The sequence below is a fragment of the Rousettus aegyptiacus genome, unplaced genomic scaffold, assembly GCF_014176215.1.
Source record: "Rousettus aegyptiacus isolate mRouAeg1 unplaced genomic scaffold, mRouAeg1.p scaffold_m13_p_6, whole genome shotgun sequence".
Classification (NCBI taxonomy): domain Eukaryota; kingdom Metazoa; phylum Chordata; class Mammalia; order Chiroptera; family Pteropodidae; genus Rousettus; species Rousettus aegyptiacus.
In genome coordinates, this window is record NW_023416309.1 from 67,102,642 (window position 1) to 67,174,730 (window position 72,089).

A 72,089-nucleotide genomic window follows, 5' to 3' on the forward strand; every position below is an offset into this window, starting at 1 on the left:
CTACTTCAAGAAGCAGTGACTTTTGCATACTGACTCAGATAGTGAGAGTGAACACTTGGGACTGAGAGGGAAGGAAGTGCTCCCAGAGGCTATGGAACTCCAGGAGGGGTGGAGACCTGCTAGCACCCAGAACACCCCTCCTCATTGCCACCAAGGGCAAGGTACAGTGAAAATAAACCACATTCGCAGATAGACAAAGAAGGAATTTCCAATACAAAAGGAAGTACAAGGACTACTGAATTTCCAGAAAAGCAAACATCATGAAAGGGAATCACCAACCTTAATAAGGGGGAAAATCATCCTCCAAGGAAATAGTGAAACGAAAAAAAGTACTTTAAAATGTAGATAATCAATGTCTTATGATGGGTTAATTGGGGATTTTTCCTGTTCAAAATAAGAATAGCTGATATTAAAAAAGAACCAAGAAATTTGATAAATTTAAAATAATTTGAAAAACTTCAATGTATTTGGAATAAATAAAAACTCAATGTGAAAAAAATTAAAAATTTAAAAATTTTTTAATTGTGGTAAAATAAATATAACATAAAGTTTATCATCTTAATCATGTTTAATTGTACAATTCAGTGGCATCAAATACATTCACATTGTTGTGCAGTCATTACCATCATCCATCTCTAGAACTTTTTCTATGTTGTAAAACTGAACTTTGTACCCATTAAACACTAATGTCTCATTCACTCTTCCTCCAGCCCCTGGAAACCACCATTCTATTTTCTGTTTTTATGGATTTGACTCCTCTAGATATCTCATATAAATGGAATCATATAGTATATGTCCTTTTGTGGCTGGCTTATTTCATTTAGATAATGTCTACAAGGGTCATATTGCAACATGTGTAAGAATTTTCTTCTTATCTAAGGATGAATAATTTCCACATACCCACACACACATCACAACTTGCTTACCCATTTATCCACTGATGGATACTTGAGTTAAATCCACCTTTTGGCTATTGTGAATAATGCTGCTACGTTCTGGATTTTTATACTATAAAACAAACAGATGAAATAATGAGACAAAAGGTAAGAGATCTGGAGATCCAAACTCCAAACACAAAATTTTGAGAGGTTTGAGAAAAGTTAGAAAACCTAAGTAAACCAATAACCATAAAAAAATTAAAAAGGCATGCAAAAATCTGACCCTTAAAAAAATACAAGGCCCAGATCCTTTTTTTGGACAAATTCTACTAAGGAATATTTATTTTTAACTCTCCTAGAACATAGAAAAAGATGTAAACCATCCAAATTCATCCTCTGACCCTAACTTTAAAACTGGACAAAAATAGAATTAAAAATAAAGACCTGGTAAAAGATGGCAGATTAAATATATGTGTGTATCTTTTCTCTCTTCTTATCTCCCCACTCAAGACTACTCTAACATAACATTATAGGAGGACAAAGGTAGACGTTCATAGGAATTAAGAAGGCAAGACTGGAGCCATCAGTGCACAAGAGATTTAAACAAATTTCTGGGAGAAGGAAAACAGATGGGAGAGAACAACTGACTTAGTAAAGAGAGAGAAACCTAAATAACATTTGCATGTTATTTAAGCAAGGAATACTGAAGAAAGAAAGCAAATTAATTCCATAAAACCTCTTGAGGACTCTTGAGAGCATCAGGAACCACAGAAAGCTGCACGTGTATGTTCTAGACATATTAAATTGCAGAAGCTCTGGCCTTGGACATTTGAGGAACAATGCAGGTGAGAAGGTGTGATACAGAGATAAAAATGGGTATGAAATTAAAGTCTGCATTGTGCCTCCCTTCCCTTGCTCTGCTCACAGAGTGCCAGCAGCTATGCACCAGGGGGAAGATTTAGAGATTCTTCCCCTGGAGAAAATAGCTCCACACACTGAAATCTGGAGGTCCCTGAATGTGGAGGCCACTGGCTGATAAGCCTTGTTCAGGTCCTTAGAACTTTCAGCTATCTTCTTAATGCCTCTCTCTGAAACATAAACGGGCAGTCAAGGATCACCAGACATTTGAGGCAAGCGTCCAAAACAAACAAACAAACAAACAAACAAACAAACAAACAAACAAGTGAAAAACCACAAGAAGAAATAAATTATGCAGGACAGACAAAAAACTTAAAATACTGTATAACTAAAGTTCCTAAAAAGGTATGAGATGACATTGTATCTACACAAGAACATTGTCTTCAGGGAAAAAAAAAAGTCATATAATGATAAAAGACTCTTGGAAATTAAAAATATCATTGAAATAAATGTAACGGAAAGGTTGAAAAATGCAATTAAGGAAATCTACCACAATGTAAAAATTAAATGACAAAGTGATGGAAAATAGGAGAGAAATGATAAGAACATTAGAAGACTGATTCAGGAAAAACAGTTTCAGAGGAAACAGAGGAAAGGATATTATCAAAGAAATAGTGCAAGAAGATTTTCTAGAACTAAAGAACATAATATTTTACATAGCAGAGACTCACTAAGTGTCCAGCACCATGACAAATAAAACAAACAAACAATAACAATCACATAACAGTATTTTTATGACATTTCAGAACAATAGGGATTAAGAAATGACCTTGAAAGTTAAAAGAGGGAAACCAGGTCTCACTGGATTAGGAATCAAAGTGGTATCACACAACCCTGGAATGCAGATGACAAAATTCTTAGGGAAAATTATTTTCAAATTAGAATTTAATACTGAGACAAACTGTTAATCAGGTGTGAGGGAAGAATAATGACAGTTTAAATATATAGAAAATCACAGATTTAATTGTCCATGGAAGCTATAAGGATTTATCCCACTGAAGAGCAAGAGAAAACCAGAAATAAAAAAGGCAAAGGAGCCAGAAACAGAATATTTAATAGAGGGGAAAAAAAGGTAAGCAGAAGAATCAGGAAGCCAGCTGTGTCCAGTGATGCTCACATGTACTCTGTGAAAGCCACATTGAATTGAGTTGCGAAATGTTCCACCTTGGGGTTGGAATATCCAAGTTCTGGTCTGGATTCTTCCCATGGTATGACTTTGGACAACTCATTGAACCTCCTTGGTTTTCTTGTTTGTAAAGAAATGAGACTGAGCTGGATACTTTTTGAGTTCTCTTAGATTTCTTATATTCTTTGCTTTGCAGAACAAGAGGAAGAGGACAGTGAATAATTTTCTTCAGAAAAAAAAAGTGCAAGCATATGTACTTTTCACTTCCTGTGGAACAAAACATTGATACTAGAATGAGACGGAAATAGAAATAAAGCCACTAGATATTCTTTCTAGTTCTAAAAGTCTACTATTCATTTCTTTTTGAGTAACCACTGGAGTTAAATTTGGGGTGGTCTATATATATGTGGCTGCTGTGAAACAAAACTAAGTCAAGTACAAATGCACTTATTGTCATCTTTTTTGAGGTCTTGAAATGGTTATCTTGTACTGACTTGAGTCCCTTTTGGTAGACTTAGTAGAGATTGAAGTATCTCTACTAAACATGTCATCTAATTAGCTAATATTTAAAATCAAAACCATACTTCTTAAGTCTTATTATTATTTTTAGTCAAACAAAGATCTGAGTGGGAAAATAGGTAAAGTCCCCTTTGACCCAATATACTGAAGCTCTGTGCCTGTGACATTTTATAATATATGTTAGTCCTATTGCTTGATGTTGCCACTTGGGGCCCCAATAAGAGAGAGTCTCAAAATTATTCAATGCTATTTACTCTGAATTCTAGATAAGGGATGATGGCATGCACTTTCTTCTAATGCCTAATAGCAAGACTGATGGATTGTACCAAGGCTCAAAAGCCAAGTAACCCCAGGTAGTTTAAGTAAAAATCAAGTTTCTTATTAGAAAACAGTGTAAGAGTCAGAGAGATGTGGATTCAAGTTCCAGCACCATCACATAGCACTGTTTAACTCTAGGCAAACTAATTTAGCTCTCTAAATCTCAGTTCTCTCATCTATAAAATGGGGTTAATAATATGATCTCTTTGTACATGGTTGTTGAGTTTCAATGACATAATGCATATGAGTCACAGTGTCCTAACTGGGACATAATAAGCACTCAAACTACACTTTCTATTATACAGTACTTGTCTTAAGCCTTAAGCCAATTCAAGTTCCTTAAGGTATTCAGGAATTTAAGATATAGAAAATTTTACAATGTGTATGCAAACAAAGTAATTTGATCATGAATAAAAACAATCAGCAAAGAAATGAGACTGAGCTGGATACTTTTTGAGTTCTCTTAGAAATTGCTTTCTGGCTTACAGTATTTGTGAGACTGTATGGATGTTTGAATATACTTTAATGTTATTTCAGAGTACTGTATAAAATTATATAATCACATAGATATTTTATAATATTTCTCTTGTTCTCTCTCTATACACACACATTTAAAATTTTATTATGATAGAATTCACATAATATAAAATTAACCCTTTTAAAGTGAACCAATCAGTGACATTTAGTACATTTGAAATGTTGTACAACCACCACCTTTATTTAGTTCCAGTTATTTTCATTGCCCAGAAGGAAAGCCTAAATTAAGCAGTTTTTCACCATTCTCCTCTACTCTCAGCCACTGACAACCATCAGTCTTCTTTCTGTCTCTGTGGATTTGCCTATTCTGAATATTTCATATAAATGACATCATATAATATGTGATCTTTTGTGTCTGGCTTCTTTTACTTAGCATAATATTTTCAAGGTACATGCACATTGTAGCATGTATCATACTTTATTCCTTTCAATGGTTGAGTAATTTTCCATTGTTTGTATATACTATAATCTGTTTATTTAGTAATCCTTTCACAGACATATGGGCTGTTTCTACCTTTTGGTTATTGAATAGTGAATAGTGCTCCTAAGAACATGCCTGTGTATACATTTAAGTATCTGTTTTCAATTCTTTTGGGTATATACCTGAGAGTGGAATACCTGGATCATATGGCAATTAACAAAGGAAACATCACACTGTTTTCCACATTTACATTCCTGCCAGCAATGCACCATTTCTTCATATCTTCACTAACACTTATTATTATTTTTAAATTATAGATGTGCTAGGAGGTGTGAACTGGTACCTCACTGCAGTTTTGATTTTCATTTCCCTGAAGGTTAATAATATTGAGCATCTTCTCATGTGCTTGTTGGCAATTTGTATGTCTTCTTTGGAGAACTGTCTATTCAAATTCTTTGCCCATTTTCAAATTGGATTGTCTTTTTATTCTTGAGTTATCAGAGTTCTTTATATTATCTGGACAGTTGGCTCTTATCAGATATATAATTTGCAAATGTTTTCTCAAATTCTTTAAGTTGTCTTTTTACTTTCTTGATACTGTTCTTGATACACAAATGTTTTCAATTTTTATAAAGCCCATTTTTTTTTTTATTTTGTTGCTTATGCTTTTGGCATTATATCTAACAATCCATTGTCATATCGAAGGTCATGGAGATTTATCACTAAAATGAAACTAGCTTTGTGAAAATAGCTCTTATATTTAGGTCATTAGAACATTTAAATCAATTTTTGCATATAGTATGAGGTAGGGATACAACTTCATTCTTTTGCATGTGGATACCGAGCTGTCCCAGGACAATTTGTCGAAGGGACTATTCTTTTCTCGTTGAATGGTCTTGGCACCCTTGTTGAAAATCAAAATCAAACCCATGAATTACTTTCCATTTATTTATGTCATATTTCATTTCTTTCAGCAATGTTTTATAGTTTTCAGTGTATAAGTTTTTCATTTCCCTGGTTAAATTTGTTTCTAGGTATTTTATTTTTTTGGATGCTCTTGTAAATGAAAATTTTTTCTTAATTTTCTTTTCAAATTGTTCATTGCTGGTGTATAAAAACATAACTGATTCTTGTGTATTGATTTTGTATCCTGCAACTTGTTGAACTGTTCATTTGCTCTAATAGGCCTTTTTTTGGGTTAATGGGCGTTTTCTATATATAGGAAGGATCATGTCATCTGTGAATAGAGATAGTTTTACTTCTTCCTTTTGTAATTTTTATTTGCATGACTTTTAGCTTTTTTTTATTGCATAATTTCTCTGGTTAAAACTTCCAGTACAATGTTGAGTAGCAGTGGTGAAAACAAGTATTCTTGTCTTGTTCCTGATACTAGGAAGGGAACTTGCAGTCTTGTACCATTGAGTATGATGTTAGTTACAGGTTTTTTACAAATGCCCTTTATCCTATTGAGGACATTATCTTCTATTCCTAGTTTTCTAAGTTCTTTTATCAATGGTGTTTAAACAGTGGTTTACTCTGTCACATGCTTTTATGCATTAAATCGAGATGATAATATGTTTTTTTCTTCTGTTAGATTAATGTGATGATTACATTGATTACTTTTTTTGATGTTCAACCTCCTTTGAATTCCTGGGATGAATCCCTCTTGTTCATGGTGTTTAATCCTTTTACTATCTGTTTTATTTTGTTTGCTAGTGTTTCGTTGAGATTTTTGCATCTATATTCATAAGGGTTATTGGTCTGTAGTCTTTCCTTGGTATGCACACATGCTTTATGCCATGTGTGTCTGTGCACATGTAAACTTACATACATTTTTGATTTGCCAAAATCCAAGCTGGTCCAGACACTTGAACTAGATTCTTTGTCCAAATAAGTACTCTATTATAAGACACCTTAGGAATGATGGCAACCAAGAATGTGACCTAGCTTCCCTTGTCATTGTTGTTTTTCTGTTAAGATTCTTAAGAAAGATTCTGGCCAGTGCAATTTGCGGTAAGTACCCCTCCTCATCTAATGCCCTATATCCAGAGTGCTAGCACCAAGTTGTCAAGTAGGTGGGCCATTCTCACTTTGATTGCTGAATTACCTGTGAACAAAGCTCTCTAATTATGAAGGCAACCATGTTAAAACAAAGAAAATTTTAGAAGTTGTGTAAGAAATGTGAATGTGTCTGTGTCAGAAAAGCAAAGATTCTGTAATGTGGTGTACTTGTGACACTGCACATGATCTAAGTCATCAGTCTGCACTATTCCATTTACTTCTATCAAGTTGAAAGCAAACGGGGTCAGGCCTTGGCAACACTGTGCAGCTGATGAAGTTTTCCTCCAGCATGTTCAGCTTCTGCTTTTGGTGGCCTATTTTGGAAATTGAAGGCTCCCTGACCTCATGGGACTCAGTGCCTCCTGCCTGCTACTTCCTGCTCCCTTCTCAACATCGGGATAGACCTGCTATCTGTCATTTGCTTCAACTCCAAAGTTCACTTTTTGACAGGGTTGTACAACTTTGTGGCACACCCCTGCCAGATTTCAGGTACAAAGATTCATTCTTCTGTCTCCTTATCAGGTCAGAGAAAGATATCACAGCAATAGCCATTTATCTGTCCTTATCAGTAAGGAGAGTTGTTTCATGATGACACGAGGTAAAGGGCCAGTTCATCTGCAGGTGCTTGGAGCATGGGCTAAGGAGGAACACATTGGCCTTCGGATTAGGATCTGTCCTGGCATGTCCCTTCCATATCCTTTCTCAGCTCCCTCCCCTTTAGTTCTTACTCAAGCATAAGTGGGGGTCACTCTGCCTTCCTCTGCTTCCAGAGTAATCTTTTCTTTCATCCCCAATGTAGTTCATGTTCCCCATGCTCTTATTTTATCTAGCATTGGGTAACATTTTTGTCACTTCTCTTATCTCAAGATTATGTCCTGAAAAGCATCCCACAAACTTTTGCATTATTTGTACCCTTTGTGGAAAGACATTGACTAAAAAGTATAATACTAGAATGTGTCTTCTTCATGAACAAAACATTCTAGGCTATCCTTGTGTGAAAGGACCATGATTATCAGCCTTAAGGTGGAAAGCAAAAAAGCAGGCAGAAGTTCCTTGGGAGTCAGGCACAGGAGTTGCCAAATCACCACCATCTGGGCACACCAGAGACATAGTTTTCAAAATTTGAGGCTCATGTAAATTAATAGGAATTTTGAAAATAGTATAGTCTCTTGCATTTTTAAAAACTGCAAAATATTTAAAAAAATATTATGCTTAAGTAGCTGCAAAGGAATAACATTCCATGTAGTACACATATTGATATTCAAAAGTAACTCTGTTACAGCATTCTTTTTGATGATTCAGTTAAATATATAACGTGTAATACCCACCAGCATCCATTTAAAACTAAATGAACATGCTTTTTTTTATTGTCTGAAATTTTACATCATTCTTTGAACTCATTTTCCCATTTCACTTCCCCACAGAGTCTTATTTTAATGTAATATACGTCTAGGCTTGAAAATTTCACTTTGATCACTCAATCATATTTCTCTTCTCCAAAAATCTGTGTATATGTGAAATAGTTAAGATTTTAAATTCTTTATAACCTATTAAAAAGGCTACAAGTGTAAAAATTTTTAAATGTTTAATAATCAGTATCTAAATAACATAAATTAATTTTATTATTAAACTCCCAAAACAAAATTTTATTGGAAATGCACCTCTCCATGAGATAGATGGAACATTATGTACTTAGTTTACTATTAACACACATATCACTGTTAAACTGAGCTGGTTTTCAGAAACAGTTCTATGCCAATATCTCATTTTTATAGATGTTGGTGTTGAGAAACCTTGTTCATACAGATTAGACAGGACTGCAAATCCTTATATCAGTGTTACTCAATTTAAAATATAACTCCTTCTGAGTTACATGACATGAATAACAAGATTATTTATCATTGAAAATTATTTGATGAATGGACAACTGTTTAGGTCTCCCTTTATTTTTGTAGAAAACATACTGGAAAACACTTGATTGGCAAAATAACTTATTGACCAATTATTAGTGTGATATACTTTCCGATCTCATTACCAGGTCTTTGAATTGTCCCTTTGTTTGGCACCTCAGGATGTTTTATACTTGAGGGCAATCTACTACTGAAAATAAGAAGAATCTTCATTAAAGGGACAGGGAACCAGGAGGATGCCTTGACCTTGCTTCCTCTTCAGGCAGGTCAGTTGTAGAAATGAATATGTAATTGACAATTGGAAGTTAATGCATTAAATCACTGAGTGCTCACATGCCTCTTGCAAAGTGTTCCAGTACCTATACTAGGCTAGTTCAATAGTCCTGTAGTCTCTACTGGGCTGGAGAAAGGAGCTGTGTTGCATCTTGGTTGATGCCCCAAACCCAGGTAAGACTTTCCTGTTTTTCTCACTGCACTGTTTCCTAAGGACAACTCACAACCGCATGAGGCTCATAGTGCCTCAATCCTTTGCAGCCTCCCCCTGACTCTCTTGGATACTCCAAAGAAAGAGTGCAGCACTAGATAAATTATTTAAATGTCCTCGGTGTGTGTTGGATAATATGTATTAAGTACTAAATGTAAGTATAAATATAAATCAAGCAAATGTTACCATTATTATTTGTAAGCTGTGTGCTTGGACATACACATGAACTCTAAGAATAGAAAGAGGAGAAGAAAACTAGCAGGACTCACAATAAATCCAGATCTAAATTAGGCCTTGGGCCAATCTGCCTTATGCTGAAAAGAGAGAGAAGAAAACTTTTTTTTTTTTTTTAAAAAGTCTAGTCATTTAAAAATAGTTGTCACCTTTCAAGAAGCCCTTGGTTACTTTCTGTAAGAACTGATGAGGTCATCCAGTGTTGTGGCTAGCTTGCAGCCACATATAATTAAGTTCTGTCTTACCGTGGTTCTGCTGCAAGATAATGCAATGCTTCCCTTCCCATGAAGCTGCTGTGGGAGGAGGAGGCCAGGAGAAAATAGCTGCCCTGTGTGGCTGAGATGGTTCAAAAACCTTCTCTCTTGTTCTATAGGAAAAACAATGTGCTTTACAGTGTAGAAGGGAGCTATTATTTCACCTGTGTTGTTATTTCATAACAACTTGTTAAGTTGGTGTGTATTATCCCAACACTGCAAATAAGGAAACTGAGTCTCAGAGAGGCAAATGACTTGTTCATTCCTTCGGACCAGTAGGGGGCAATACCGAGACCACAAGTCCAGGCGGGCCTCATTAGAAGGAGCTCATGTTCTTCCCAACATGTTATAGGAGCCACCTTAGGTAGAAAAATGTCTCCCATTGCTCTTCTCATGGCCAGAACACACAGCTCCCTACCTATGGCTGGTAGCCCAGGCCCAATCTCAACCTGGCCACTATAGGCAGAACACTTGTAATTCATTCAAAACGTGGGTGATGGGTGCTTTGGCATACAGAGCACAGGTGCGAATCAAACATAGTCTTAAAGAAACAGCCACTGTTGCACCTCTGCAGAACTGCTTCCCTTCATGGGATAAACAATAGAAGATCCCTTTTCGAACTCACAGTGATGACACACTTAGTGTCCTGGAAGCACTGGTGACTTTGAATGGTGGGGTGGAAGAAAGTAAAAGGACACTGTGTTTGTGGGCAGCTATGAGTAATACTTCTTGTCCCAGGGAGTGGAGAGATGGCACGATATTGCCAACAGATTATAACATTACTCACTGTAGTTTTTCCTTCTCTTGATTGGATGATAATCCAAAGGTTGTGCTGAATGAGTTAAGAAGAAATAATATAGTGTGGAGTTGATGACTCTCACTTTGGACTCAAATACTTTTCAGGAAAGTAGAGAATAGGCAGATGATATATACATAAATATGTATATATATATACACATATATACACATATATGTATATAAATATGTATTTGTGTATACATATATGTATATATGTATATAGAGAACGAATATAGCTATATATTCGCAGCAGATTATGCAAGCAGCAAGCAGGCTCTAGGAATTTAGATAAATAAGAAGGTGTTAGACTATCTTGAGATATAATAAAATTTGCTTTTTTAATTAAATATTTTTAAATCTTGAAGGCTCTTTCTTAGGGAAGCCTTAAGACTGTAATGGATGGATCCTGTGTAGCTAGGGTCTGATCAAGAAGAGGGGAAATGGGACTCCCTAGGGGTGGTGAGTTTAGACATAGTATGCCCATTCTCAGTGTGGCCAGAAGTCCTGTTTGCAACATAAGACTAGAAATTAAGCTCCAAGGAGAATACTCACATCAGGCTTCCCAGATATAGGGGAGACATCAAAAGATACTGGTGACAGGTCTCCCAAGCCACTTAGGTGACATTGAGCAAGTTAATAAACCTTGTTGGCTTCAGTTTTCTCATCTTGTAAATAGGGCTGAAAAGAGAGCTATTAAACCTTCTGGATTTCACTTTCTGAGATTTAACTAACTTTAATACAGTTACCTTAAACTTCTTTCCAAAAATGTGTACTTCATTGGATAGCTGAGGAAGAAACAGGAGAAATTTATAGATTTCTCCTGGATACTACAAAAAATTAAGCTTAATTTAAATTAGAATTATAAGTAACTATGTTAAAAACCTCACAAGCAAAAATTTGGCAACTTGTTTACAATGTAGGTTATGTAAGTTTAGAAATATTTTTCTCAAACAAAATAAATCAGAATAAAAGTGACTTCTTTGCCTTTAAAAATTCCCAAGATTAAAGTATGGGGCATCTAAACAAAATGTAAGATCTGGTATTATTGTTCAAATCCAAGTGAATTCTTTCTCGGTATGGATTCGCAGGCCCCAGCCAAGATTTACTAAATAAATAAAATCTCCTTGGGATAAGAACCTTAAATTTGCATTTTAAAAGCTCTGCGTGATTCTGATGTGTCATGCTCTGCACTTGGGAATGTTCCAGCAGAGCAAAGATGTCTATGTATTGTGACTCTGATGAGCTAATTATTGGCCTAAGAGGAGCACTTAGTATTTTTATGAGCATCCCAGAGAAGTGTAGGGTGAAGGTAGGGAAGATGATGTTGATTCCAGGCAAATCTGAATTCTGTTTGCATTTGCTGTGTCTGTAAAATTCTGGCTTTCCATTTTCAATATAGAGTGTCGTAGTGTTGATACCTCTTGCCTCCACAGCCTATCTGGTCCAAAACCACAGAGATTGTTCAACCCTCATTTCTGAGCAAAGACGTTTGCCCTGAGCTCCTGTCTCTTTTGGAGCCCTGCTAAGCTGGGCGAGGTCAGAAAGCTCATTTTTAATTTAGTTATAGAGCAAGCCTGGTGCAAGCCCCGGACAACATGCCTCAGTTTCCATGCTAGTCTGGTCCTTTAATCACTAGACCTAAAGTGTAAAAGGAATCTAAAGACTCAAAAGGCACCTCTAAGCCAAGGGGCTCAACATTCACAGTGTATACATTTCTGGTTTACAGCCTTTCACTCTTCCTTTCTACTATCAATCTACTCCCAGTTTGAAAGTCTCATCTTGGCCTGCTGCAAGTGGGAAAAAGGATATGAAAGACAGAAGGGGATTTTGCTTCTACTCAAATCATTATAGCTTCCTTGATAATTTTCAGGAAACTTTCCTTGAAGCATTTGGCAATGAGTGGCCAGAAAATAGGGTACACTAATAAGGTGATTCCCAGCTTGTGTTTCAGGCTCTTTGAGAACCAGATAGCCAACTACCTTGAGTAATGAAGATTAAAAGAAGAAGACATGGACGTAGAAAAATGTTTGAAAATTGGAAAGTCATTGAGATTGCAACAGGGCTTGTGTTGCCCCCGGCAGTCCAAGTCTATGAATCTCAACTAGAGTATTGCAACATCAAATATGATGACTCAACTACTCTTTGTATGACTCAGGATCAAACTTCTCCAGAGAAGGTCTGCCTAGGTTGGCTTTTGAGCCAGGCCACCTCAACCTGCTGGCCAGCCTACAGATGTGCTGGCTTTGAGCTTGATGCCTACCTGTGGTCCGGTCAGCAGTGGCCAGAGGTTACTGAATGGAGATGAAGAGCACATCAGGTGAGAAATGGCCACCATCTTAGGCTGGGTTCCCTAGAAGCAAACTCTGAGGATTAATTAATGTCAAAATGATCAATCAGAGAAAGTTCCCTGAAAATATTAGTGGAAAAATGAAGAAGCGAGAGCTAAAAGGGAAGTCAAGAGAAGCAGGAGTGAGGTTTCAAGCAAACTCCCCAGAAAGGTAACCGGTTCAGTGCCATAGGGGGCACTCTGGAAGATCAGGTATGTCACAACTCAGAGTTGTCCCAAGAGGGCCAAGGAACTGGGACATACACACTTCTGAACCCATTGGTATTTGGTTAAGTGTTGGCCTGAGGCACAAATTCCCAGACATTTCCAGCTTTTCTTGTGCAGGCAAAGTAGATTATGGCAGACTGAAGGCAACACTTTAAGGAAATCTACTATTGAGAGTGAAAGCACACTAGGAACCTGTGCTCAAAAAATGGTCAAAGGATCTGAGGGAATGTGGACTGGAGCACTAACCACCTACTATAGCCATCTAAAAAATTAGCTAGAAAGGCTTCCTTCACCAGGGCACTGTAATCATGGCCAACACCACAAGCTGAAGAGAGTCTTTCCTGCATTGCCTGATGGTGACAACAATGAATTGAGTTGGATACTTAAGCTCAGGTTGTAAATAGTGCAGTTATCTAGCACCTTTGTCTATGGTGTAGCGTTTTTGGAATGGCCAGCATAAATCAAAGGCCACACAGAGCAGACTAAAGTTAATACTAGCCAAACTCTAGATAGTTCCAGGTTATAAAGAAGAGAAAAACTATTTCCTACCAGGTCAACAAAAATAAATGAAGTTTTTATTGAATGAGAAATGTCATTTAAAATATATTATGCAAATATAACACGTCTATCTATATCCAACTCCATTTTTACTTCCACAAACTCTCATCGATTTAAAGAGCTACATGACTTGCCATGTAACCTATAAACTAACCTTTCAGGAGTCCCTGGCTGATAGCGCTTTTTTCCCCTTTGGAACCCCTGGGAGACCAGGTTCCATTCTGATGGTTCTCACCACACTGCAACCAGCATCATAGGGGTTTTGCTCCTGTCCCACCAAGGGTAATTGCTGTAAAGATAAAAACAGGGGCCCACTTGTAAAGATGTAAGCATTTAACAGCTGGCTTTGGGGAAAAAAAACGCATATATACATACATAAATTTATTATAGATTTTAATGATATAAAGAATGTATAGCACACAATTTATAAGTAATAAGAAAATATACACTACTCTGTATAGCAAATTACATAAAGTCAATTGATTTTTACGAAATGCTTTTACTGATTTTGGTTAAACTCATATATATGGCCAACCTATAGCTGCAACTGATGAACAAGAGGAGTTCCAACCTGAATGTTTTGGTTGATATTTTTCATTTATATTAACAAGTAAGACAAAAATGAAGATGTATGTTGAAACTTCACTCAAGGACATGAGTGACTTCTTGTTGGGCCAGATAATTGTTTCCAAAAACTGGAAGAATATACCTTCGATTTTTTTTGTGTGTGTGCTTGTCACAATTTGATGACTATAGACATGAGACATTTCTAAGTTTAATCTGAATTGTTGCATTTTTTTTCTCATCACTTTCTTGAGTCTAGACAATCAACAAAACAATAAATCAAGCCTTGATTTGTAACTTTTGATAATTTCCGTGGTGCAAATACTACCATCACGATCAATTCCATTTTACCAATATAATGTTGCTGAATTTAAAATAAGGGATGACTTCATTATCTAGTACTTCTACCAAAAAGATGCCACAGATGAAAATAAACTTAAGAGGATAAAAAACTGTAAAATGTAAAAAAATTAGAAAGTGATGAGTTTTGAGTATTTATTGCCATCATTTTAATATAATTTATGTAATTATAAATTTATGTGATTTAGCTTTTAATAATGACTTTGTTTAAGAACTGGTTTGCAAATTTAACAATGGACTCTTGTAAACCAGTGTGAAGCAGTTTGAACACACCAATGTCAGTCACCTGTCTTAATTCATTGACTTGAATGCCGAAGGCTAAAAAAGTTCAGTGATTGTACAAATGATCTGAGTCTAGAAAATTAGAGATGTTGATTCCCTGACTCTGTCTGACATGTTCTATCTCACTAGCAAAATTCTAACAATCTCCCAGTGGTAGCTAAGCTCAGAAGCTAATTTTTCTTAACTAATAAAGGTCCCATTGGCTTATCTGGATGAAATATAGCGTATCTCTGATAAAACCCAGCCTACTCAAACCTGTTAGTCTTTCTATGTTTGTATCATTCACATTTTCTTAATAGTACATAGTCTCTGTAGAATCTTAGTGAGAATATTACAAAGTGGCCCCAGATCCTAAAATGTTGTATCTTTTAAATAGCCTTGGTCTATTCCTCCCCTTTTTTATACACAGTATGAAATATAATCCATTGCCTAATACTATCCATAACCCAATTATTAGCATTTTATGACTCTTACCAACACTAAATCAAAAATTTTCCCCATCCCATAAGTACGCTCTTTGTGACTTTGTCTCCTTTTTTAGAGTGTCAGGATCTCCCTATAGCACTTAATATTGAGTCATTTTTGTTGTCAATGATGATTAATCGATGACATTGGACTGTCAATAAATACCAGGAACTTCTAAATGGAACCTTGAGATTAAATTCCAGAGGAGCCTCAGATCATATAAGGAAAGCTTTTAGGTCATACTGACCAATTATCGTCTAGTCATCAGCTGCTGGGATAGTTGCTGATTAATTACTGCATAATGCACTTCACCTGATAAATCCAATCTGAATTTATTTTCCCTTGAGTTTTATTTCTTTTAGGGTGAAAGAGAAGCAGTCCCACTGCCAACTCTTGTAGAAGTAGGGGCCATTCTACTTAGATGGGCCAGGTTTTTCCAGAACCGCTCACAAATGAGCATCCAAATTTTAATCCATTTTCTAGGAAGGACTTCATCATTAGATCATCTGATTAATTCTCTCTCTTGCAGTCCAGTGAAGCATCATTATCTCTATTTTATGGAGAGACCCAACTGACCTGGGGTAATTTTGGGATTTACCCAATATCACATCACCAGTAAGTACCAGAGAGAGAGAAGTTGGTTCCTATTTCTCCACGTGCTCACTCATTCATTCATTCATTCATCAAATACGTACTAGGAGTATACCATAGACCAAGCTTGATGGTAACTTGTAAAGATAAAAAGGAGAATGTATAAGAAGGGTATACAGCTGTCTGATGGAGGGAAAAGACCATGGGCTTTAGGGTCAGACAGATTTAGGTTGGACTCTAGCTCTCTAAACCCTTGGCTAAATGTAAACTTGGTCGAGTTACTCAACCTGTACATTCCTATGAAAGGGAATCATATTATCAAACTTCTGGGGTTATTGTGAGGGTCATAGATGATGTATATGAAGCTGGCACAGAGCAAGTACTTCAAAAATGATTCCTGTTGCCAAGGCTAAAAAAAACATTTTCCCTGCTATCCAGGGGCTTATAGTCTAATGGAGGAGACAATATGTAAAAACCTGTGACAATCAGATAATGGCTCTGGTGGAAACAAACAAACAAACAAAAAAAGAGCTTTGTGGGAGCCCGTCCTTTTCTACTTGAGTAGGAGGCCACAAGCAAAAATGCCTTCGGCATGTCTTTTATCCTTTAGAATCACAGCTCCTCACCTACTACACAAGGGAGTTAGAAGATGATTGCTAAGCTTGAGTGAGACTGTGTACTTTGACTCTTTGGAGGTACTCCTAACAAGGTGTGCCCTGCAATTTCAGGCTGTAAAAAGTCTATTCAATTAAAAATACTGATGATGATATACACCCAATAAGTAGCTTAGTAACATAATCAAAGCATGGCAGTGACAGCTGATATCACCCTGCTATTATTGTAAATAATAAAATTTTCAGTGACTGCATCATGTACTCAAATTTCTTAATCAGTTCTCCATGAAGCATTTTTCTGTAAATATTAGTGTTATATTCTGTACAGTAAATCTATTTTATTTGGATCCCATACCCAGTTATAGATTGACATTGCTGTTTCCAAAAGTACTGGTTCCTACCACAGATCTCAAGGAAAATAATACCATTGATGTAAATTGTGAAAATTGGACTAAAATGCCTTAAATCTGTTTCTAAGTAATTTCTAAGGAAAATGATAATACATTTCAAGAACTTACATTATTCCAAAATTTATACTTCAAACATTGCTATTACCTCTCTCATTTTGACAGTGCAAATATTTCCAATTTTTCTTTATAAGTAGTCATAAAAATGGACTTATGGAATTAAAAGAATTTAGAAGGGACAAGCAGACTAGAGACAATCGGCTATAAATATTTTTTATTTTTTTTCCTAAACATTCTTACACTCCCATATACCTCTTTCATCTCTTTTTCTCTCTCCTTTTCTCCTTATTCCTTTAGTTTTCCATGAGCCACCCTTTAACATGCCACCCTTCCCTACCCCTTACACTCCGAGACAGGATACTTAGAAGGGGAACCATCATCAAATTACGACTGAGTTAGAAACTTTTATTGAATATACAAATAAATCATTTATTTCTATATGGCATTGGAAAATGTCTATAATCAACTATACATAGATACAAATTATTCTTTTTCTCACTGACACATATTTTTGGAAACATTTTATTCTAAACCAAGGTTTCCTCTATTCCATGGAACATCAGTTAATGTTCTTGAAGATGCTAACAAGTGTTCTGAGTTTTAAAACTGAGGTTGAATCCTGTGAAAAAATACAAACTGGCACATTAATGACTGAGAATTTTGGTTAAAAAAATTATTTAACTCTATTTATGTCAGAAGTTTACAAATTTACTTGCTTATAGAACTATTACTGACTGACTGATTTAATTGATTGATAGCCTCTTTAATAGTCCAGGGAACACACTTTGAGAAACACCCACCTAATGCAGTAAGAATTTTTTTCCTGTGCTGAAGGGCCAAACTCTCTGACTCCATCTCAGCCTCCAAGGGTTGCCCCTCTTCTGATGGAAGTAGGGTGAAGCTGGGCTATCTGCTTCCTTTCTCACTCACATTCATGTTTGACAAACTTCCCACTCATTGTTTCCTGCTCTGCCATTTACCCTATTATAATCTTGCAGACCTTTAAAGAATTTCACAAAGTAGGTGTGAGCTACCATCAGCCACCTAAACCCATGCTATTGTGGTTTGATTGGACTTTGTGATGAAAACAAATGTCTTCTTCAAGCACGCCGATTTTAGAATTTTGAGGAGGTTGTGTTTAAATTCTCTGGGACAAGCCATTGTACCCAGCTGTACAGGCCACTCACCTTCCCTTTTAGAGGGTGTCTAAATGATTTAGGCTTCCTTACCAAAGGTGTTATCCCTACAAAAGTTGACTGTAAAACCTTCCAACAAGATAGCTCTGTCCCAGTGCCAGCTTAACGTGCTGTCATCAGGCTTAAACAAGATAACTCAACAGGCTGTCGGCAATGTGCTGATGTATAATGGGGCAGTAGTACTTTTTTCACAGGAGTGTTGATGAGTTGACGGAGTTCACAGATGTAACGGTAGTGCTTGGCATAGTGTAATCACTCTAAGCTACTTCTTCATGGTTGGTACTGTGTTTCTGATTTATGATTTATTTCACATTTATTTGTTTATAGTTTATAGTTTATAGGTGAAAAGCATGGATATTAAAACCAGACGAACCTGGCTTCAAAACATGGCTCTTCCTCTTGCTGTCTGTATGGCCTTGGGCAAGCTACCTAACTGCTCCAAACATATTTTCCTTATCTAGAAATAATAATAATCTATCCCATTCTGCTATTAGGAGCAAAAAGTGAGATGATGTATGTAAAGCCCTAGCATAATATGTGGTATATTACACAGAGTCATTAAATATTAATTACGACTTGCATTATTGCAGTGCAACAGTGGTGTGTGTGTGTGTGTGTGTGTGTGTGTGTGTGTGTGCGTGCACACACACATATGAGCAGATACAAGTTTACAGTAATACTGAAAGGTTAGTAAATAAGTATAGCATCAAATGGATTATACTAACGAACAGAAGGAAAGATAAATTCATTTTGATAAGTAAAATTAATAATGTATTGGAGGCAATATTTGAACTTGACATGAAGGAATGAATAACATTTACACAGGCAAAGATGGGAGAAAGAGAACTCCAAGTTGAGGGAGAGTCTGAGCAAATCATGGATGCAGAAAAATTACAGGTCGTTATTGGGACCAACTCAGAGGCTGGGAGGCTAGAACAGAGGTTGTGTATTTTCCTATGTTTGGGATTATGGAATGAGCAGGAAGGTTGGAAAGCCAGACTGGGACCAGATCATGCAGGGACTTGGATACCAATATGAGGAGTTTAGACTTTGTTTATAAGCTCTGAGGAACCAGCAGATTCCCTGTTTCTTCAGCAGCAATCTGGTGAATTTTCTTGTTCTGCCACCGGAGCTGTGACTCCCAATTTGTTTCTGCTACAGTACATGGCAGAGGACCACACACATAACAAATACATCAGATAAACATATATGGAGCTACTGTCAGAAACTTTGGGCTTATGAACATTTGAGCAGCCATACAAATGCCAGGGATTTTTTCCCTCATCATTTACATCACAGTTTGGAACCAGAAATAGTCTGACTTTCAGTACTTCAGCAAAACCATGAGCTGAATTGTGGGGGAATTTTTTGTCCCTCAGAACTTGTTAGAGGCATGGATATGTCCTTTTTAGTGCCAGGTGCCAAGCTAACTCCTCAGTAGTCAATGGTGAGCAGAAGAGGCCTGGTTCCTACCCTCCTGACAACTATATTCTGGAAGGGAACTCAGATATTAATTAAATAATATACAAATAAATAACTTGAAACTGTGATAAATGACATGAAGGAAAGGAGCTGGAGGAGTATAGCATGGTGACCTAACTGAGTATGGGTGACTGCTCTCGAGGGCAATGACATTTGAGCGGGGGCGGGGGGAGGGAGGGTGGGATATGGTTCAAGCAGAGGGAAAAACATATAAAAAGTCCTTGAGGGAGAAAAAAGCATGGAGCATTGAAAAATCTTAACAAAGGCCAGTATGGCTAGAATATAGCGAGTGAAGAAGAGATAGGCATGGTGTGAGGTCAGGGGAAATCGCCCAGGATACTGAAGTATGAATTTTATTTTAAATACAGTGAGAAGCTGTGACATTATCTGATTTACATTTTTAAAAGATCACTTAGGCTACTGTAGTAGCAATATTAGAAACTAGAACCTCAATTAGAGAGTTATTCTCATAATCTAGGTAAGAGACGTGGTGACTTTGACTAGGAAAATGATATTGGAGACTGAGAGAAATGGGCATATTTTTGGAGACAGAGTTGGTAAGAGTTGGTGATGGATTGGAAGTATAAATGAAGGAGAGAGGGGCACTAATTAGGACTCCAAAGTTCTTGTTTGAGCTGCTGGTAGTTCTATTTATGGAGAAGGGAGACCTTGATGGAACAGCAGGCTCAACATTGTGGTATTTGCAGTAGAACATTTATAAGAAGTTTGGGACATGCTCCTTACTATCAGAAAATGTACCATGGAACTGGAGAGCCGAGAACGCACCTAAGAAACCTAAAGCCAAACCTGGGGTATTCAATATAACTGATGGTCAGATGAAAGGAAGACAGGTGAAAATTGGAGTAGTCAGAAAGCTTCTGGAAAGAGGAGGAAAGCCAGCTATTGAGAAGGTCGTAAGGAGGGTAAAGAGCATGAGAGTGTGAAGAATGACATAGACCACATCACAGAGAGAGGCACAAATGGGTGTGGCCAGGCCAGCGAGCAGCAAAGGGGACAGTTTGCCTGCCCAGCCACCTGTGTCTCTGGCTTTTGCCTCCTGGAATGCCCACTCCCATCGATTTCCAATTTCCCTGTAGCAAATAAGATTTGGTTCCATGGTACACTCACTATGCCATGAATGATGTCCACCATGCACGTAGAACAGTTGGCATCACTCAAAGACACACTCATTTTTCTACCTTTCCTAGATTGCTAGCTCCTTTAGGGCACAGACCATGTGTTATTTGTTCTCTTCTCCCCAGTGCCTGACACATGGCAGCAGGCACTTAATAAGCAATGGTTGAATGTAGGAACAAGATATTTCTAGCCTGTGATCTTATCTCACCTCCTGGAAGGAGGATAAAAAAGTTTCTATGTTTTGCTTTGAGCATTGGGGTCCCTGCTGCACATGAGGAGATTGTGCTAAACATTATGGGACATAATTTGAATGGATTAGATGTTCCTCCAGTCCAAGAAGCTTACAATCCAGGAAATTCATAGTAGAGGATGGTGGCAACAGGCTGTCCTGCAGAGTGTGTCAAATCAGGCTGGGACACTAGGTCAGAGATATCGACAGGGGAGCTAACAACTTAAGACACAGAAATTGACCCTTTGGGCACAAGTATAGTCATAAGATTAGGCCGGAAACCATGCAGAGGCCATGGACATAAGTCATTTATTTAGGAATTTGACAGAAAAAGAAAGGGAGGTATAGGCCAATTACTTGAAGAAGCAGGGAAACCTAGTGGCTTAATTTAGTAACAGCGATGGCTGAGGTATGTTGGAAGGTGGAAGAGGAGGTCCCTAGGGAGGAAGAGAAGTAGATGAGGCTGGAGAGTAAAGGACATATTTTTATATCTGGACGGTGGGATGCATTGTAATGAGTGAACATTAATGAGAAAATTTCCTTTTTCTGAGGTTGAGGGCATGAGTAAGAGTCGAGATATGGGGTAGTAAGGTATGTAGGGGAAGACACAGGCATGGGTGATGATTTGGTCTCCATATAGTTTGGAAGCTAAGTTTTCCATTTACCACTAGTCTTCAGCATCTAAGGGTGAAATGAGAGTTTTAAGAGAGAAGATTCTTTGTGAATTAGGGAGATATATAGAGCTGGGTAAACAGATTTCTGAAGAATAGCATCAAACCTTATATCAAATGTGAATAAGCAGCATAGGCTAAGTCGGAAGCACAGTTTATAGTTTGTGAAGAGGAATGGATGAAGCAGTCTGTGGGGATGAGGCAGCCTTGAGGATGGAAGCAGGGGGTGGGAGTTAAGGGGAGAAAACAGAGAAGGGCCTGGCCACACTAGATTTCTGAGGAGGAAGTGTAGAGCAGCAGTCCCCAAACTTTTTGCCACCAGGGACTGGTATTCCTATGAGAATCTAATGCCTGATGATCTAAGGTGGAGCTGAGGTGGTGATGCTAGTGCTGGGGAACAGCTGCAAACACAGATGAAGCTTCGCTCTTTTGCCTGCACTCACCTCCTGCTGTGCAGCCCAGTTCCTAACATGCTACCTACCAGTACTGGTCAGTGGCCCAGAGGCTGGAGACCCCTAGCAGAGGGAAGAGACTAATAGTATCCCGATGAAGAGTGATGGATTGAGTGATCAGAAGTCTCAAAGAGACAGGAGAGGAGGTTTGGTATGGGGATGAAAATTTAGCAGATAAGGAAGTTAGAAAGTAAACTATGGCCTCAGTGTGCTCCTTAGGCAACATTATAAAACAGGTAAAATCTGCATTATTGCTTCTTCACTTCCATTCCTTAGAAGATCACTATCATTCCTTAACAAATGTTGATTGAGCACCTTTTTTTTTTGTGGTGGGTACTAAGCCACATGCTCCACATACTGGGATGAACAGACACATCCCAGAACTAATGGAGCTGCTGCGAAAATTGTGAGATTGAATAGACAAATGTAAGGGTATTTGCTTTATTCTCCTTATGAATAAGAGACAAATAAGCACTGTAAAAAGTCTTATAGCAGGAAGCTAAAGGTTAAGACTACTTCTTAATTCTGACAAAGATTTGATAATCACAGAACAGTGTTTTGAAGAAGATACTTAAATTATTTTTAAAAATCATTCAATTCTTTTTGTGGAAACCAGAGTTGACCAATTTAACCTGAAATTTTAATTAGGATGTTTTAAAATTTCACCGATTCAGTGTATCATTGAAAAGACCAAATTCTGCTATAATTTCACCTGTTTATTTTAAAATCAGACATTAAACGAATTTGATATTCATTAAACAATGATATTGGGCGTTTTGATGAGTGCAAAAGCACCAAGATTGTGCATCAGCTTCAAGGAGTTTGCAGGTAATTAAATCTATTTTTAGGGCTAATCTATTGTAGACCGTTTGGCTTGTGGCTTTACTGTTTCTACAGCCTATAGACATCACCAATGCCCATTCAGAATTCTGAAAATTAATATAAAGGCAACACACTATGCATGAGAAAAAGTTAAAAAAATGAAAAACAGCTCAGAGAAAAATGTTTCTTTGGCCAGAAATAGAAAGAATTGCTGGTAAGGAACATAGGAAAACATAAGGACAAGGTTGGTAATGTCCTGGTGCAGGATCTGGGAAGGGAGACTTGGCTTGTCCAGTGCTGTGACCAGGCTACTGAGTAGCTTCTGATCATCGGATTTTGTCTGTAGACTTCCTACTTGGGGAAAATTTTCTAGATCTGTCTCCATTATCAGAAGTGTCATGTTGTTTAACGTAAACCTTTTACAGTGGCATTCCAGCTTCTTTATTTCAAGTTCCTATCAGCCCAGTTAGCCTCAAATAAACTGGAAAAATGGACAGAACTGAGTTTCTGAATCGGCAAAGCTGAGGCCCCAAACTTGTAGCCACTTCCCTAAGGTCTGTTTGGGGCTGGCCAGACTGCTTCATTCTGGCAGCAAGTCCCCAGCATCACCATTCTGTGGAGTCACACAGGAGTTTCCAGACACACCAAAAATGATTAACTGAGGGTTTTATTTTCTTTAGCATTAATAGTAACTCTGGGAGTTCTCCAGCTGTTCACACTTTTAGACTGCTGTCTGGAGGAAAGAATGTCTTAAAGTTTGACAGATCTGAGTTTTAATATTAGCTCTGCCACTTGTTGCTTAGGTGACCTTGCCTAAGTCAGTGAACTTCTTTCTCCAAGCTTGAGTTTCCTTATGTGAAATATAAACTCCTATTACACAGTTGTAAGGAGGCTGCATGGATGAACAGCAAAGTATATTTACAGAAATATTTGCTAGAGAGAGGAAGGTCCAAATCTTTTCCTTAGAAGGAGGAGGAAAGGGGAAGATCTTTGGCTAATTCCATCATGGGAAATCTCTGTGACAGAAGACAGGTGTAACTGTGGGGGCTTTGTCCGCATCCTGCGCCATAGAATGGGCCACCAAGTTTTGCGTAGCTGGAAGATCTCCGAATCGGGTGTCAGGGGAGAGGCGGGGGGGGGGGGTGGGTCACTGCGGCATCTTGCTTGGGTTACCCTTCACCCCTTTCACCTTCCAGATCAAGCCGGTCTGCCTGAAAGCTGTGGTTACTAAGCGCTAGAGCGTCCATGGCAACCCGTTTCTCCAGCTCCTTCGGTCCGGCTCTCCTCCCACTGTCCAATAAGCTCCCGGCCAGCCTACAGGAGCGGTGGTTGACTGGTCCTTGCGCGCTGACGTCACAGGCAAGGTGGGGCCAGGGCCCGACTTCTTGGGTCCGAGTCCCGGCGGGCGGTAGGTGGTGGGTCTGCGACCCTTCCAGCTCACCGCCCCTTTCCTACCCCTCGCCCGGCACTCGCTGACAGGTGAGTGGTCTCGCTGGTCCCCTTCCCCAAACAGGGCCATAATGTCTGACCTTAGAATTCAAGATGAGGTCGTGGAAACTCTGGAATTCCTACCCCCATTTTCACTTCTTTATTCCCACACCCCAAAATAAAAACCACACAAACCCACAGACAACCCTGCACAGTCCCCCATTCCATGTCTTCGTAATTTAGGCCTGTTAGCAGTTCTGTGCTTTTCCACTTCGACGTTTGTGTCTCCAAACACTGTACCTTGTTCTTCTTGCTTCGTTAGCCCAGTCTTTCAAGTGCAGCGGGTCAACGCAGGTGTTAGCTCACCATCCTAGCGACTTCTGTTGAGCTCTGGCTGTGACGCTCTCACTTGTCCTTTGACATTTTAGATAAAGCTCCTTTATGTTTACTCTCCAGATGCTTATGGTGTTCTAGATAAATAAATATTTTCGAAATGGATAAAATTAATCTTTGGTCATTGTGAAAAAAGCAAGCACATAGTTTTAATAATAGGCAAAGTATTTTGAGGTATCTGATAAAATATTCTACTTTCTCTGATTTAAAATGAAGTATTTCGTACAATAGAACGTTCAAGCATCCATTAACCCACGCCTCATTACAACAACAACAACAACAACAAAAACTTAGGAGTAGGAATGAGGCCACCTGTATCCTTGGGAATCTTGTTCCCCTCTCTCCTTCTCCACCCATACCACCTATCAAAATTTAGCGTTTACTTATACTCTGCATATTTTTATACTTTTGCTACTTGCGGATTTATTCAAAATCCAATATATAGTGTTATTTTTAAAGTTCACATAATGATATGCTATACATGATCTAGGTCATTCATTTTCATTGTTGCGTGAAAATTCTTGTATGCATTTATAACAAATTATGCCTGTGTACTTCTGTTGATGGGCTTTTAGGGCTCTCCCCTTTTAAAACTTATTAGAAACATATTCTCGTACATTCTAATTGTATACATACTTACATTTCTCTAGGTAGATATTAAAAAGTTGAATTGATGAATCATAGGGAATATACTTTTTCAACTTTACTGGATACTGTCACATAGCTCTCTAATGTGTAGTAATTTATACTTTCCACTGTCAAAGAAAAGAGTTTCTTATTACACTTTCCTTTTTTTTTTTTTTAGAAGAGATAATCCAACTATTCTTGCCTAAATTTGCTAATAAAATATGTTTATCCCACTTGAGGCTACCTTTTGGATTATGAATAGAGTTTTCTAACACTTAAAATCTCTGTGTGATTGATTATACTTTTATCATGTCAATATTTGTAGGAGACTATTATAGCATTTTTCCAGTATGTAAACAACTACTAACCCTACATTAAATGAACATAGTCAAACACTATATTTGACTTTGTAGTACATGTCTTATTTCTTAAAATGCTTTTTGGTTATGACTAAAAGAATAGTAAAAAAACAATCACATGATTTAGGGGATGGATTTTTCCATAGCTGTTTCAGTCATTTCCTCAAAGAATTTGTTCAGTTTACTTGAAGTATGAGATATTTGTAGAAACAGTTAATGATTTTTGTATGTGTCACAAATAGCCTCTTAGGACATGACTGAGTTAGAATTTAGAGAATGAATAGTATAAAAAGTGAAACACCAAAATACTCTATAGGTTTTTAAAAACTGAGGTATTATTTCTTCCTGAAAAGTTTAGTAGAATTCATTAGTGAACCCATCTGGGCTTGAAGTTTTCTTTGAAGAAATATTTTAAACTATAAATTCAATTTTAGCTTCTTCTTATTTCCTAATATAAGTGTTTAAAGCTATAAACTTACCTCTAACCACTATTTTAGCTGCATTTCACAATTTTGATATGCTGTTTTCATTCTCATTCAGTTCAAAATATCTTTCAGTTTCCCATGTGATTTCTTTAATGACACATAAGATATTCGGAAGTGTGTTGTTTAATTTTCTACTATTAGAGGATTTTCCAAATACCTTTCCATATTGATTTCTACTTCTGATATGGTCAGAGAACATAAACTGCATAATTTCAACATTTTAAGTTTATTTAGAGTTGTTTTATGATTCAGAATATAGTCTATCATGATGGATGTTCTCTGCGCAGTTGAAAATAGTGTGAAATCTGATGTCTTGGGTGGAGTGTTCTATAGATGTAAATTAGATCCAGTTAGTTGTAGTGTTCAGTTATCCTATCTATTAATCAATCACTTTTCTATTCGTTCTATCAATTACTGACAAATGAGTATTGAAATATCCACCTAAAACTCTGGATTTGTCTATTTTTCATTTTAGTTCTGCCAGTTTTGCTTCATGAGTTTAAAATTCTGTTAATGGTTACACGGACATTTAAGATCATTTTGTTGTATCTCCTTTATCCCATTTACCTCTTTATCTTTGATAATATTTCTTGTTTTAAAATCTACTTGGTTTGAAATTAATATAGCCACTTTAGTATTCTTTTGATTAGTGTTTACATGACATATCTTCTTCCATACTTTTATTTTTTAACTTATGTGTTTTGTATTTAAAATCAAATTTTTTTTTAGACAGCATATAGTTCAATATTGCTTTTTTAAAAATCAGTCTAAGAACCTGTGCCTTTTAATTGGATTGTTAAACCATTTATTGTGGATGTCATCATCAATATGATTGGGTTTGTGTTTATCACCTCGCTCTTTGTTTTTTCCTTGTTTTATTTTTGTCTCTTTTCTCTTGGATTATTTATCTGTCTTTTGTAAGTCTTCAAATTTTTTTCCTCTACTCTTGTCTTATTAGCTTTAACTCTGTTTTATTTTTTTCTTTGAGATCGCTCCAGGTCAGCAGTCAAAAAATTTTTGGTCTTAGGACCCCTTAATATTCAAATGACCTCATGCTGAGGACCTTTAGTTTATAGGGCTTACAACTGTTAATATTTATTATATTAGAAATTTAAAAAATAAAAATATTAGCTCTTTAAAAATAACCATAGCGACCAATTATATAGTAATATAAATAACATTTTCATCAAGAAAGCTATGTTTTTGAAATAAATATTTAGTGAGAAGAATGACATTGTTTTACATTTTTGGCAAAGTTTTTAAATTTCTATCTTAGTAGGTGGATTCTCATATGTACTTTTGTACTCAGTTTGTTGTGATTTTGTGTATCACGTCACCTCTGGGAAACTACATTGTGAATTTGTGAGAGAATGAGAGTGAAAAAGGCAAATGGCATCTAAGTATTTACTATGAAAATAATTTTGACCTTGTCACCCTAGAGAAGGTTTTAGTCAAGCCTTTAAATTTCTGTATCACATTTTAAAAAATGCTGCTTTAAAGTTTATAATATGCATTTCTAACTTACCACAGTATACTTTTAAATTACATTAATCCATTTTAGTTATAACATAAGATCTTTACAATAATACATTCCACTTTAGCCCTTCCATAATTTGTGCTGTTTTTACCATATAAATTTACTTCTATTTTTTCAAATAAACTCTCTGAGGATTCTTTTTAAGATTTGCTAGAGTTAGTTTTCAATACCTTCATTCTAGAGATAGTTCAGCCTCATCTCTAATGTGTGACCTCTCTGGGGTCTCCATGGAATGCTTCAGGTGGTTACTAATAACTCTCCACTCTGATGCAAATGCAAAATGTCTCTTCATCCTTTGTGAGCTCTAGAAATTGTTCAGCTAACAATCCTGCCCTCATTCTTTGCCAAGGTCTGTGAAATGTCTCTTGATGTATGTGAAGCTTATTACTAAGCAAAGACTCAAAGAGACCTGTTCATAGATTTATGGAGCTTTTTTCTCCTGCATAGTTTACTTCAGAAGCCTGTTTCAGAACTTCCAGCTGTTTCAGCACCTCCAAATTCTGAACTTCCCCTCAACTTACCAATGCTCTGTTCAGTTTTCATGTGTTTTTCCCATAGTCTAAAAATTGCCTCCAGGCAGAATGCCAGGATGATCAGAGGGCTCACCTTATTTGTTTCTCTTCTCACAGGGATCAGAATTCTGTGCTGCTTTTTCCCCCTAATATCTGACAGTTTTATATATTTCATCCATGTTATTTATATATATATAACTACGTTCAACCAGGTTGAAGGCAGAGTCTATTTTGAGTTTTTGAATATTTCTTAGGCCATGACACTCAATTTTTTAACTAGTAATGATCAAAAACACAAGATATTGCCATTCTGTTGTTTTTTATTCAGTATTCCTGAATGACTTATAAGAAGGCTGACTAGAACATTAGTTGTGTCTGTGGAATAATGTCTCTCATGTGAAACTTACTGTCGCACATGAGGAAGTCTACATCTGTGAACTTTAAACAACTGGGCTTTATGCTTCAGATTCCAGGTTCTAAATAATATCCCATTCCTAATTAAAAGAAATATTACTGGATGCTTTTGTAAACTATATTGATTATCTCAATTCATATGTCTCCTCTGGCTTATGAACCTCTGCATCTTCACACATCACTCCAGGGAGCAGATGACTCATGGTTCAATACCTGACAAACATAGGTTAGATCCTTCAAAATTTCAGCATAATAGATATTGGGTCAGCATATATGGTAATTCTACTCTTGAAATTCCTTGGTTGAAGGATCAAGTGAGACATTACCTTTTAGATTCTTTATTGTCAAAAGAAAAGCCAAGTAAGAATGGTCCATTCCAACATGAAGCTTCTTGCTGAAAGAAAACTGACTGGATTATTTCTAGATTTGACTTGGGGAAGGGATTGGAACTAAAAGCAGCCATGAGGACCCTCAGGTCTCAACTTGCTTTGAATTTACTTTTTCAAAAAGCAGTGTTTAGGTTTCAAACTGAAATGAGGAACTTTTTTTTATCATTGTACTCTAAGCATGGCCAGTGTAGATGCTTGGGGCCTACGGGAAAGAAGAATTGAGGAAAAAGTCAGGGAGCTAAGGTCAGATGGCACACTCCGCTGGCAGTGACAGCTATTTCATCATATGTGGTCCTAGTGGATTTTTTTTTTTTTTTTTTTAACCACAGCTCTACAAATAGATTATTTTGTGGTTTGGGCACCAAAGCCTTCAAGACATAGCTACTTAAATAATCATCAAATGATTTTGTTTTTTCTGAGCAGATTATAGAATTGGATCTGATTTTATTTTCCCTTTTTCAGTCAGTGAGTTCCTTAGACATTAACCCTGAAACAGAATGATATTTAGATGCTGAAAAGTATGTCATAGTTTATCATAACCTTGGCTTTCTGGACTAATAATGACCAAAACATTCCAGAGAGTAGAATGCTTTCAACTGGTAAAAAAAAAAGATGAAATAGACCTATATGTCTTAACAGGGGGAGAATGTCAAAGTATATATTTTTAAAAATGTATGTTTTAGAATGATAAGTATAATGAGTCAGATAATTTATTTATTTTTGTATTGAAAATATCTGTGCATATGTATAAATGGTATATAGGTAAATGTGTGTAAATTTTAAAATAATACATATGTTGGTATATGAATAGGAAAAATCTAGAGAGATACAGCTATTAATGAAATATTCACAGTGTCTACTTCTGAGTTCAGTTTTGGTGGAAGAATGATATTTATATTTTACTTCATATAATTTATATTAGGAATTTTAAAAACTGGCATTTATGAGCATTTACTATGTGTCCAGAACTGTGTTAAGTATTCCACATACCTAACATTGTCTTATTCAATCCTCTTACTCCTATAGCTGCCCTAAAATGTCTGTATTAGAGGTACTTACAGGTAGCAACGCTGCCAGGCAACCCCTTACTGTTAATACTGCTCATAACAATCCAAAGAAGTCAGCACTATTATTCCCACTTTAGAAACAAGGAAACTGAGGCACAGAAAGGTTAAGTAGTTTGCCCAATGTCACATAGTTAGTAAATAGTAAATTAGTAAAAAGAGCTAAGATTTGAATCTCTGTTAAAATGCATATTTCAGTCTCTTAATGTGAATTTGTTACAATATTGTTGTAATTAAAAAAATGTTTAAAAAATTCAAATAGCCAATCTAAAAATGTGATTTTTAATATACCTAGATACACAAGGATGAAAATAATTTTTTGAATGTATTATCACTGGTAAAGGTGGATAACAAATTAAAACAAATGTCTTATGTGTTAGGGAGCACTACTACTAATACTAAGTCAGATGTGGCCTTTTATTTGTAAATTTTCACTGAAGATTAATTTATGTGACTATCTGTTTTTCCCCTTTTACATAGGAGAGATTTACAAGAAATATTTGAGCATCATGGAGCTTTTAGGTTCTACTTTAACAGCAACTTATGCCCACCCTAAACCAACACCAACCAACTTTCTACCAGCCATCAGTACCATGACATCAAGTTATAGGAACCGCTTCCCCCACTACAATTTGACCCATAGTTTAAGCCTTCCTTGGAGACCAAGCACATACTACAAAGTAGCTTCCAACTCACCGAACTTGGGTCTGTACTGTGCCAGATCTCAGAAGGTGTCTGGGAGCACTATGCTCCCCTTTGTTTCCAACAGAACCACTCTCTTCACAAGATATACTCCTGATGATTGGTATAGGTCCAATTTAACCAACTATCTTGAATCCAACACTTCCCGACATAATTCAGAGAAACTACGGGTGGATACATCTCGCCTGATTCAAGACAAATATCAAGAAACAAGAAAAACCCAGGCAGACTCCACTCAAAACTTGGGAGAACGAGTAAATGACATAGGGTTTTGGAAATCTGAAATCATTCATGAGTTGGATGGAATGATTGGAGAGACAAATGAACTAAGTGATGTTAAGAAAAAATTGGAGAGGGCTTTGATGGAAACAGAAGCCCCTCTTCAGGTAAATATGAGACCTTTTATTTTACCTGTAGAAGCCAATTCTCATCAATAAATTTGTAACCGGTTTTAGTAATGGTAAAACAATTTCCATTTTTAGACATTATATAGAACAACCATTTAAGCAGAAAGAATTCTGAACACAAAGCAAAGGAGGCTAATTAAAGAGACACTTTAGGGCATATGGTGTTTATGATGAAAATGCCATCTTCCTATCTCTTAAAAAGGCTGCTTGATTGTTGCTGTCCCTGGATTAACATAAACAATATTTTAAAAAACACGCACACGAGAAAACCGACTGTTTAGTTTGTGTCGTAAAATTCCTCCTGTGCATATGTTATGATTCAATTGCAGGGCACATTGAAATGATCAAATGAGACCTTCCTCAGAGATAGAATGAGTTTGATTGAATAGAGAAATGGGACTGAGGTTAAATCAGTTGTGGTGGTCATGGAAGCCACATTTCTGTTGGTTGCCGGCCTCTGACCAGGTTTCTGAATGAGCTCAAATTGCCTCTAACCCTCTGAGTGTACAAGGGACCCTCCAACCTCAGTCTGCCCTCCAAAGACATTCTGCATTCGAAGATATGAAGATGAAAGAAATTATTTTAGAAGATATATATAAATATATATGTGTAGACAAAGCTCATGCCATTTTTCTTCATGTTTATATGACATTTCCCATGTGATAAGCATGTGCTATAGGTATTGATTATGACATCTGTCGTGACAGAGCTTAGAAAATCCAGGACCTGGAAGTCTAGTGGGTGGAGAATTTTATTGGAGACTCCTGCACACACACTGTTATTTCTTATTGTGCCCCTCCCTCTAGACACGAGCATGCACAAATACACATGACCACTACAAATCCTGAGAAAAGTCAATAGGCATTAATGATGTCCTTCTAAATTAACTCATCATGGATTATTTTGAGGGATTAGAAACCCTTCCATACTTTCCCCATGCTCAGGCTCATTTTTAGGATTTCCTGGTCTATTTATTCTACACCCCACCCCATCTCAACCCCCATTTATTTTAAATTATCCTGAAAAAGATAGACACTTACCCTCTTACTTAATTTCCGGAAGAGATTCAATGTCTTCTGTTAGTACTCCTTTCAGTGATGACTGCTTTCAGTGAGATGGGTCTAATTTGATTTTTTTCTGTAATTTTTGTCCAGATGTTCTTGTGTGCTTGAACATTTACTATCAACACAGTATAAGAAGGTCCTGATTAAAATTAGAGTCAGTCACATAAACAGATATATCTCAAAAGAGAAAATATAGATGATCAGCTTACATATAAAAATGATATTAAAACTCAGTAATAAAAATGCGAATTAAATCAATGAAGTAACCATCTTTGGCCTATCAAATTTATAACAATAAAAATTGATAACATGTAAGCTAGGCAAAAGTGAAGAAAATGAACACTTTTATATATTGCTGATAGGACTGTGGATGAGTAGAAACTTCCTGGAAACAATTTAGTAATACACATTAAAATTAAATTATCAGAGTTCCCCTTACCCATTAATTCATCTTTTAGCAAATGCAAAATGAACTATTAAAAAAATTAGAGATTCACTCAAAAATTTCATTCAATGATATTATATCTGGATTACAGTTTACATATTATTATATTTAGAAAAATGTTAAATTTAACGTTATATAGTCATCCCATGTCATGAAATAGTCTTTGAAAAAGGGATTTTAACAATTAAATAATGTTCTTTTATACATAATTTATTGTTAGCAGTCTAAGCTGTTTTCCATTGGAGTCGTGAATATACTTTATCTCAAAGAATATTTCATGAATAGAACCTATTATTTAATGTCAACCCTAAAAAGCATTACATAAAATTATAAGGACATTATAACCTCTGTTTTGTTAAAAGCAAACAAAATAGTGATAGGAGCATGGCTAAGTCATCTTCTATTTTTCTATATTTTTCTCTTTTATGGATATGGCAAAATTATTTTTATAATTAGGAAAACAATAAAGGATAATTTAAAAAATAATTGCTTGGGTTTTTGACGACACAAAAATTTAGTGTCTTTACAAGACAATCATTTGGTTTTTTTCTTACTCTTCTCAGTAGAAAATATTTGGAAATAATATCTTGAAGACTGTGTTTTAGGTTGTTGAAGTATTTCTCTAGAAGAAATTAATGCCAAGTAATTTTCTCAGATGCTAACTTTTGGGATCAAGTAGATGTCATTTGCTTAATTTTGTCAGCTTACCATATTAGGAGTTTTTTCAAACTACTTTGAAGAGCTAACTTTTAACATTTTAACTAGAAGCAAAGATTTACTTGTCATGGTCAGTTTCATGCTATCTTTCCAACAAAATGGCTTGAAAAGTTGGTATTGGGAGTATTTGTTGCCTTGTTTTAGAAATAGGTCATTAGACATGCTAGTTGCTGATCTGAGTCAGCTTGTATTAGGTTTCCATTTGTGTATCTGTAGGTAGCCCAAGAATGTCTATTTCATCGAGAGAAGAGAATGGGCATCGATCTAGTTCATGATGAAGTAGAAACAGAACTGCTGACGGTAAATACGGGGGAAAGTTTCAACAAGAAATTTAGTTGCAAACATGTGTTTAATGTATAGAAACAAGAAAAAATGATGTCGCATGAAGCCATTTATAAATATGAAGTTATAGTGTCAAGTGTTTACAGCATTTAGAAAAGATCTTTTTTTGGTTGTTATAAAAGTATCAGATGTTCATTTAGAGAATTTGAAAGATACAGAAAAGGAGAAGATAAAAATGAGCTGAGGTTCACTTAGACAGAAATCACTATTAATTTTGGAGTATTTCAGTCTTTTTATTAATCATACTTAGATAGACACATGCAATTTTAAGACACATAGACATGTTTTTAAGATTAGAATTATACTGTATATATACATTTGAATACTGCTTTTCTTGCTGGATAAATGCTCAAAGCTGTTTATTCTTAAATATAAATGTGAGAAGGCAGTGCTACTTTTTAAAAGACTTAATTTTTTTAGAGCAGTTTTAGATTCACAGTAAAACTGAGAGGAAGGCATAGAGATTTTTCATGTATCTCCTGTATCCACACATGCATCTCCTCCATAGTCAATATCCAGCACCAGAGTGGTACATTTGTTACAATTGATGGACCTACATTGACACATCATAATCATCCAAAGTCCATAGTATACCCTTAGAGTTCATTCTTGGTGTTGCAGATCCTATGGGTGTGAACAAATTTATAATGGCATGTATCTACCATTATGGAATCACAGAGAATATTTTCACTTTTGTAAAAATCCTCTGTACTCTGCCTATTCATCCCCTCCCCACCCCCCACCCCCCGCCCCAGTAGTGCTTTATTCATTTAAAAATTATATTGGGGATAATCTCCCTATGAGATTAGATATCCTTTAAGACATGATTTTAATAATGGTTGGATAGTGTTCCCCAATGCAAGGCACTTTCAATTTTTTAAAAATTAATCCTCTCTTTTTGAACAGTTAGGTTGTTTCTCTCCCCCCACTTTTTTTTTTTTGCTTATTTTAATAACATCGCCTTGTACAAAAATATTATTGATAACTGTTTCTAATTATTTCCTTAGAATACATTTCAAAAATGTGATCGATGTGTCAAAGGGTATATACATTTGGAAAGCTTTTGATATATAGCCAAATTGCCATCTAGAACCTTATATCTGCATTACTCTGCCGATTCTCTCACTGTGCCCTCTCCCACCTTCTACCAATTAAATATGATTTAGTTTTAAGATCTCTGCCATTTCTTAAGATTTCAGTCATGTGCCTAGGGCCCTTCCTAATCTCTTTTTTTTTTTTCAGCCCAGATACTCTGTTAAGTATTAGCTGTGCAACCTTAAATAACTTCCAAACATATTTATGTTGGAAACTCAATTTTTGGTTCACATTTATGAAGCCTAAAAGTGAACATTTCTTCTAACTTGATACCTTCTACCTCTTACCTTCCACCATTCCCTTTCTTTTGATGGTGTCATTGCAGGTTCTGTAATTCCTCTGCCTTTCCCTTACTGTAAATGATATCCAGATCCTCCAGTTTCCATGGCATGCCTTGCTGTCCATTATCTCCTCTTGCTCTATGATCAGTTTCCAGCTCCTAGAGATTGTTCCTCTGATTTGTTTCTTACCTCTCTCTTTTGCATTCTATTCTCCCTACCATTATTTTAAATCCTCCTTTCTTCCTTCATAACTGGTTAGAGTGAAATCCCCAAATACCTTCCCTTTTCCTAGTTTCATTTGGATTTGTACAGCACATGATTGCCAGTTTTTCCATCTGCTAAAATCTCTTCCTTGACTCTCTAATTCCTACAGGAGAAAATCTGCTATGGCCTTCTATTGCCTGGCTCTCACCCTTTTTCAGTCTTCTTTCCCATGCTGACTTGCTGAATTTCTGCTGCAGCAAATCTATTAACTGTCCATAACCAGCTTTTTAGGGTTCCACCCTTTTTATTTTGATTGGTCCTTGGTAAAAAATGAATCCATGGTAAGAAAGTAAATATGGCTAGCTAGCAACTTGGTCATCTGTATTTTATCTTCGGAAGTTATCAAAGGCTCCTTTTGATACTGTATTATTTTTAGTGACCCATTACATTAAGGATAATAAGCAGAAGTCTTTTCTTTGCTCTTTCCTTTTCTCTGCTTCTGATTCTCTGAAAGAAATGCAAGTTGAAACAATATAATCAGGAAAGCTTTCACTACTGCAGAGAGCCTCTGCCATCTGCTTTATAAAAGCCACAGTCCCAACTACTACATATGAGTGATTGAAATAAGACATCTTGAATGAAATAGCTTTATAACAATGCTTTCATGCTCTGTTATTTCTTCTTTTCCAGGCTCTCATGAATCACGCAAGTGTTAAATAATCTGTCATTTATTCAGCCATTCTAAATGAGGAAGAATTTATCAGCAAATATTCCTTGGCCTCTTGTTTTCACTGATCCTGAGGTGTTCTCTATGAATACCTCTAATAGTTTAACTTCATCAGTTTGCCTATAAACACACTTGGTATTTCAAAGAGACTATTTTTTTTTTTTTTTGAAACTTGGCTACTGTAGTGTTATCATTATTCAAGTTTTCAAACCTGGCTGCACCTTAGAATCTCCTGGTGAAACTTCTTAAAATATCAATGATTGAGTCCCACATCCAGAGATTCTGATTCAAATCTGGAGTAAGGAATAAAGGTTGCTATTTAAAAGCGTTCTTCAAATAATTTTAGTTAATAGCCAGAGTTAGGAACCACTGCTCTAAAACTAAAAAATATTGTTTATAGAAATTGATGAATATCTAAATAAATTGACAGAGTATGTTCATGTATTGGAAGACTTAAATAATGTTAAGATGGCAATACTTCCCAACATAATCTATAGATTTGACCAAAGTTCTGTTAAAATCCCATCTGACTCCTTTGTGGAATCTTACAAGCAGATCTTAAATTTCACATGGAAATTCAAAGAATACAGAATAGTCAAAATAATGTTGAAAAAGAAGTTAGAGGAGTCACACTTCTTGATGTCAAAACTTACTACAAAGCTACAATACAACAGATAGTTGTAGTAAGGATAGACATATAGATCAATGGAATAGCATTTGAGTATCCAGACATAAACCCTCACAGTTATGATTAATTAATCTTCAACCAGGGTGCCAAGAGCTATTCTCTTTAACATATGGGGCTTGGACAATTGGATATATACATGCAAGAGACTGAAGTTGGGTCCTTACTTCACACCATATAAAACAAGTTGAGTCAAAATGGATGAAAGACTTAAATATAAGGGCTAAAACTATAAAACTCTAAGAAGAAAACACAAATATAAATATTCGTGACATTGAATAGGCAATAGTTTTTAAAATCTGACACCAAAAGCACAAAGCATAAGTAACGTAAGAAAAAAATAGATAAATTGAACATCATCAAAATGAAAAATTTTGATGCTTCAAAGAACAGCAGAAAAGTGAAAAGATAATTACAGAATGGAACAAAATCTTCAAAAGTTATATATCTGATAAGGGACTTGTATCTAAAAAATATAAAGAACTCAAAAAAAAAAAAAAGGCAGATAACCCAGTTCAAACATGGGCAAAGGATTTGAATAGAGGGTTCTCCAAAATTAATATAAAAATAGCAGATAAGCATAAAAAATGCTCAACATTAGTCATCGGGGAAATGCAAATAAAACTATGATGAAATATCACTTCACACCCACCAGGATGACTATACTCAAAAATACAGATAATAACAAGTGTTGGTGAGAATGTGGAGAACCCTCATACACTGCTGAGGTAAACGTAAAATGATGTAGTTGCTTTGGGAAATGGTTAAACATATAATTACCACATGATTCAGTAATTCCACTCCTATATATTTACCTAAGAGAAAAAAAAATCACATGCCCACACAAAAATTTGTACATTATTTAAGCAGTCATTTAGAAATAACCCAAATGTCCATCAGCTGATGAATGATAAGTAAAATGTGTCCTCTCCATATAATAGAATGTTATTCAGCCATGAAAAGGAATGAAGTACTGATTACATTGTACTACATGGATGATCCTTAAAAAAATGTTGCTAAATGAAAGAAACCAGTCACAAAGGACCACATATTGTATGATTCCATTTACATGTCTGGTTTAGGGAAAAATCTATACAGAGTGAAAGATAAGTGGTTGCCTAGGAGGAGGAGATTCGGGCATTGGAAATTGGAGATAACAACTAAAAGATGTGTTGTTCCTTTGGGAGTAATAAAAATGTTTTAAAATTGGTTATGGAGATAGTTACACAATTCTGTGAACATACTAAAAATCACTGAATTGTACAGTTAAATAAGTGAATTTTGTATATGAATTATATCTCAATAAAGCTATTTAAAAAACCCAAGAACCACTGGTTTAGAGGTTAATGTTTTTAAGGTCAGTAACAGAGGCTGCTTATCCTCAAAATAACTGAGTCTACATGTAGAGTAATGGTTCATCCATTGAGAGAGTTTTTTAGTCATTGCCAATTAATTCAAGCAGCAAATGTAATCTATACTCTACTCAAGGTAATGAGATGACATATCTTTTATTTTTATCAAAATAGGTCTCAATTTTTAGAATTACTAAATGAACACAGTAAAAAAAATAGCATTAAAAGCATATTTTTGAAAAATGTGGGTAGGATAAAATATTTTTTCATGAATTCTGTTGACTATTATATTAAGTAAGTGATATCCACCAAATTCTTACAGGATGACTTCTCTTGGGAAGTTGATCAGGATACTGTATTATTGTACTCCCAGACCATGCTAACTCCTTAGACTTTAGAGCCAAATGAACCTTTGATTGCAGATTAATAGATAAGTTAACACTCAGGAAAGTCCCAAAGGTCTTTGATTTTAGGCATTTAGACCTTTCTGTCTCCAACCATCTGATTGTCACCATATGACATTATTTAAATTTTAATATGAAAATTATTTTTGAGTTAATTTTAATAACAAGTCCCATTGAATGTAATTTTTTCACTAAACATCCTAGGAAACTGCACTATATGCATCATGTGCACAATCTAATAGCTAACCAGGATTTTGGGTTTTAAGTGGCATTTTTAAAGCAGACTCCATGTATCCTTTGCCAATGCCTCAGTGAAACAGCTATAGACATATACACGAAACAAGCCATAGAGAAAGATGAAGCTTGAACAACACTAAAACTAAGACTGAAACACAACTTACCATGAGACTATGTGAGAAATCTTTGCTACCTGTCAGGGCAGGGGAAACTTGATAACATGTGGTGGGAAATTAGTTTTTCATTTAGTCCATTAATTCAAAGTATCAAAAAATCAGACAGTAGAGTTATCACTTAAATAAACTCTAGGTACATTTAATATCATTATGTAAAACAACAAAAAATAAAAGATAGAAGACTATATAGTTGAGTAATTATTAATATTTGCATGAAAGACTTTATAATCAAATTAACAAAGGCAGAAATCAAAAGGGGACATTTGATTATTTAATAGTTTGACATCACATAAATCATAAATGTCTATATATCAGAAACACCATACAAAGGCAAACTGTAAAAAAAATCCCATATATATGTGACATATATCATGAGAAAGGATTTAGTTTTAAATGTAAGAACGCATGAGTTAATAAGAAAAAAACCACAATAGAAAAAGTGGACAAGCATATGAACAGATGGTTCACAAAAGAAGAAAGTCAAATGATGAATAAATAAATAGTCATAATATTAACATGTGAATTTGAGCAAGTGTGCTTTTTTGGGAGGAAGCTCCTATCACATTGGCAGAGATTAAGAGCATTCATATGCTTACTTGGTATGTGCAGTAAGGAATAAACACTCATTTATTGTTGTAAATGGGTAAAACTTTTTTGAAGGGCAATTTGGCTGTACTTGTCAAAACCTTGAAAAAGGCATACCCTTTGGCGGTGTCGGGATATTTATTGAGATTGTTCACTACACTATTGTTTAATGTCACAGGAAAATGCTCAAGTTGAAAATGAAAAAGCAGATCACGAAACAGTATTATAGTATGATCACTTTTCTCTCGAAAGTGTTAGCAATGATTTTGTGCACTTTTTAAATGTCTCCTTGGTGCTATTTCGAGTTCCGGGATTTTCTAATGTGAATATAAATTTCAGAGGAAAGGAAATGTTTATTTAAAAAAATCTCCAACACAACACATATTATGTAATAGGTGTATACATACTAACAGTATCCAAATGCCATGTGTGTGCTCAAGTAGGGAAATGTAGCTAGCAAAGGTGTTTGTACGTCTTGAAGCTGGGCTGCAGGGCACAGGCAAGATATAGGGGAGGGGAAGACAGCCTCATTTGTACCAAAAAGCTGGATCTGTTGGAAATTTATGCACTGCCAGAGAGAAGTCCCTTTTAGGCTGCCCTTTTCCTCTTTCCTGGTTTACTTTATTTTGGAAGAATAGTTAATATAGAAGAAACCATGCATTGAATTTAACTTTGCACAATCTTGCGCAACCTCACGCACATTATTTTTTGTTTATTTAGGACAAGAGACAAAATAAAGAAAAACCCATAAAATTTTACCTCCGTCCCAACCTGTTTCATAGTATTGTTTCCCTATAGCCCTCTAAAGGGTGAATCTCAGTCTAATACTTAGATTGCAACATCATGGGGGCATATATGTAAATAAGTGGATGTAAAATTGTTTTCGTGTTTTACTTCACAGTTTCCCCAGAAGCAAAGTTTTCCTTGATTGATGTTGTTACATTGTTGATTTTGAATGTTATACTCAATAATGAAAACATTAATGTGTGTTTTTTTCAATTGAGTAGGAAGTTGATATTATTCTATGTTGTCAAGAAAGGATGAAGCTACATTTGGATAAGGCCATTGCCCAACTTGCGTAAGAGCTTTACCTCTCTATATAATTTAAGATCTGCCATGAAACTGTACTTTTATGCCTCAATTCAGATTTGACTTAGTTTCTTGTATTTCTTGTGTAGAAACACAAACACACACATGTACACAAATATGTTTTTATTTAGAGGTTGAGTACTTGGCTTAAGTTATTATTTAAAGAAATAATTTTGATATTCCATATAAAGGATTTCTGCCCAAACTTGGAATATGGCTAAGGTTTCTTTTAACTCAAAAGACTTTTATTCTTTGATAAGAGATTGACTTGTGTATCTTCAGCCCAACAGTTGAAAGAATAATGAATTGTGTCTCAATTTTATGTTTATTTTCCATACCTCCATGAAGACTCAGCCTTCCCTGATTATCCCAGCCAGATCCTGGTACATGCTCCTTCCTGCTCTGATTATACCATCTCAGCATTAACTATATCTATTGCATTGTAAATGTTCACCCATCTTATTCTCTACCAGAATGCATATTCCTCTTTTCGTAGCAATAGTAGATAGTAGGTACTTAATATTTATGATGGGAATTTGGGAGGGAGAAATAATAATCAAAGGAAGGTCTTAAGTAATGATAACAGCTGTCAGCATAGAAAAAAGTATTGACTAATCCTGCTGCCTAACATAAATAGAAAGATCAGTGTTTATTTAGTTCTGGCCATGGAAAGAAGTTGTGTTGCTATCACACAAAAGAAGCAAGAATTCTGCTTATACTAATATTGTCGAGGATCATATGTGATATATCCCAAAAGAATAAACGTTATGAAGGTGTTGGTACTTCTGACTTGGTTTACTTACCTTGCCCATCAGGATTGATGCTGTGAAGGTGGGTGAGTTTCAGATGGCTGAGATATCTCTCAAACTTTTATTGGAAGGACTCAAAATTGGTGAGGATAAGTAAAAGATTAGTTAAGGATAATTTATTATTCATAGTGTGGTTAACTGTACAATTTACTTAAGCTATAAATACCAGGCAGTCCAGTTCCAATATTAATTTCTGGTTTCTGCTCCCTGGAAAATTCAAAAATATAGTTTAGAGTGGTTCGAGTAATTGTTTCTGTTCTATTTTCTTCTGGTCCAGTTCCTAATCCCCATCTTCTTTCATAATCTAAAATCTGCTGCCCAACTTCTGTGTCCTTTTCTCTTCTTGGCCTGAATTGTTCCACCTTGCAACAGCCACATCTTCACATCAATTCCCATTACAAACTGCCTCAGTAGTGGCCCTGGTGCAGGCCTTTGCAGAAAGTTCTGTCTCTGTATGTGTACTTATTTAGAATCTTTGTTGGTAATTCTTTAAAGAGCTTGGCTTTCTTTTAACACAGTGGGCAAATGCTTCTCTCATTTCCTGTGATGGCTTTCCCAGGATCTATGGGGGTCCAGATCACTAACATAATCATTGGCTTGGTACCGTGAAGGTTGAGAGGAGGGTTTTTCAACTCCACTTGTCTTGGAGTTGAAATGCTCAGTTTAGATCTCAGCTAGAAAAGGAATCTCATTAGGTGCCAACATAGCAGCTAAGATTTGTCTTATATCTTAGGCTACAGTTGGCCAATGGGGTGCAACCTCAAAAGCTTTTCTTAGGAGAGCCTGACTTCAGGTCAGACACAGGTCATAGGAGTCAGCCAAGGAGAGGAAGCCTATGGGGCATTTTGGTCCCATTTGGTCTCCTTTCCACAAATGAGAAAGGTCTTCTAATTTCAGAGTTTCAACACAATAACCTGAGGAAAGAAGCTAAACACAGATGTAACAAATAAATAGCTTCTTACTTTTCGTTCTTTGTACAGGTATACTGTTTTAGAAATCACGAAATGCAAATGACTTACATTTTGCTACCCTCATCTCTGTTTTACAAATCAAAAAAGAGAGAGAGCTCTGACAGGTCAAGTGAGTACCCAAAGACACAGGCTTTGGGTAGTTAAAGGGAAGCCGAAGCTAGAATTAGTCTATTCAACTCCATGCCGGCTTTACTCCTATATGTTGAGACCATTGTTGGGTACCAGGAATACAGAAATGATCAAGGTCATCAGTTGCCTACTTTTTCTAATACTATCTATGTGATAATGCCTCCCAAATTTTTGTTTATGGTCCAGACCCTTCTCCCAAATTCTAACAGCCTACTTGGTACCTACAGTTGGATGTTTAATAGACAGTGTGTCACCTGAATTTCTGCCCTCTCCCCCAGCCTACTCATCCACAGTTTAGCCCACCTTAGTTGATGGAATTCTGCTATACCAATTAGTCAACTTCAGTTTGTTTGTTTGTTTTTTCTCAATCATTCGATTGATGTCCAACCTCCTAGGAGGTTATCTTGGTTCCATCTGGTTTTTTTTTTTTTTTTACAATGACGATATTATTTGAGAAGCTAACATACTGTTTAAAAACAAGTCTATCCTATGTTTCTTGACTTCTCACACACCCCGTACTCTATTTTTTATTTCCATTCTCACACTGTCCCCCTTTGGCAACCATCGGCTTGTTCTCTACATCTATCTTAACTGTTTCTATTTTATTTTGTTTATCCTTTTATTTTGTTTTTCAGATTCCACATATAACTGAAATAATACAATATTTGTCTTTCTATATCTGACTTATTTTACTTAGCATAATAATATCCTTTTATTATGCTAAGTAAAATGTTGTTGCAAATCATAACATTTAATTCATTTTTTTTATTGCTGAATAATATTTGTGTGTGTGTGTGTGTGTGTGTGTGACATTTTATTTATATCTTGGTTTCATCTTTAAAATGTATCTATAATCTGAGCTCTTCTCATCTCCTTCACTGTTACCCCTTTGATCCAAGCCACTACCATTTCTCACCTGGGTAACTGCACCATTGGCTAATGGGTCTCTCTGTCCCCTGCAGTCTGTTCTCAACCCAGCACTAGAATGATCCTTTAAAATTGTTAAGTCAGTGGTCTCTCATTTCACTTAGAAGAAAACCCGGTTCCTCCCAATACCCTTCAAGGCCCTGCATGATCTGATTTCCCCGCTTCAAGTCTTTGCTCAAGCATCGCCTCCTCAAGGAGTCCTGCTCTGAACATCCTACTTAAAATCATCACTCATGCTCCTGGTTCCCTTTTCCTGCCTTGTTTTCTGCATTGTTCTGCTAATGAACCACATGATTTATTTATTCATTGTGGGTATTGCTTGTCTCCTCTTAATAGGATGTAAGCTACTTGAGGAAGATTTGTTTGTTTTGTTCATTGATGCATCCCAGGCTTGTGGAAATTGTTACACAAACTTGGCATGTAGTAGACACCCAATAATTATCTGTTGGATGAACTATTCCATGTGTAAAGATATGGCTCACCTGTCATCAATGCCCGCCTTCTGGGTTCCTATCTTTGGTAGAAAGGTGGGTATTGGAGCACACCAGCCTAGAGGGCTACCACTACCAATTATTGATATTTTTTAAAGCACTCTGACTCTTTCCCTGAGGGTTAATATTTACCCTTAGTTTCCATCTTCTGGCCAAATTCTCAGGCCTGGCTTGGAGGGAAGCTAGGCTATAAATGCTTCAAATTTCTTGGATATCTGCACTCAAAGAATGGGAGAGAAAAGAGTTAGGATATAGAAGAGGAAAAGGAAAAAGGAAAGGGTGACATAGATGTGGACAGATTACTCTAAACCAATGTTCTATCTGGAACAGTTTGTGTGTTAGGAAGATGGGCCTCAGGCCTGGGGCTCCAGACACCTAACTTCTATCTATCTACACCTCTTTTTTCCAAGTAATGTGGGAAGGGGCAGTGTAGGCAGGGTTCTAGTTACTCACATGTGTGGACATCTCCAGGGAAGGCTCCTTTTAATTAAGAAGTTGGACATTGTGTGGAGGAGGCATAATGGGTGGGTCTCGACACACAGGAGGGCAAATACTCTACCTTGCATGAAATTGTTACACAAACTTGAACATCCATTTTCACACTCTGTGTTACAGAACTAACAGAGCTTCCCAGCATGAACTGGAAAAGGACCTGAGTGATAAACAGACAGCTTACCGGATTGATGATAAATGCCACCATCTGCGAAACACATCAGGTGGCATCAGCTACTTTTGCGGAGTGGAGAGGGTTGATGCAACGTAAGTCAGGCACACACCACTTCTATAATTTTGATGTCCTTTCATTCACTTTCCTTTCTTTTAAAATGATGCAGCTTACACATTAAAACAGAAGACATGGGAAGATGTGGAAAGGGAAAACACATCTGTTTTGAACAAGTCTTAGTAAGAATGTATGTTCTGCAGTCAGGCCATGAAACTTGCATTCTGTATTCTTTTGTAAAAGAATACTTGTTATTTATACTTCTAAATATAAAAAAAATAATACCTGGTTGGAGCAGAAAACCTAGAAAACACAAAGAAGCATAAAGAAAAGTACTGCTTATGTATTGGATGCCCAGGATTGGTGGGGTGCAAGTTAAAAGGCAGCTTATTGTTTTTATTACTACAGCTTGTTAAACTTGCTTTGTCAATGGTTTCTTTGTCAGGCCATTGCAAGAAATCTTGGGTTCATGATCTTTTCCAGTCACCCTCTTTTAAAATAATCAACTTCTTTGAGGGAAAATTCACCTACAATAAAATGCATTCAGTGTAAGTGTACATTTTGATAAATTTTGACAAATTTCTATATCTAAGCAACCATGACCACAGTTAAGATGAAAAATTTTCATCACCCCCAAAAGTTTCCTTGAGCTCCTTCCCACATTCATGCCCCCTTCCTCTTGTAAAGTGAACCCCAAATGTGTCTTTCCTGTGGGGATGGTCATTTCCAAAACAGCCCTGTCTCTTAGTGCTCCTACAGTAGGAACAGCAGCACATGCCAACTTTGACTTTTAGATTCTTCAGAGGTGAATCAGATTCAGACTCTATGTACTAAGTGGTCCCCACAAAATGCCTCCTACTTAGTTTGAGGTGAGTAGAAATCATCTTTCTTGCTCCTCCCAGGGCAGGTGGTGGGCTTGGATGGAACCATGCACTCTGACCGCTTAGCCCTCCATAAAGGGCCTCCTCTATTTCTGGCATGAATTTTTAGCCATCTTTTATAAAATTATAGGGTACAGAGCACATTGGATATTATTTTGGACTACTGGGGCCAGAGCTAAAATCTGTAGTTGACAGTGAGGGTCTTTTTTAATATCTTACTGCATCAAGCAAAGAAATGTCACCCATAAGTCAACCACCCAGAGATGTCCAATGTTGACAGTTTACTGTTAGTCTTTTCAATATACTTTCATTTTGTCTTTAAATAATGGTATTACACACATACTGTTTGAATAACATGTCTAATTTTTCACTTCATGAAATATCAAAAATATTGCTTGTGAAAATATTCTTCTACAACATAGTTTGCATGTTATATGGATTACTTTTTTTTTTTAAATGAACCATAATTTGCTTAATTTGTTTTTATTTTTGGACTATTCCCCATTTATCAGAAAATGGCCTAAATATTGCTAAAAATGACTATCCTCACATATACATATTTGGTACATTATTTCTTTAGGGTAAATTTTTAGAATGCTCACTTCGGCAGTACACATACTAACACTGGTACAATAGAGAGACAGTTGTCATGGCCTTTGTGCAAGGAAAACATAGAAATTCGTGGAGTATTTCATATTTTTAGTTCTGGGGATATAATGTATAGCCTGATGACTTTCATTAACAATATTGTATTGTATATTTGAAAGTCGCTAAGAGAGTAGATGTTAAAAGTTCTTGTCACAGGAAAAAAATTGTAACTGTTTGGTGATGGTTGTTAACTAGTTATTGTGGTGATCATTTTGCAATATATACCTATATCAAATCATTATGTCGTACACCTTAAACCAATGCAATGTTCTATGTCAATTATATCTCAAAAAAAGATTTCTAAAAGTGACATTTCTGGGTTATACACATTTTAAAAATTCTTGTTATATTGATTTTTTACCTTCTGGCATGGTGGTACCAATTTAACAGTCCTACCTGCAGGATATAAGAGAAGCTTTTTCTAGACATGCTCCCCAGCAAATTATCATTCTATTCACTCTTTGCTGTTATGATAAAGGGTTATTAGTATGTTGCTGTTTTCATTACTTATTTGATTATTCCTGAGGTTGAATATTTTTTCATATGCTTATTGGACTGGTGTGACACATTTGTAATGAACCTCCATACCCTTACCCTTCGACAATCCTTTTTTTCTACCTAGATTGACAGAGGAGTTAGTTTATGCTTTGGATTTTTAGCAAATTGGTCAGCAGAAGAATAAGGAGCAACTAAGAAAAGTTTAAAATAAACTTTGCTCTGATGTTTACATTTTATGCAATAATCAAGATTGGTGATTTGGGTTCTCTTGTATAGGTCCAATGATTGCCTACAGACCATGTAGGCCAATACATCATTGTCACCATTGTCTGGTTCTATTGCCTCTTTTCAGGGTCTCAGTGCCTGAATCCTGGGCCAAATTTACAGATGACAATATTCTCCACTCCCAGAGTGAACGAGCAGCCTCCACCAAACTAAGAGATGACATTCAAAACCTCTTGGTTGTGACTGCCAATGAGATGTGGAATCACTTCAACAAAGTGAACTTGGCTTTTACCAATCGTATTGCTGAGACTGCAGATGCTAAAAATAAGATTCAAATTCACTTAGCAAAGGTAAGTCAAGCACTGGGAACCCGTAGGTGACCCGGATGGATAGAGCGAGGGTCTGGGACCACAAATCTTTCACCATTCCTGGAGAGACACCATAAGGCACACAACCTCCTGGCCAGACTAAGGAAAATTAAAAACAGTACAAAGTGCACCATTTATTTTAGCAAGGTAGCAAGGTATCAAAATGAAATTGGAATCCACCATTTTTTTTTTTTTTTGGAACACAAAGAATGCACTATGTAATAAAAGGTTGCTGGTATTTTTAACAGAAACAAAAATATTATTATTAAAGTTTAATGAATCACTGTATGTAACTGGGAATTGAATTTATTATTAGAACATATGGCAGGAATGTTTACTGTTAAGTCATTTTAGGCACTTTTTTTTCTGGAATACAAAACCAAATACAGAAAACTATTAGGTAGTTCAAAGTGTTTCTGATATTGGACTTTTTAAAGTGCTCTAAGTATAAGAATTTTACAATGATGATAAAATGAAGGATTCAAGCAAAATTTATATGTTTCAAGATAAACAAGGAGCTCTTCTTATATTTAGAATCAGATTTGGAGCTCTTATTATTTATATGGTATGCTGCATATGCTGCCTACATTAATCATTTCTTTTTTAAAGAACCTTATAAGTCAGTCATGTCACTCTAAGGTGATATTACCCAATCAAAGTCACCATGTTTTCTCAGACTGCAGTAATTTATCTCTCCTAATGGTTCTACATACCGCGAAGGGCAGAGAGCAGTATAAAATGTAGTTTTTGTCCTTGGGAAGGTATTTTTGTGAAAAAGAGATGCATACATATGAAAAGCTCATGAATAATTAATAAAAACACAAAAAAATACATATTGTGGTTACCAAATAACAAATACAGGAAGTGTTTTGGGGATTTGGAAGAGGAAGTGAACATTACAGGTGGACAACATCTTGAAAAAAGCCTTAGGAGTAGCCAGTCGGAATTTGAGTTCAGGTTTGTAAAGAGACCCATTTGGCTGGTGTGGATGGTGTGTGTGCTGGGAGAGAAGCTCTGGAAAGGTAGGTTGGAGCCAAACTGTAGTGGACACTTGTGGAAAGGTATTCTTTGGATAGTAAGAAGCCATTCTAAAGGCTTTTTAAAAGACCAATGTGATGGAGTCCCTTTGTTCAAAAAACTTTTGTTTACTACTGTATTAACTTGCTAGTACTGCCACAACAAAGCATTATAGACTGAGGGGCTTAAACAGAAGGAATTTATTGTCTCATAGTTCTGAAGGCTAGAAGTTTTGAGATAAAGGAGGCGTTGGTAGGGTTAGTTTCTTCTGAGGCTTCTGTCCTTGGTTTGTAGAATGCTAACTTTTCCTTGTGTCTTCACATGGTCTTCTTTCTGCATGTGTCTGTGTTCTAATCTCTTCTTCTTTTAAGGAAATTAGTCATATTGGATTAGGACTTACCCTAAGGACCTCATTTTAACCTAGTTACCTCTTTAAAGACTCTATCTCCCAATGCAGTCACATTGTGAGGTAATAGGGATTAGGACTTCAACATATGAAATTTGGGGGCTTGGAGAGGAGGGTAGAATTCAGCCCATAACAGCTACATTCAAGGTAGACATTTTGGAGTATACATACATGAATGACACACTGACTCTGCCATCTTGTATCTTAGAGTAAGACAAGACCTGTACATAAGAAATAGGTTACATTAGAAAGATGCCAACAAATCCCTTGGATTTACAGATAAAATGTTTGTTTAGCAGAAGGAGCAGTTATTTCCAATGGTGAGGGACAGGGAGCCCCCAAAAATGGACTTGGTGATAGGAACAATGTAATGATTTTCAGAGGATTGATAAAAGAGTGAGAGATGGGTCAAAGCTTATATGACATATTTAAGAGTTCCTGGCTTACACAAATGCTGAATCTATGTGATTACGTGAGATCCCTGTAGGAGTGAAAGAATGTAGCAGAGACGTGATCGGAGGACAAAACTTTGCACTAGAACCGAAGAGGAGTAGTTAGAGAGAAAGGTAAGGAATTAGGACAGTAGTTGGGCAGGAAATTAAACAAGGTGAAGGATTCCAGGAGGAGATGGGACATCAGAGAGATCTCATCATTGGCTTTCAGAGTGCAGTCTCACGAGGGCAACTAGGGCCAGGGACTTAGAATAGATTAGGTGGGCCAGAAGTGCAAGCAGTGAGCAAGGCCATTGTTGAGTACATTTGGCAGTGAATGTGAGGAGGGGGTGAGAGAGTGCCAAATGGAAGCTCTCAGATGGGATCAGATAAGAGTGTGGTGGTAAAGATTTGAGGTTTAATAAAAAATTGGGTAATACTTGGGCATGTCTTCAGGCCACAGGAAAGGGGCAGAGGAAAAGTGAGAGTGATGGAGGGACATGAAAAAATGGGAGTGTGGAGGTCAAATTTAGAGCAGAAAGAAGGGTTTTCAGAGTATAGGAGAGAGGCCAGCTTCACAAAAGAGGAATTAGGGAGGGATCTAGGTTTATGCAATTTGGGGGACCTTTTTAAGAAAAAAGGATATAAAATCAGAACTACAAAATCTGAGTGCTTCTCTCTTGCAAGCAAGACACCCTAAAGCTTGACATTCATTTACTTCAAAGCAAATCCTCCACCAGCAAAAAAAAAAAAACATCTCTGTGAGATTAGTGAGAAGAGAGAGTGGAAGATAAGAGGCAAGGATGTATTGATGTGAGGAGGGAAGTTAGGGCCACTCAGACCTCATGGCCTCACATTTCTCAGAGTTACACACAAATGTGCCAGTAAATTTTTAACAACCAGTGATCTGGGGCAGGAGAGAAGCTCCTATTTGTAGCATTTGCCAGTATCTGTGGTGTAAATACTCCCACCCTGTCTGGTTTTACCCCTAATTGGGAGTTGGGAAAAGATGCCTGTGGTCAGCTCTCCAGGGTAGTGGGACACCTGCAGCAGCACAATGCAGATTCCCTGGGAACGGAGCTGGGAAGGAGCAGGGCACTCAGTGAATCAATCTCCCCACCTAGAAGACAAGGCAAGATGAGCCCCCAATAGACAGGTAGGAGGCGGGGAGCAAGTGGGAAGCATGCACAGTGCCATAGCCTTGGGTATCTGCTTCTGTTTGTACAGACCCTGCAGGAGATATTCCAGACAGAAATGACCATACAATCCATCAAGAAGGCCATCAAGGACAAGTCTGCTTTCCTGAAGGTGGCTCAGACCAGACTGGATGAGCGTACAAGGAGACCTAACATAGAGCTCTGCCGAGACATGGCCCAATTACGGTGAGGCGGGAGTGCACACCCTTGGGAGGAGGGGAAAGTTGGGCTCACTTTGGGATGGTCCACCAGCTTGGCTGTGACTCCTTACTTTTTATGAAAGCACTTTCTGCCAATATACTGGTAATATGGAAGAATATAGTAATGCTTATTGTGTGAAGGTCTTTCTTCAAAAGTATTAATAATGGGGGAGTTAGTGTTTAATGGGCATGAAGATTTAGTTTGGAATGATAAAAAGTTTTTGAGATGGATGATGGTGATGGATGCACAACATTGTGAATGTACTTAATGCGACCGAACTGTACACTCAGAAATAGAGATAGTAAACTTTGTATTATGTATATCTTACCACAATTTAAACAAAGGAATGATATCAACATTACACACAAAAAAGTGATAATAAACATCAGGCCTCATTCAGTAAGGCCAAGATGGCTTTTGGGTTCTTTCGCATTACCCTGGAGTCTCCAGAATTTCGGGAATACCTCTCTTATAAGAAGGAGAGTGTGTTAGCTTGCTGCATATTTCTCAGTGCCAGAGACTCACCAGAAATGGGACTTGTGTTACAATTCCACTGACCCTTACATATATGCTCTCATCCATGTGCTCTCATTGGCCTCTTTTAGCTGTTAATATATCTGCTCTTGTCATTAAGATCATCCTCATGATCCTCTAAAATCCCTGACAGTCTTTTTGGTTCATTTCATTTGGTTCTGTTCTCAGCAGAAATTGAGAGCAGCTGGTCTTCATTAAGCAAGTCTCCTGCATACACGTGGCAGGAGAAATCTGATGCCACAGTTTATCTACTAAACTCTATGTGTGTTTTATTATTATTATTTTAACTTTGAAGATTCTTTTTAGGATGGGCTTGTAAAGAATTGGCCAAGATCCATGTCTCCCCCATTCATTGCCCCTTCCCCCATCAATTCTGGCTTTATTTCTAATTTCTCCAGTACTTGCCTCTGCCTTTTCTTTCTGGATTTCATCATCGCTATCCTTAGGTCATAAAATGCTCCATGCAGAAGCAAATTAAATTTATAGCAACTGAAGGAACAAAGGGGCAGCACTTTAAATCCATAATCGTTTCTGGAGAGAGATGCTACTTATTTTCTACCCTGATAGAATTCTCGTATTATTGTGAAGAATTTATCCTGGGGATAAAATGACTTTGAACTCTACTAAAGAAATGAGTGTGGATTGCTTGGAGGGAAAGAAATGGGAGATCTTGTGAGGCCAACAATAATGAAAATAATAATAAAAATATTGATGGAGATAATAGCTGCCACCATTTATTAATTTGCCTCTGTGCTGGCCACTGTCCTGAGCACTTTACACTACGTCATTATCTTCATTTTATAAATAAAGAAACTGAGGCAGAAATGGGTAAAATGACTTGGCTCATGTGGCACCAAGTGCTAAGGAGAGCCATAGTCTGAATCCTTGCCTGTCTTACTAGAGGGCTCTATCTCATCAAACCAACTATTTGCTTCTGCTTCCCCCATCTTTCACATTGCATAGTGCTTTTACCATTTCCCTATCATGTATCTGTTTTCATCTGGCCTTCTTAATGTTCATGTGAAATAAGCTGGCAGAGCGGGTACTGTATCCTCATCTTTCTCTCAGAGAGGATGAAACTGAGGGTTACAGTCATTACTGCAAAACACCTTCTACACATTGCATGGGTATCATCTGCATTGAGTGCTAAAAAGCATGCTTTAGAATATATGTAAACGGATTAACTGCATTTCTCCCTATGGAGCTGTTGCTTAGGCCATAGCCATGGAAGAGTTCAGCCAGCTACATGTTTCTCAGAGTGGGTTCCATAGAACCCTTACTCATATAGAGCCCATTATTTAGGATAAGCTGTCCTCCACTACAGAGGTCAGGCGGGCCTCTGGATGGCTAGTCTAAAGTGACTATTTGCTTCAGAAGAGTCTGATAGTGAGAGTACATCCCTTCTGCAAGTTAGGATTGGATCACAAATTGTAGCTTTATGCAAATGTGATTCAAAGAAGCTGAAATGAAGTTTCATGCTCCAAAATTTCTGCGAGGTCATCACGAGTAGAGAAAGGGATAAATACATTATTCAGACAAACCCAGGGTTGCTTTTTAAAAGGTTTTTGAGTAGTGGTCTAATTTGACTGGAGTTATCAGGCAATGAAGCAGTCACAGTGGCTTCTGAAAAGCTGAATTGTTTTCCCTCTTTTCTAACAGCTTTTCCTTTACTTCCTGTCATTTCTGTAGTATATCTATTTCCTCTGCTCCTCATTGACTTTAAGACAAAACCTACTTTTGTTTTTATAAATATTTCTTGTCAAAATATCATTGCCAAAAATATGGTCCCAGAGTAACAACAGCAGAGTTTAGGATTATTATTGGGGGAGGAGTTTATTTTTCCTCTTCAACTGATCTTTCTGAAAGCAGCCCTTTGGCTGGCTAGATTAAAAAAAAAATAAGGCCATAAACTCGGGGGAGTGAGGACTGAGAAAAATTGCTGTTTTCATTTCAAGAGTTTTATTTTTATTTAAAATTTTCTAAACTGGTTCTTTCAAAAGTAATTCTAAACATTCTTGGCATCTTTGGTGGTAGGCCAGACCAGGCTCTGCTTTACTTAAATTATCTCAATCCTTTTTTTTTTTTTTTGAACTACGGTAGCTTTATTTGTATTTGAATGCAAAATGTTTTTTCAGTTCTGTAACACCCCCAAAATAAGTGGTTTCAGCAAAACAGCTCTCCGTGAACTGCCAAGAACAAGGAAACTGAGAATGAAATGTAGCCTTGAAAGATGAGAAAAACGTATTTCTAATGGTGAGAGTTGAGGGAAGTGTCATGTCTTCTAGCTATGTTCTCACGGCATTGGGAAAACAAGGATCTTAACTGCCTGTGCTCTATGTATCTTGAATTCCATTTTTTAAACATTGATATTTTAATCTGTATATTTTCAAAAGTTCCCTAAGATAAATTTTCCACTAATTTGGCTGCAAGGAGTAAAGACTCCTATATCTTCCTGTTTCTTTTCCTACCTTTGGGTTCAGGGTTCTTTTTGAAGCCTGTGGAAGGGGCACAGGGAGGGGTGGGAGACAAGAGGCAGACCCAGTGTGACTATAAAAAACTGGCTCTCAAAACATAGGTTTCTTTCCTACTGATATTTTATACCTTGGGATCATAAAAAAAAAAAAAAGACGTTTTTGATCCAACTTAATCTAAGCAACAAAAAAATATGTTTTAGATCAGTTCTCAGATTTTGTGTCTTTCAATCCCAGACCAAAAGAAACTTGGCACTTAAGTTTCAATTTCTTCCCTCCCTCACTGTAAGAAAACAGTTACGGTTCTGAGATGAAAGGAATTGCACAGTGTAGATGTGTTTTCCAGGCTTGTTGTTGCTTCTACAAGCCTTTGGTGCTGGGGGCCCTTTGCAGTGAACCTCCCCTTTTCAGGCTACCTGCAGGTGGGTTGGAAGCTGAACCTCCAGGCTCTCTCCAGGCTCCAGGGCTTCCTCTCCATAGCCTGGTCTGGTTCTTGTTCTTGAGAGACACTGTGGACCTGAACCTCTGAGTGGCTCCCTACCTCTCATTGAGACTTCCTAGGACATAGAAGTAGGTCCTAATCTAACAAACCTTTTTTGCACGTCTATCAACTGTGGGGGCTTCTGCTGAATTCAGCTTGAGCAAGGCCATGTTGCTTTCAGGGAGCTGATGACCCGCAGGGGAAATGTAGTAAACAGGCAACAACAGGCTCCCTGAGGGCTGCAAAAAGGTTGGTGCTTTTGGAATACATGACATCGGGTAGCTACCCAGTCCCAGGGTTAAAGAAGCAACTTCAGGAAGCAGTGTCTGTTCACTTGGGCTTTTTAAGATGGCTTAAATTAGTGGATGGGGAGAGGAAGGGGGTAAAAATGGATTGAGGGGATGGGAGACAGCAAGCACATTCCAGGTCATGACTGCAGAGCAGAGGGATAAGGGCGCAGTGGCACATGGTGTGACCCTTTGAGAGAGGAATAACAGGGTTTTATGATTGAGGGATGGAGGGGGGCCATGAGGAAGAGGAAAGAGTCAAAATGATCACAGAGTTCTAGTTTCAGCCTCTGCCAGGTTTCAGCATCTCACCATTGCCTGAGATAGAACACATAAGTGACTTGGGATGCAGATGATGCATCTGTTCTATACCCTACCTCGACCTGGGTCAGCCCCATACTGTCAAATCCACCAGGCAGAGTGTGCCCAGATTGTGGGCATGGTGGAACTGTCCTAGGGAGTTTCTAAACCATTCACTATTTGCTGTGCTGTCCAAGTGAGATGTGATGTTTCCCAGTCATTGTATTGGTCAGCCAGAGTCACTTCAGATAACACTTTTAAAGGTCGAAAAGATTTCAAGTCCCTCAAAATTGTATTTCCTTTCTGAAAAATATTTATTTATTTTTCTGCCTTTGTGAGTAGTATCAGTTCATGATAAAAAAAAATCAGAAAATGTAATAAGAAATCAAAGCCATCCTCAAGTCTTTGTGCCATTGAGTGATAACCAATGTTAGCAATTTGTTATATTTGCCACCAGGCACATTAACAAAATTGTGATCTTTCTGCATAGGGGATTTAATATCCTGACCCTTTCAACCATCATTATATTGTGTTTCTTTCCCCATGACAAGTGTGAGTTCTTTTAAAAAAAGCATTGCCCTCATAGACTTTCATTATCTGCCTACGGCGTTAATGTTGTTTCCTCCCATTTTCTCATACGACTGCTCAATGCAAGACAACATTATGAAGAAATTATTCCTTTATAATTTTATGTCAAACTTTCACCTTGCTTTTTTTTCTAAAAGTTTTTTTTTTTTAATTTACTTTCACAAGTAAGATAGGGATATGTTCTGATTTTAAAATATATTCAAATAATAAAGATCTCTATGGAATAAGAATGAGAGTCTCTTCCTTGCCCTTTCTACCCTCTTGCTATGCTTCCCCTCACCCCCCAAGCCTCAAAAACAGCTTCTAACTTGTATATCTCCTTAAGTATGATTAAAATTCGTCCTTTAGGAAAGGAGAGCAAGGAGGTTTCAAGTAGAACAATTTTTGTTTTGGCGACTTTTTAATATTCTATGAAAGTCCATTTGGGACTTGGCACTACAATGGCCCCTGTGGCAGAGTTGCCAGATTTTGCAAATTAAAACACAGGATAGCCAGTTAAATATGAGTTTTCAATAAACAATGAGTAATTTTTCAGGATCTATATCCAAATATTATGTGGAATACTTATACTAAAACTACTTATGCTAAGTAAAAATGCTTATGTTGAATATTATTCCACCTTAAAAAGGAAGGAAATCCTGACACATGCCACCACATGGATGAACCTTGAGGACATTATGCCGAATGAAATAAGCCAGTTACAAAAGTACATATACTGCTTGATTCTACATGTATGAGATACCTAGAGTGGTAATATTTATAGAAGCAGAAAGTAGTTGGTGGTTGCCAGGGGCTGGGGAAGGAGAATTGGGAGTTAGTGTTTAATGGAGACAGAATTTCAATCTGAAAGGAGTTCTGTGGATGAATTAGTGGTGATGGTTGCACAACAATGTGAATGCAGGTTATACCAGTGGACTGTACACTTAAAACTGGTTAAGATGGTAAATTTTATGTTACGTGTATTTTACCACAATTAAAAGAATACTCATACTAAAATAATTACTCATGTATCTGAAATTTAAATTTAACTGGGTATCCTGTGTGTTATCGTATACTTTGGGGATTACAAATAGAGGTAAGATGGTCTTAAGTCTTACCAAAAGGGATCCCATATGTTGAGGCCAAATTCTCAGGTCTCTGCTTATGCTCTTTTCTCATAGGGAGCTTTGAGGGTGGGGCCAGGAAATGGGACCTAGTTCTTTATCATGGTCACTGAGGTTCCTTATTTCCTTTTTAGCTTCCTGGACAACTGTGAGTGGCTTATAAACACATGTGGGCCATGTGTCCCTGGAAAGGCCAGTTCATCAATCTTCTGGGTTCAGTTTTCTCATCTGTAAAACAAGGAAGCTGGGCTTAATGACCTTTCACATTTATTTTCCAGTTGCAGAGTTCTGTGAAGCTATAAAATGCCTTAATATAATGATTTTAATATAATTTGTATATTTTCCTATGATCATGAAATACTTTTCTATCTCTAGGAATGTCTGCATTCCTTTTGTTCTATATATTACTGTATATTTTAATTTCATGTACCTCCAGTCTACTGATAAATAAACCCCCAAATAAGGAAAACCTTAACTTTGAGTAACTGGTTAAAATTTGATGAATTTAGAATTGTGTTTCCTACTGACCAGAGTCAGTAGCATAGTAATTAAAGAAGCTGATGGGTAGTTTCATTGAAAACTGTAAGCAGAGTTATCTAAGGTCTTTGTACCTTGGTTTCTTTATCTATAAAATGAGGATAATCATAGTATCTACTTCAGAATGTTGTTATTAGGATTACATTGTCTGATTATGTAAAGTACTTAGGATAGCATATGTGTATACTACATATTAGTAAATAGTATGTACTATATTATACATATAATAAAGTGGTTAATAAATGATTTGCTATTGTTATCTTTTTATAACCTGTTTTCTACTTTTCCTCTTGAGTGATCACACAGTCATCTTCTTTGAATATTATTGGCCAAACAGTGAATAGAGGAGGTCTTGCTCAATTTTTCTTTGGGCAGAGAAATACTTTCTAAATATAAACACAATGGAAGAAATCATAAAGAAAAAGAGAGAGAAATTTGGCTTAATAAAAATTGAACTCTTAAACATAACAAGAACATCATAAAAAAGTTAAAAAGCAAAAATGAGTTAGGGAAAATATTTGCCATAGGCATAGCAGATAACTAAAATCAATATGCTTAATACTGAATGCTCTTTGCAAATGAATAAGAAATAGAAATACCTCAGTAGAAAAAGGAACACAAGACAGGGAGAGGCAATTCACAGAAGAAATGCAAAGGCCGATAGACATTTAGGAAAGGTTCACTAATAAAGAAATGGAAATTAAAACAATAGCAATTACTATGATTTGAGAAAATGCTAGATTTTTCCATGAAGTGAAATGTTTTTTTTCCTTTTTGTCTTAATGAAAAGTGTGTCATGTTTTTTCATCATCACAATGTAATTAGAATTGCAACTTTTTTCATGGTTTATATAATTGATTTCACCCATTATCATTTTCATGTTCTATTAAGTTTTTGACAACTGCAAGCATATTTGGGACCTTGAACCATTACCTTGAGATATTATTGAGAAGAGAGGGACATTGTAATTTGAAGAGTGCTACATTAACTAATCTCTCTCTCCATAGTCCAGGATATGTTGGCAGGTTGGGCTGAATTCCAGCCACTGAGTAAAGTTGGGTATCCTCTTCTTAATTATAATAATAATTTCAATGATAAAGTAAGAAAGTCCAGCTACATTTTGATTTTTACTAATTAAAAATCAAATATTCAAGTTTCCCTCCTTTTAAAAAATATAATATTTAATATACGTGTACTTGTGTGTGTGTGCGTGTGTGTGTGTGTGTGTGTGTGGTGTGTGTGTGTATGAAAATTTGCTGATGTTCCCAAAACATGCTTAGTTTGCTTCCTGGGTTCTGGGTTTAGTTAATAGGAGTAGCCTGACCAGATGCTAGAACTGCTTACAAGTATTGCTTGCTTTGCAACTTTGCAAGATGGAGTAGTTCTGATGTTGGTTTGACCTGTGTGCTGCTGGGTGCTCCATGTGAGCCCAGCACAAGCAGCCACATCTCCAATAGGAATTCAGTAACCATGTAGCCTTTAATTCAGATAATAATCATTGTCAGGAGTGTGACTTTTGTTAACCTAACCAGTCCTTCTTCCCTCATGCAGCCTTGTTAACGAGGTATATGAGGTGGACGACACCATCCAGACCCTACAGCGGCGCCTGAGGGAGGCTGAGGACACCCTACAGTCTCTGGTCCACACCAAAGCCACCCTGGAGCATGACTTGGCAGTCAAAGCCAATTCTCTGTACATCGACCAGGAAAAATGCATGAGCATGCGCAAGAGTTTCCCCAACACCCTCCGGCTGGTGGGCTTCTGTTAGGAGCCTTACCGGGAGCAGTTTTATTACTCCTCAGGAAAGGTTGAACCAGAGCTTGTTTGTAGCATTTAAACTGAGTGCTAATATAGTCACTTATTAAAGGATTGTATTGCTAGAAATGTACCAGTATTCTGTCTTGGAAAAGCTTTTGTTTGCATCCACACAGTTTTCTATTTACTTGACGTCTGGGCTACTGGAAACAAATAAAGAAATGTAATCAATCTAATAGAGAAGGTAAACTAAAATTATTTATTTTATTCTTATTTATTTTCTATGTAACATGAATGGTCTGGAAAGGAGAAATGTATTTTCTCTAGGGCAATAAGGGAAGGAATAACAGAGTAAACTGTAGATTTTGAGCTATGCCTCAAAGGAAATACAGAGAGGAGAAAGGTCTCTGAGTATATGGTAGATGAAGTAGTTTGAGCAAAAACAAAGGTGGAAAAATAAAGTGCATTTGGAACAATAGTAAGTAGAGCAGTTTGACTATGATTCATAAGGCAAGGTGTATAGGAAGAAATACAATGTGTGAGATGCCTGGAAGAGTGAGGTCCTTCAACTCCAGGTTAAGGGGTTGGGGGAACTGATGGACATCTTTGAGCAGGGAAATGTCTTTATGGAAGCAATGTTTGAACAATGAAAGTTTGAGTTGGTCAGATGGCAGTGAAAACAAAGGATAAAAGCAAACATATAACAAATCAACAGACTTAGTAACTATATGCAGAGGGAGTGCTAAAGAGTCCAGCACGACATAGAAGCCTTGACCCTAGATGGGCTGGAAAATAAGACATTGTTTGAATTCTAGGAGGTTCTATGTTATCTCAGCATGTTTTTTTTTTTAAATAAGATTTTCTTTTTTTTACAAACAAAATATTTGTATGACACATATTTTGGAAAATAGAGAAAATACATGAAAAGCACTCATTATCACAGCACCCAGAAACAATCACTGATGATTTCAACATTTTATTGTAACTACTTTCAATCCTTTTTCCATGACTCTATATGTATATAATAGTTATTTATATAATAGGTAATCGTAATGTTTATATTTGTTTACAAATATATATAATATATGTTTATATCTAAATCTATAATAACACTCTTGGGACCACACTGATGATTTATAATCTCCTTTCCCTTATATAAATATAATAAATGAATTTCTACTACATTGGCTGTTTATCTACAGCATGACTTTTTAAAAGCCTTCCCTTTCTATCTCTAAAAACAGTATCACTTATTTCAGTGGAAATTTCAGAAAATACAGACAAGCAAAAGAAGAAAATAAAAATCTTCCATATGTCTAAACAAACTAGATATTTTGATATATATATACATTTTATTTCTGTGTTTATGCAGATATTTTTCTCTCAAAAACAGAATTGTTCTTAATGAAGTAGCTAGCACTTACAAAGCACTTGTGTGTCAGACACATTCTCAGTGCCTTACTCATCTCAATTATGCTTTTTCTCCTTGATAATGTGTACTCTTTCCATGTCATTAAACATCTTTTTAAAACTTCATTTTAATGTCTTTTTTAATAGTTCATTGTATTGAGGTTCTAGAATGTTCTATAACCAATTTCTCATTACTGCGTATCATGCCTTACTCTTCTCTATAATAATGTAGCCATGATTTAATCTTATGACCTAAATATTTGCAAACATCTTTAATATGTTTCTTAATTTCATAGATATGGAATCAATAGATCAGAAGTTATACACAATTTTAAAAAGGCTTTTACAATGTGTTGTCAAGTTGCCCCCTCTCAAAAGTCTGTGTTACTCTGCAGTCCCGCCCATAGTCTATTAGAGAGTCTGTCTTTCTGCATTTTTGATAAAACTTTGCTATCTTTCTTTACCATTTAATAATACAAAAATGGCCTTAATACTTTAACATCTCAATCTTTGGAAGTTAGTTTAACATTGTTCACTGGGCTCTTGAATTTCTTCTGTCAGTTGCTTTCTCTTGTTATTTTTCTTTTTCCCTGAGTACTTTTTTTTTTCACTTATTTTTTAGTTCCCTATATATCAATCATATGATACTTTTGTCCTATGTACTGAACATATGTCTTTATATGCCACTTGCCTTTACATTTTGTTTATGGTTTTTAATGTACAGAGAATAAACTGTATAAATGTATAAATGATTTATGCCTTTGGAGGTATACCACAAAAGCTCTTCTCATCCCAAGAATATTTATAATTTCTTCTAATTTCTTTAATGATTTCTTAACATTTAACCATCTGGAATTCAATTTGATGTGATACAGATAGCATGCTAGCTTTTGATCTAGAAGCTCTGAAATGGAAAGATGAAATTACCATGGGAAAGGTCTCTCCTTTCTCTCAGATTTCTTACTACTTGTAAGCCCTCTCCCTCCTATTAGCACCTCTCTCTGTATGCCCCTCTCTCCTAACTACTGCCCATTGTCTCCAACTCCTGTTTCTCCCTCTCTCTTTCTCTCTGTTTCTTAAATGTTTTTTCAGGCCTTGATTAGTCAACTTCACAAAATGTCACCAAACATCCGAAAATGCTAGTAGGGTTTACATAAACATGATAAGTTTGTACTGGGGTTATTTTTGTGGTCTCAGTAGATTATTTTAGAAGTCAAATTGTAGGTTTTGTCATTCTCCCTTTGCTTCTAATGGAAACAAAGATGTATAAGTGCCACTAAAACACTAAGCATTTAGAGCAATGAAGTGTTGATAGTCAGCATTTTTAGATAATAGTAAGAATAAACATAAATGCCTGTGTCTCTTATATGTTTCTGGGAAAAGTCTTGCTGACTTTTCCATGAATTATCATTTTGTAATTGTTTTTTGAGGACTATACGCTGTGGAGTCCTTTTACTTAAATATGTTACTGGCATTACAAGAATGTAATGGGAATAAACTGTAGTTCAAACATAGAAAAAGGCTAGTTTTCTTGTTATTTTGGTAAACTGTAGGCAAGGCTAAATTCCACAAATAAACATTTGGTTTCTACTCTAAAATGTTGCAACTACTTAGTGAGGGCAAATATTCTAACGCTGATGTTCATGAGCAGCCAAGAGTCACAAAGCATAATCCTGTTTAAGAATCACAAGACTGCAAATATCAACATGTGATCTGGCTTTCTATATTCAGGCCTAAACTATCTTTAATATTGTGTGGCTTTAAGGTGGGCTGCTGGAATGTCAAAGACTTCCAACTACCCAAGCTTCATTCAGATTTAGAAATGTGTGTAACTGCCCCTAAATAGCCAAGTCACCTACAATTTTAGTAATTTCCATTTATGTCTCTGGAGAGTGTTGTCATAAACACCTCACCTGGCACTTTTGAATCCTGAGTTCATGCTGTAAATAGCTGAGGTGGGGTCTGGTTCTAAGTTATAATTTTTGTTTTGCTCCAAAAACAGGGATGGTTTCCTTTCCTTTGTGAAAGGCTGACCCAAAACACAGAGGAGGAGTTGGAGCTGTTGCTCATTGTTGTGCCCAAATCTTCTAGACCGGTCTCCAGTCTTCTAGCTCTGACCCTTCATCTGTTCCTGGCAGTGCCGAGTTCACCATTGTCACGATGGCCAAGACCAGCCTTCTGTGCAGAGTGCCCTGATGGCATTTTCTAAATCCTGTATTAAATAGAGTTCATGCATTCATGAAAAAAAGAGACAATTCTTAATCTCTTCACTAGGGATGCCAAATCTACTTCACCTTGAGAACCAGCTCTTACCAGGGTAGTTCTTATTTGGAATGTTGAATTAAGGATTCTGAGGCCATGTGTGAGCTTAGATAGGTAAGAATCTAGAGGGCCTCCATAGGATAGTCATTTCTGTAGGGGGTCCAGGAGAAAGAGTGGCAGCACGAACACTGTTATCTCTGCTCTAAACATTTGTGCATTCTCCTTCAGCTCAGATCTTTATCTTTCAACTTCAGAAGGATTCTGTTTTGTGATCTACAGCTCATTCCTGAAGATCTTGCTATTTGCTAATTTTCTGGAAGCTAATAAGAGACCCTTTCTGCTGCCAAATTTAATGTAGACCTTCTAAAGAGCCCCCTGGTGACCCCAAAAAGCACCTCTGATTGCATCCTAGTAGAGAAGGGAGTTCCTAGGGGACAGAAGCCTTTCACTGTTATTTGAAATGATATCTTATTGTGTATGAGTAAGGCTGTGGGAACTATAAGAATTATTTTTATTTTTCAATTACTTTTTTTCTCTTGTAAAGTGAAGTGATATCATTGGACTGACTTTCAAAGTTCTCATCTTGGGTATTTTAGCTCTGCAGTCACTCAGACATAAGAATGCTTGTCCTACTTCCTTCTAATGGTACTCTGCTTGCCTGAAAACCTGCTCTTTATGGAAACCTATATATTTATTGATAATAAAAATCTATATATGTATTGAGGGGTATCCATTTATTTGGAACAAGCTGATGGATTTCACCTCCCAACCTCAGCCCACTTAATGTGTGTAGCAGAGACAGAGTCTCCTTAACAGAGATAAGGCCAGCTGACTGGAGAGGATAATAAGCCAGGGCCACAGACAAGACCCCAGAATGCCACACATACTACAGTTTAAAAGATTTAAGTATTGACACTTTAAAACAATGCCAAATGGGACAACCAACTTTCCTAGTTTCCTAAGGGAGAAATGTAATAGGTGTTTCTCAGGGTCTTCAATGGAAAAAATCATGCCTCCAAATGTTCATGATCTTGCAAAATTTATCCCTCACCCCCATGCTTGAATATGGGCTGACTCTGATCACTTGAACTAATAGAATGCAGTGTAACACTGCCAGTTTCAGGCCTAGGCCTTAAGAAGGGCTAGAAACTTCTGCTTTTATGCTCTTGAAAGCTTGGTGCCACTTAAGAAATCTGACTACTCTGAGATCATCATGCCATGAGGAAACCCAAGCAGCCAAATGAAGAGGATTGTGTGGAAGAGAACTGAGTCCTCAGCCAATACCCACAGATGCACTCCAACTAGCAGCCATGTTATGTTAGAGAGAATGTTTGGATTCTTCTCACTCTCCCAGTGCTTTGGCTGATATCACATGTGAAATAGAACTGTCCAGTCAACCCAAAGAGTCATACAAAATAATAAATTGTTGTCTTAAACAAACTACACCTAAGTTTTGGATAATTTTTATGCAATAGCAGGCAACCAAAACAAGTTTTCATTGGCTTTTCAGACATTGAATACCTGGAGAGAAAGAGAATCTGATATTTGTTGAGTGCTTACTACTATGTTTCCATTGTATAACATGACAATCTCATGAGATAGTTATTATTGCCACTCTGCAAATGGGGAAACAGAGACTTAGACCAATCATATAATCCCACAGTAGTTAAGCAACAAGTCTGAGGTTACTCAAGTAGATCATGGTGGGGTTTAGTGTTCAATCTGCTTACCTGATACTAATATCTGAGCTCTTAACTGTTATTATATACAGTAGCACCCCTTCTCAACAGCAACACCAAAATGTGTAAAATGGTTGCATTGATAAATTTATATTTGAGCACAGAAGCTTCTAATAAACTTTTAATTTTAGAAAATTTATATAAAATTAATGTATGAGTGGGATCCAGCTTCTGGGCCATTGATCACATATTGAGATTGATACATAAAATGGTAATGACAGTTAATTTTTGCTGAGCAGAGTAACTTTTCATGTAATTTCATTATCACAGCTATTCTCTAAGGTTCATATGATTAATTATTCACAGTCAAATTTAAGAAATTGAGACTTAAAGAGGTAAAATAAGGCAGAGTTGAACCACTAATAAATGTTTTGGAGTCAGGAGCTGAACTCAGTTTTGCTCCAAACTTTCATTGCCTCTTTTGAAGCTTTTAAGAATGAATTGCATTCTCAAAAGTTGTGGTTTTTTAAAGAAAGTTATTTTAAAACCAATGTCTTATATTTTCCCACAGATATTCATGAAGGCATGATATTTTGAACAATTAATCTCAACAATACAATAAATTAATTTTACTATGGTATTAAAAATTCCTAGCTCTAATTTTAATTCAAATTTAAAGATAATGTCTGAGTATATATTATTTTTTCAGAAGAAAAATCTCTAATAATTTGATAAAAGGTACTCAGTTCTAGATATCAAATAATTATTCTTTATTCAGTCTCTTCTAATGTCCTTTTGGCAAAGACCATTGACACTGATAGATTGTAGGACTGCCCTCCACATACATGGGTCTGTGGCAGCAAATTTCTCCTAAAGAGAATTCAGTTCCAAATGTTTTTATTTAGTTTCCAGTGATACCAGCATTTTTGCTAGTTAACTAAAATGTTATTTCCTATATGTTTACATTTTACACTGTCATCTGAGCTGGAGTTATAGCTACAGAAATAGCTAATTTCCTCTAGCGAGAGAAGATAATTTAGAATTATGTCCTTTCTTTTCTTACCTTGGTTTGGAGTATCTTCATCCTATCTTACAGGTTTTAAGACCAGTAGGTCACAACAGGTTTCTTTGCTCATTTGGAGTTCAGGACAAGCAGGAACATAGTAATAAAATGAGTACTAAGAATTGTGGAGTGGCAGTGTTGGAGTATGTGGAAAGGAGTCTAATTATGAAATACAGAGATGAGTCAATGAATAACCCAAATTTATAGACATATAGCTATCTAGTGAGAATTCCAAGAGTCATTTGTATTCTTGCTGGTTGGTACTCAGGATGAGTAATTAATTACCTTCACAAAGGATAGAAGCCTTCAAGAGGAGGAAGATAATGTTTATCTCTTAGGAAGGAGAAAACTCATAGGCTTAGGAATGAGAAAAAAACAACAACAAAAAAACTCCACTGGAAGTAAAATAATGACTATCTTTATTGGTCAGTTTCCTGATAGAAGAATCTCCTCTAGGTGAATTAGACAGAAGAGGATATAGTGGGGTATTAAATGGCTTCTAGAGTCACTGTGAAAGCTAAAGAAACAGACTTTTGGCTAACTTTTCTGAGTAACTCCAAAATCTCATTGCTAAACTAAGTAGGCCACTGAGGACGATGCCTTTTATCAGGACCAGGAAAACTTCCCATTGAGTTGAGAAGCTACCACAACAGTTACCAGATTTAGAACTATGCCACTTCTGTTGGGATCTGAAACTTGACTCTGGTAAATCAGGAAGCAGTAAACAGTCACCAACTCCAGGAACACAACCTCTGTCATCCTCAGGAGCAAAATTCACACCTCACATCCTTCTTCTCTTTTCATATAACTGAGTTCCAAAGTCAAGCCTCTTGCAATTATAATCTGATTAATGGAATCCAAATAATATCCAGAATCTAAGCTTATAAGACAGTCTATAAAATATAGTATTAAAAAAGCGTTAGCCTCTACAGTAGGGCATACTTTCAGAAGGGTTAAGTAGATATTGAGAGAGTAGAACCCACCATCCCAATAGTATTGTGCAATGGTGGTGTGTTGGTAAGAAATAATTTGGTTTGAATTAACTGACTATGATAAGGATTTGGACTTGTTTTTGAGCTCAACTCAAAAATAATGAATTCATTCAAAGTTTATAATGGTTTTGAATGTATGAAATTTTTAAAGAAAGAAGATTATTAGTCTATTTCTTAACAAAGAAACCACTTGCTGAATGCATGGTTAGACATATAGAAGAAAATGCTTTGATATTTTTTCATTTGAAGGTCTCAGTGTTATAAAGTGGTTATTAGTAGGAGTTTTGTCTCTGCTTTACAGAAGAGAAAACTGAGGACTAGTCACCCACCAGGGCACACTTCTGAGCTATATGTCAGATAGTTATTTGATTTGTTTTCCAGTCTGCTTATGTGAGAAGTGTTTGAAGACAAGTGACTAGTTTCCGTAAAAAATTTTTTACCATGAATTAGGCTAAGGTAAAGCTATTGGTAAAATATAAAATAAATTTGTGGTGAAAAGTAGAAATGAGATAGCCACATAATGGCTTGGTCCGCATGTGGAGCAAATCTATAACCAGGAAAAGAATTGAGGACAGTGTTGCCATATTTGTTAAACATTGTCACTTTCCAGTGACAATTGTGGTAGTCATCAGTGCTGTACATCAAATTATTTCTACCTTCCTGGGTCCTTGTAGTTTAATGGATCCCTGTATAATGAGTTATGGGTGGAAGGGATGTGAGCTACTTTAGGCTTGAATATTTAATAGCCAACATGAAACTTTCTAAAATTCTCTTCTTTTTGACATGATGTATTAGTCAGGGTTCTCCAGAGAAACAGATATTTATTTCTTTATTTATATATCTGAAAATATATAATAAGAATTGGCTCTCATAATTATGGTGGCCAAGAAGTTCCATGACCTGCTATCTGCAAGGTAGAGAATGAGAAAAGCCTGTGGTATCATTCACTCAGTATATAAAGGCCTGAGAAGCAGGAGCACTGATGTCTGAGGGCAAGAGAAGATGGATGTCTCAGCTCGAGAAGACAGAACAAATTTGTTATTTCTCCACCTTTTTGTTTTATTCATGCCCTTATCAGATTAAATAATGCCCAGTAGCATTGGTGAGGGCCATCTTATTTACTCAGTTTACCAGTTTAAATACTAATCTCGTCCAGAAATATCAACACAGACACACTGAGAAATAATGTTTTACTTAGCCCGGTCACTTAGCCCAGTCAAGCTGACGCATAAAATTAAACATTACGCATGACAAGTAGTAACCTTTGAGATATTCCTTGAGCAACTACACAAAACATAACTTAGCTGCTGCCTCATTGCGGCCATGTTACATGTGTGTAGGAAATATATTTGTATAATTTGAAGCCACTGACACTTTAGGGTTGTTTTGTATTGCAGCTTAGCCTGGTCTATCTTGAGTGATACACCAGCCACAAGAAGCAGCTGAATGCAGACTAAATGGAGAATGGTCATTTTCTACTGTGAAATTTAGACTCCTTACTTTCCCCGAATGCAAGCAGTAGTGCTGACTAAGCAACTGGGCATGAGTCCACACCATCCCTAAAAATAGCAAGTTAAGAAAAAATCTTTTGCACACATTCAGGATTGGAAATAAGACATGACAAGGCTTTCCAAGCACAGGAGCAACCAGTGTAGAGGTGCAGATGTTTCCAAGTCTACATAAGAGCCAAAACAACCCAAGGCCATTTAATGTCAAAATTCTCAAAGGCTCTAGAGCTGGGATGGCAACTCAAATGCCTAAAGGCCAGCCAGGAGATATAAGTAAAAAGTATGTAAATTTCCTGGTATAACTCTGCTATAAGAAAGACAACAGTGCAATCATGAGGGTAAATGGTAGCTGAATTTCTGCTTCTGTGTTGGGGAAAAACAGAGACTGTTGGGAGCTGGAGAATAGACTTGACATAAACTGAGGAGTGTTAGCCCAGTCTAAAAGAGGGGTCATTGTTATACTCTGAAAAATTATTGCTGAGCAGGAATGTGGTCCTGTGTGGCTGGAACTGCTTTGCCCTACTGTTGGGATTATTTAAATCCTATTCAAGTCAAGAGGCTTTAGCTTAGGGAGATGAGAGAAGGCAAGACTGAAATAATATAATATTTTCAGATGCTTATTTTACAAAGCAACTTAATAATAAGGATACTGGTGGAGTGGAACTCTGATTCAGACCTGGAGGTTAGGTTTATTATATTCATACTGTATATTATGGTGCTGATGGCCACATTGGGCCTGAGATGAACCAACCCCTGAAATCTAAGAATGTACCAATAGGGACAGGTAACAGTATGGAGATTTATTTTACTGCACCATACTGTTAACCGAAAATGAGAAATTGGATAAAAGATCATTCAGGAGAACTAAGACATAAAATAACTTTAAAAATTTATGATTGTTAGAAATCAGCCAGACCTAACCCAGAGTACAACATACATTTATCCTTGTCTACACATCAGTATAGTAGTGTTTACTTCTATCTATGAAAAGTTAAGGGATCCTGACACTCTCAAATATTAAATTTGAGATGGCAGCAGAACAACTAGAGGAAAAGGCACATGTAGGCCACATGTAGTTGAAGGACTTTGTACAAATCCCAAACTGATCATTTTGAAAGACTTGGTGTCACCAATTCTTGCATAAATTTACAGAAGACTGCATGGTTAGAGTATAATTTGGAGATGAAGAAATACCAAAGAAAAATTTGAAAACCAGATTAGTGTTACTGAAATCACATTGCCTCAGTAAAAAGACTAAAGCATCTAAAAAATTAAACTAGTCAAATCAATCCAGCGATGAAAAGCTCAGTAAAGTCAGGTATGTGACTGACATAATCAAGACAATTATTTTTAACATTTAAACTGTGTGTATGTGTGTGTGTGTGTGTGTGTGTGTGATCAGAAATAGAACATAGCAAGGCACAACATGCACACACATGCGCGCGCGCGCGCGCGCACACACACACACACGGACTAGGGCAGCTTAGTTTTTACTGATTTGAGTTTAAAATTTTTTGTGGCCAGTTCAATGAAACAAAGAACTTATATTTTATATTTTAATATTATTTAAAATTACATGATGACATAGAAATATATTATTCTTTTAAAATAATGAAACATTATAGATAAGGCTAAATTCTCCTTTGACCGTATCCCCTTACCCCCCAGAGTGCCAGACTCTCTCTTCTTAGAGGTAAGTACTGTTATTGGTTTCCTGAGGCATTCTCAAATATTTGGTTGTAAAGACTGCTTTGTTTGGGCTTTTGGGAGCAGTTACTATGCCCTTCAAAGCAAGATTTAAAAAATCCACACAGGACTTTAAGGCATATATCAATTAAGTACTTTAGGTAACCAATAAAAACCTCTTAATAAAATATAAGCAAGTAAAATCCAGTGGCAAGTAAGAATACACTGAGACCCAAGGGGGAGGGCAGGATGATTTAATCATAAAGTAATCCAAATCTTAGCTTCCTTTACTCTGTCTTCCTGCTCACCGTTTGATTGAATCCCTGACTAAGCAGAGCAAAATGTACAAAGTGAACCTACATTAGGAACTGGAATTTGGGTGGGAACTGTGATATGCCCTCTTCCAGAGTCATCTTCCTTCTGTCTCCCCACCCTAGCCAATTCTCTGAAGATACAGAAAACTGCAATTCATTCATTTGCTCACTCACTTCATAAATGGAGTTTTACTGAGTGCATTCCACATGGTAGTGCTGTATTCAGCTTCGGGGATAATATGATGAACAAGATAGACATGGCCTCTTTCCTCATGGAGTTTATAATCCAGTGGATTAGACTGATAATAAAATAATCACTAAGTTAGTTATGAAAATTTGTGAGAGGGATTAGACCTTGGAAGGCTTTCTTGAAGTTGTAACATTTAAGCAATGATCTGAAAGGTAAGAAATCTGCATTTTCATTTTGCACTGGGTCCCTCAAAGTATGTAAGTGGTTCTGGAAATGAGACTTTGATCTTGTAATATGTAGCCATTAGAGGGCTTTAGAAAAGTAGAGATGTAATCTCAATTCCTAAAGAACCACTCTGGTTGAGACGCGAAGAATAGAAAGGTGGACATGGTTATTGCCCTTTAGGAACTTATAGTATAACTCATAAAACCAAACCTGGCCAAGGGGTATTATTAAAAGTAACAAGTTATAGAAATATATTGAAGAGGACTCTGAGAAACTGAGGGGAGGGTCATCTAATGAAGTCTCCTGGTTGGGAAAAGTTGCAATCTCTTACACAGTTTCTTCTGATCTTCTTTTTGTCCGAGTTAAATACCAGTTCCGTTTGTTTCCTCATATCGAGGCTCAATTTCTTACATCAATTAAGAAACAGATCTGAAAACCACCATTTCTCATTTGAAACCTCACAATATCTTTCGGAATTGCCTCATATCTTTGGCTTAATGCTAGAGACTCTCACATAAGGTGGGGCTACTTTTCCTTCTTCCTTCCTATTATTAAATGAGCTCAAATAATTCCCAGATGATTATGATGAGGTTTTTCAGTTGTTTGCCTAAATTTCCACTAATCTCATTCTTCAGATACACTGGAGTACTACTTCTCAGAGACACTTGGCTGTCTCTTCCAGTTAATGTAGCTGTGTTTCTGTTGTCACGGAAGCTTCTATTATAGGCATTTCTCACGAATACTATTTTATGACATTATTGTCAGGCATACCACCCTTCTTGTGGTATTTTACCTATCACTGCTGTCTAATAAAAATTTCTGCAGTGTTGGAAATGTTCTGTATCTTTGCTGTCCAAAATGGTAACAACCTGTCACATGTGGCTATTGAACACTGACTAGAGCTCCACATGAAAATTTTGGGCAATTGGGCAATAAAGCTCAGAAACGTTATTTAGTTGTTCAATGTCACAGCCCAGAATAGGAAAAATCTAGATATATAAACCCAGATCTTCCGACTCTCGGTGATCCTTTCTCTATACTGTGGACACGTAGTCTTATACAACTATTTGCAGTTTTATAGAGCATCTATTAAGTGAAATAAGTATTTTGGGGATGCAAAGAAATAAAATAGGGTGAAAAGGAGTGAGAACTACCTGATATCAAGTTATATTATGAGGCTACAGTAATCAAAATACATAGTATGGGCATAAAAATATACATTGATCAATGGAACAGAATAGGGAACCCAGAAATAAATCCACATCTATAAGCTCATTTAATACATGACAAAAGAGGCAAGAATATACAGTGGGGTAAAGAGAGTCTCTTCAATAAACGGTGTTGGGAAAATTGGCCAGATATATGCAAAAAGAAAAGAAAAAGAAAAAGAAAAAGAAAAAGAAAAAGAAACTGGACCACCTTCTTACATCATATACAAGAATAGACTTAAAGTGGATTAAAGACTTTAATGTAAGACCTGAGACCATAAAACTTCTAAAAGAAAACATAGGCAGTAAACTCTCCGATATTGCTACTAGTAATTTCTTTTCAGATTTATCTACTTGGGCAAGGGAAACAAAAGAAAAAAGTAAACAAATGAGGCTACATCAAACTAAAAAGTTTTGCACAGAAAAGGAAACCATCAACAAAGTGAAAAGATAGCCTATGGAATGAGAGAAGATAGTCACTTATGATACATCTGATAAGGGATTAATATCTAAAATATATAAACAACTCACGCAACCCAACAACAGAAAATCAAACGATCCAATTAAAAAATGAATGGAAGACCTGAATAGATATTTTTCCAAAGAGGAAAGACAAATGGCCAATAGACATATGAAAAGATGCTCAAGATCACTTATCATCAGAGAAATGCAAATTAAAGTCATGATGAGATATCACCTCATACCCGTCAGAATGGCTATCATCAATAAATCAAAGAACAACAAGTGTTGGTGAGGATTTGGAGAAAAGGGAACTCTCATACACTGTTGGTGGGATTGCAAATTGGTACAGCCACTGTAGAAAACAGTCTGGAGGTTCCTCAAAAAATTAAAAATGGATCTACCTTTTAACCTAGCAATTGCACTTCTGGGTATTTATCACAGAAAACCAAAATAATAATTCATAAACATCTTTGCATCTGTGTGTTCATGGGAG

At 36.5% G+C, this 72,089-nt stretch overlaps 1 protein-coding gene across 1 annotated transcript; it reads left to right on the forward strand.

Moving 5' to 3' along the window:
- The first annotated feature begins 24,291 nt into the window (after positions 1-24,291).
- Positions 24,292-58,730, forward strand: TEKT3 (tektin 3). Its single transcript, XM_016161272.2, has 8 exons — positions 24,292-24,381; positions 30,591-31,198; positions 33,662-33,745; positions 40,541-40,611; positions 44,565-44,708; positions 47,050-47,272; positions 50,372-50,526; positions 58,394-58,730. The coding sequence occupies exons 2-8, from the start codon at positions 30,620-30,622 to the stop codon at positions 58,608-58,610; spliced, it is 1,473 nt and encodes a 490-aa protein (XP_016016758.2). The 5' UTR covers positions 24,292-24,381; positions 30,591-30,619; the 3' UTR covers positions 58,611-58,730.
- The last annotated feature ends 13,359 nt before the right edge of the window (positions 58,731-72,089 follow it).

Bases quoted from the DNA above. Each gene is read 5' to 3' on its own strand.
- TEKT3 (XM_016161272.2), top strand. From the start codon at position 30,620: ATGGAGCTTTTAGGTTCTACTTTAACAGCAACTTATGCCCACCCTAAA. The intron at 47,273-50,371 runs GTAAGTCAAGCA...CTGTTTGTACAG, and splicing joins TTCAAATTCACTTAGCAAAG to ACCCTGCAGGAGATATTCCA. The intron at 50,527-58,393 runs GTGAGGCGGGAG...TCCCTCATGCAG, and splicing joins CGAGACATGGCCCAATTACG to CCTTGTTAACGAGGTATATG.